Source organism: Beta vulgaris, chromosome 5 (genome assembly GCF_026745355.1).
Source record: "Beta vulgaris subsp. vulgaris cultivar EL10 chromosome 5, EL10.2, whole genome shotgun sequence".
Taxonomy (NCBI): Eukaryota; Viridiplantae; Streptophyta; class Magnoliopsida; order Caryophyllales; family Amaranthaceae; genus Beta; species Beta vulgaris.
This window is the reverse complement of record NC_079206.1, coordinates 25,312,583-25,377,834: the sequence shown is the minus strand read 5'-3', so window position 1 is coordinate 25,377,834 and position 65,252 is coordinate 25,312,583. Positions and strand designations below refer to the sequence as shown.

Genomic DNA, 65,252 nt, shown 5'->3' with positions numbered 1-65,252 from the left:
GCACAAGCATAAGGTGCGCCCACACCTATGTCTGGTCGGCCCGCACATTCTACGAAGTAATTCAGGCTGAGGCAGGAGACTTAGGTGCGCCCGCACCTTACATGTGGTGCGCCCGCACCTTCATCTGGTGCGCCCGCACCTTCATCTGGTGCGCCCGCACCATTTGACGAGAGATTTCCACCTTGAGGCAGAAGACTCAGGTGCGCCCGCACCTCCTTTTGGTGCGCCCGCACCTCACGATCCGGACAAAAAAAAAAATCGATCATTAAACCCTCTTTTCGAGAGGAGTTTTAGACTTACGCTTTATTCTATCTTCCACACAATATTTTAGGGTTTTGTATTAGAGAGAAAACACTTTAGTTTTCATTGGTAATTGAGATTAGAGATCATAGTTTGTGATTCGATTTACATTCGAGGTACTTTTCATTCAATTCAATTCAAAGTTTCAGTTTTTATTTCATTCTCTTGGTGTTTGTTTATGTTCTTATATTATTTAAGATCTTCATTCTCTTAGTTTAATAATTGTGATTTCTATTAGTTTAATAATTTCTTAATCATGTTTAACCTTAGATTAGTCATAGATTTTATGTTTAATTGCTTAAAGTCCATGATTAGTGAGTAGTTTCATATCTAGGGTTAGGGTGAAAGTATGAATTAGGGTTTTAATTATGATGTTGATGTGATTGTGATGTATGGAGAAATTTATGCATTGATCTTGGTGTTTTGAGACCTTAGGATAGATATTGATCACATCTATACTTTGGTATTTTGATTTCAAACGTTCTTAAATCAGATTTTGAACTCTTTTATCATCCCCAAGAATCAACTTAATTTCTATACCAAGATATTGGATGGAAATTAAGGGGATCCTTCATTAGGGGTTTTCCAAACTTATTGAATCTCTTAATCAAATAACTAAAGACCATTCGAGAGAGGATTTAGTTGATTGATTGAGTGATTACTCTTGAGGACCATTCGAGAAAGGACTCAAGTAATTTAGAGGGAAACTAAACCTTGCATAATCGTCTTTGTTGCTTCGCAATCGCATTAACAATCATCATCCGTTCTTATTCATACTAGTAACCTTAACTCTAGTGTCTTTTATTTGATATTTAAACTCGTGATATTTGCTTGTTCTAGTTGTTAGATAGTTTTAATTGTTACCAAACATCTTTCAAACCCCCAAATACCTTTTAATTAGGTAGTCTAGACTAGATAGATTCTAATCAATCCCATTTTTCCTGTGGATCGACCCTTGACTTGCCCTTACTATTCCCTTAGTAGTTGCTTGTTAGGATTATAAATATTGTTTGGAAAGCGGTTCCTAGTGCCTGAACGACACACTAAAAACCTCTTATCAACTGTTCTGCATGAAATCCAAAGAAAGCATCCGAGACATGTTTACTCGTTTTACTAACATTATAAATGAGTTGGCTTCTCTTGGAAAGTTTATTTCATCTGAGGAACAGGTTCGAAAGGTTCTTAGGAGTTTCCTAAGGAAAATGGATGGCTAAAGTCACTGCTCTTCAAGAAACAAAAGACTTCACTAAGTTCAACTTAGAACAGCTGGCAGGGTCACTTATGACTCATGAGCTTCACCTTGATACTGAATATGGTGAAAGCTCCAAATCAAAATCAATTGCTCTCAAGGCAGATGATGAAGATGATTTGGACTCAGAAGAAGAAGAAGCAGCCCTCATGGTTCGAAAATTTCGAAAGAATGGAAACTTCAAAGGTAAAACTAAGAAATTTTCTAACAAAGCTGCTTGTCATAAATGTGGAAGTACAGATCACTTCATCAAGGAATGTCCTCTTTGGGAAAATGACAAAACCAAAGAAAGGAACAAGGAACGCTTTGCTGAAAGGAACAAAGAATCAAAAGCACCTTTCTCTAAGGCAAATGTGCGCAAAGCTATGATAGCTGCTTGGGGAGATTCAGAGACGGAAGAAGAAGAGGAACAACCAACTGAAGAAACAGCAAACCTTTGCCTCATGGCAAACACTGACGAAAAAGAAGATGAAGAAAAAATTGAGGTAAGTCAACATGGACTTGAGTCAGAACTAGATGGTAAAACTAGGCCTGAAATATATGATCTTCTTTATGATGCAATTCTTGAATGTAGAGATGAACGTGAAAAACGTGAACAAACGGAACAAGCCTTAAAAGTTTGCAAGGAACACATAGAATGGCTTAAGAAAATGAGAACAGATGTGAAACAAGATTCTTTGATTTATTTGATAAAAACTGAAAAATCAAAGAATATTATGAAAGTTTGAAAAATGAAAATTATCTAATTAATTTAGAGATTTCACACTTGAAGGAATTTGTCCCTGTTCTGAGTTCCTTTGATATAAGATCAACCCCTTTGAAAGGATACAGATCTGAGATTGAAAAAATGAATAAAGAGAAAATTATTTTAAAGGAACAGATCTGTAATCTTAAAAAGGAACTGGTTGTCGCAAGGAACAGAGGCAAAATCATGAAAGTTCCTAAGTGGATTGAGAAACCACAGACCAAAAGGAAGGAAGGTCTTGGTTTTGAAAACTACAAGAAAAGGAACAAGACAAAGAAATATGTTGATCTACCTAGTGAAAGTTTTGTATGTATTGTGGCAAGGTAGGTCATTACATAAATCAATGTCAATTAAAATCTGAAATGATTGGGAAAAACGTGACAATAAGTAAGAAAAAATGGGTTGTCAAAACAAATCCTAGTCAAGAACAGGAACCCACGAAAGATGGGGTTCCTACAACTAACACCTAGTTGATTTTTGCAGGTTGGAGTGAGGGGGAACACACATGGTATCTCGATAGTGGTTGTTCCAAGCACATGACAGGAGACAAAACGAAGTTTCTCTCACTCACAACCTATGAAGGTGGAAGTGTAACATTTGGTGATAATAAGAAAGGTAACATAGTTGCTATGGGTAAGGTCGGTAAGTCACCATTACACTCCATTGAAAATGTATTTTTAGTTGAAGGTCTAAAACATAATCTATTAAGCATTTCTCAATTCTGTGACAAAGGAAATACTGTAAAATTTGATAAAGAAAAATGCTTGATCATCAACATTAAAACTAAGAAGGTTATCTTGGAAGGAACAAGGAAAGGGAACACATACATTGTGGATCTAGACCTTGTTCCTCAAATCAATTTAACTTGTCTTAGTGTTATTGAAGATGATTCACTTCTATGGCACAAGCGTCTAGGACATGCTAGCTTTTCATTACTTGAGAAACTTAGATCAAAAGACCTTGTTTTAGGATTACCATCCATAAAATTTCATATTGATCAAGTTTGTGATGCATGTGCACGAGGTAAGCAAGTAAGATCCTCTTTCAAATCTAAAACGATTGTAAGTACCACTAAACCATTAGAGTTAATTCATATGGACTTATGTGGACCCATGAGAATTCAAAGCAGAAGTGGAAAGAGGTATGTACTTGTGATTGTAGATGACTACTCTAGGTACTTGGGTTATTTTTTCTACTAGTAAAGATGAAACTTATGATGAGTTCCTTGTCTTTGCTAAAAGAGTTCAAAACCTAAGTGGACATAAAATAATGCACATTAGATCAGATCATGGCAAAGAATTCGAAAATTATAAATTTGATGACTTAAGCAGAGATAATGGCCTAGATCATAATTTTTCTGCCCCTAGAACACCACAACAAAATGGTGTTGTAGAAAGGAAAAATAGAACTTTGGAGGAAATGTCTAGAACCATGTTAATTGCTAGTGAACTTCCAAGGAACTTTTGGGCTGAAGCTGTTAATACTGCTTGTCACATAATTAATCGTGCCATGATGAGACCTATCATTAATAAAACTCCTTATGAACTTTACTTTGGAAAGAAACCAAACATCACCTATTTTAGAACATTTGGCTGCAAATGTTATGTGCATAATAATGGAAAAGATAATCTTGGAAAATTTGATGCAAGGAGTGATGAAGCAACATTTTTAGGATACTCCTCACATAGTAAAGCTTATAGAGTATATAACAAGAGAACTATGTGTGTTGAAGAAAGCATTCATGTAATCTTTGATGAATCTGACAAACATAATCCAAGCATACAGGTTGATGACTATGAGATAGGGTTAGCACAACCAAGTACAAGGAACCAGATTCACAAGAAGAAGAAGAAGTGAAAGAGGAAAGGAACGAGGAATTTGAAAATAATGACATCAATGATGTTCCTGTTCCTCAAGGAGGAGAAGATGCTCCTGTTCCTCTAAATGAAGGAACTGAGTCCACCGAGGCTAACAGAGGAACAACTGAGCAGAGTTCCTCATCTACTCAAGGAACTCATGAGGAACAACATGTTCCTATAAGAGAGTTTCAACCAAAACCTTGGAGATTACAAAAAGTCACATCCTGTGGAACTCATAATCAGCGACATATCCAAAGGTACGCAAACTAGATCTCAGTTAAGGAACTTTTGTGCATTTCATGCGTTCCTATCAATGATGGAACCAAGAAATCATGAAGAAGCCTTAACTGACTCTGATTGGATTACTGCAATGCAAGCTGAATTAAATGAGTTTGAAAGAAACAAGGTATGGCATCTAGTTCCTCATCTAAACAACAAAAGTAATTGGCTTAAAATGGGTGTTTAGAAACAAACTAGATGAATATGGAACCATTGTAAGAAACAAAGCTAGACTTGTAGTAAAAGGTTATAATCAACAAGAAGGAATTGATTATGAAGAAACCTTTGCTCCTGTAGCTAGATTAGAAGCCATTAGAATTTTAATTGCATTTGCTGCTTACATGGGATTTCAAATTATATCAAATGGATGTTAAGTGTGCATTTTTAAATGGCTATCTAAACGAAGATGTATATGTTGAACAACCCCCTGGTTTTGAAAATAATAATCTCCCAAATCATGTCTACAAGCTTGATAAAGCTCTTTATGGGTTAAAACAAGCACCTAGATCATGGTATGAGAGATTATCAAAGTTCCTTTTAGAAAACAATTTTAAAAGAGGAAAGGTTGATAAAACCTTGTTCCTAAAATCTAAAGGAACTGATATTTTGCTTGTTCAAATATATGTTGATGACATCATATTCGGAGCTACTAATGAAACATTGTGCAAAGAATTCTCAAGTCTCATGAGCAATGAATTTGAAATGAGTATGATGGGTGAGTTAAATTTCTTTCTTGGACTACAAATCAAACAAACTGAAAAAGGTATAATTGTTCACCAACAAAAATACATAAAGGAACTATTAAAGAAATATGGCCTCGAAAATTCAAAGATAAATCACACTCCTATGGGAACTTCAACTAGATTAGATGAAGACTCCATAGGAACAAGTGTTGATCAAACAAAATATAGAGGAATGATTGGTTCACTTTTGTATCTAACTGCTAGTCGTCCAGACATAGCTTTCAGTGTTGGTTTGTGTGCTAGATTTCAAGCAAATCCAAAGGAGTCTCACCTCACTGCTGTGAAGAGAATTCTTAGATATCTTAAAGGAACAGATGATCTTGGACTCTACTATCCAAGAAGTGATACATTCGAACTAAAAGGATATGCAGATGCAGATTATGCTGGAGATCTTGTAAATAGGAAAAGCACCTCAGGTATGGCACAATTCCTTGGTCATAGTTTAGTTTCTTGGAGTACCAAGAAACAAAACACAGTTGCTTTATCCACTGCTGAAGCAGAATATGTAGCAGCTGCTGCATGTTGCTCTCAAATGCTTTGGATAAAACAACAACTTAGTGACTATGGAATAAACTTTGAATGTGTTCCTATTTATTGTGACAATACAAGTGCTATTAGTATATCTAAAGATCCAGTGCATCACTATAAGTAAAGCATATACATATAAGACATCACTTTTTAAGAGAAAATGTTGAAAAAGGTTTGATTAAACTTGAGTTTTGTCAAACTGATTATCAGATTGCTGATATTCTAACTAAGCCTTTGCAAAGAGATAGATATGAAAAATTAAGGCTTGAGTTAGGGTTAATAAAAATTAAGTGATTGTTCCTATGTCATTCCCCCATGTTTGAATCAATTTGAGTGACTTTGTGTGCTAAAAATAATTGTGTTTAATTGCCTAAGACCATTGCAAATTGGAATGTTGCAAAACATAAACATGAATTCAAAGAAATTAAACAACTCACAAATGTCACATAATACTCCCCTTACTGTTCCTAAGGTCAAGAAACATGCATGATATGAAGGACATTGATATGTAGCATTAGTTGTTCCTATAGCACAAGTTCCTTAGCATTTATTTTCTTTCAAAAATTAAAATTCATAAAAATCCGAAAAATCCGAAAAATCCCAAAAATAAGGGGAACCAGTTTTAATTAAATCTTGGTTCTTATTATCTTTTCGTTTTCTTTTCTTTTTTTTTTTTTTTTTTTGCTTTATTTCTTTCCCGCGTGTCATAATTACTATTACATGCAAAACTTCCTTCTTTAATTCATCCTAAGAAACCGTGTTCCTCTCAAATCTATTCATCTTCACCATAGCCGAAACCTCATCACACCCTTTGATACTCCATAAAAACCTCCAAACCTTCACAAATCATGGCAAAAACTTCAAGAAACTCTCCTTTTCCACATCAAAAACAACCGACACTTCAAAAATGGAAATTTCTTCATCTCCAACCAAAACCCTTGAAACCGACATAATTCAAGAAAACCCCATAGAGGAACAGCAATTAGAATCTCCTAGAAGGAGTATGCGTAGAAGAAAGTTGATTGGGGAAGACGATGAAGAAGAAACCCCGGAACAATCTCAGGGGGAAGAAGAAGAAATTGCACCTGTTCCTTCCAAAGGAACTGTTTCTTCATCTTCCAAGAAACGGGTCGAACGAAGTGAATCTAGGTATGTTTTGGGTTTTTGCGTCGATTTAGAATGGGCTAATAAAATAGAATTTCAAGAATTAACCTCCATTCTAAAGGAACAAGGCATGGAATTCTTGTTTGAATTCGCCTTTAATAATGCTCTTGTTCCTCTAGCTATGGATGAGTTATGTGCAAACTTTGTTAATACTAATGGAACTTGCACAACTGAGGTTAGAGGAAAGAAAATAAGGTTTAATCAAGCCACTTTGAGCAAAGTATGGGAAGTTCCTTGCAAAGGAACTGATTTGTACTTTAAACGGAAAGGAACTGTCTCCTTTCCGAATTTTCCTCAAGACAAAATCTTAGAATATTTTGGAGGAACGCTGGCCAAAACAAACTTAACCATAACCTACTCTTCCCCTTCACAAAGTGCTATTTTAATTTGGTTTGGAGAGCACTCATTCCTCGAACTGAAAAGAGGAATGAAGTGGGTCTCTGGATATGTGTTACATGTTTTGCTTGGACCATCACATACAAATCAATTTCCCTTCCCTCTTCATTCAACATTTAACCCACTGTATTGAGAAAATTGTGTATTGGGTACGGTGCCTTGATAACTTCTTTACTTCATCACTTTGAAGTAAGACTTACGGGTTGGACCACAATAGGAGTCAAACAAGGGAACATCTTGAATGAGAAGACCCTAAATGGACTTGGCTTGTCTGTCCAAGAAGGTGTTCTCATCAAGGAAGAATGGTCCAAGTTCCTCAGGAAAAAGAAAACTGCCCAAACTGGACTTAGAAGAGATAATGACGTTATCTTGGATGACCCTGTTCCTAAACCAGAAGAACCGAAACCTAAGAGGCGCAAACACATTGACATTAAGCCTAAATCCTCTGTTCCTCTAAGAGTGAGGAAGAGCACTCGTAGAAAAATTGCTCAGTTCCTGTTCCTTCCAATGAGGACTCTCCATTAGTCCTTTCCGATAATGAGGAACAGGTATCCTCCACTCTCAAGGAACCTACTCCACCACCATCTCCCAAACTCTCTGTTCCTTTCACAAAATTACCCTCCATTTCACCTTCATCCTTCTCTGTTCCTTCCAGTTTTGAGCTGTTGAAGGATGAAATAAAAGGCCCCAATCCTTTTGCTTCCACCTCCACAACTCTTCCACCCACACCACCATTCCTTCCTCCCATTTATCACTCTTCACCTTCTGTTTCCATTCCTGGAACAGATGAACCTTCCACTCAACCCCCTCTAGTTCCTTCACCAAAACCCCCATCTGCCTCAAGTTCCAAGGGTAAGGAACAGGATACTCCGGATGATGCTAACTGGGTTAATGATGTTTGCCTTCCTGCACAACATATGATAAAATTTTACAATCATCTTCATTGGACTTTGGATGCCAAAACTGATACTATGATAAGTCTTATGAAGACTTGAGTGATTACGTGGTTGCGCAGCAAAAGAAGATGGATTCTATGGCTCGTGCCTTGGAGGAGCTGAAGGAACAGGTTGGACTCAATCATGGGGTGGTGATGAAAAAATTAGAGGATGTGGTTGAAGAAGAAGTTGTAGAGGAACACCATTCCCCTTCCCTTTCTTAGTTTTTTTTTGTTTTGTTGTTCCTGTTTCTTTATCAAGGAACACAACTTTTGTTTATCCTTTTTCTTTTCTTTCTTTGTTTTGTTATGGAACAAGTGCTATATAATCAATGACTTTTGCTATTATGTCTATGTTTCTAAATGATTTGCATAATTTCTTCCTTGGAATGGCTAGTATTATGTGATTGATGTTTGAGCAAGTTTACTCTTTGAACTTCTAACTTAACCACCAATGGTGCTTGTATATTGGTCTTAAGGTGTTAAATCAATTCATCAATACATGCAGAGTCTATTCTTTTTGAGGATGACAAAGGGGGAAAATGATTTAAGGAACAAACTGTACATAAACTTGAAAAAATGAAAAATTAAAAAAAATTAAAAAATGGATAAGGTAAATGAAAAATCAAAAATAGGTTAAGGTAAATGAAAAATCAAAATTCAGTTACTTACATAATTGTGTTTTATTTTTCATTTTCTTCTTTATGTTTTTATTATCATTCACTTATATTATTTGTTATTTTCCTTAGTTTGTACCTTTGTTGTCATCATCAAAAAGGGGGAAATTGTTGAACCCTAGTTTTGATAATGACAAAGAAACAAAGGAACAAACTAAGTAGTGAACTAATGAGTTATTTAAGTGTATGGTGTTTAAGGTATCAATGCAAGGAACTGGGAGAATACGAAGTCAATGAAGAAGTCAAGAGAGGATTTCAAAGGCTAAGTAAAGAAGTTTCTATGTTGATACTGGAGCAAGCATTGGATCAAGAAGAATAGAAGCTAGGCGTTTTATTTTCTAGTTCCAATGTAAAGGAACAAAGAAAGAATGGTAAGGAACTGTGGCAGTCTATTTGAGAATGAGAGTTTGTTCCTTTGTAAGGAACAAACTAAGTGGCACTAAGCGAATATGTTAAAGGAACTTAGTTAATAAAAGGAACTAGACTTAGGCGTGAATATTGTAACGGTTAAAAAGATTTTAAGTAAGTCATGCCTAAATTATAGGAAATTAGTTATATCTAATTTCAAATGATAAAATCAGTTTTAAAAAGAAAATCTGTTTAGAAAAAGATTTTATTTTTCAAAAATAAGAAAATAAATATCCGTTGTTAGAAAGATTTTATTTAAAAGATATTATTTTCTTAAAGATTAAAAATTCATTTTAAAGATAAAAAGAGTTTTTATAAACTGATTTTCGGATAAAGCTCAAGGAACTCCTATTACTTAGGAGTAATGGCTGAAAAATATCCACGTTCATTTGTAGTCATGGGATCATGGGACATGATGTGAAACGTGTTCCTTAGGGGAAGGAACATCATGGGTTAATGGACTAAACATGTACTCTAGCTTTAATCCCACGTTCTTCATGATTAACACTATAAATATAGAAGTCTAGATAAGTTCCAAATTGTGTCTGACTAAGTAATTAAGTGAGTTTAACTATTAAGTGTCAGTGCCTTCATTCTCTCATAATAGCCATTTGTTCTTTGCCTTCTTACTCTAATTCCACTAAGCTTATTTCGATCAATTGTATTTTGGTTTTTGGGGTAAGGGAACTTTGAGTGAAGTTCTGTAAGAGAGGCTTTGAGTGAAGCTTGTATGTGTGAGAAAACTTCGAGTGAAGTTGAGAGGAACTGCTGTTAAGGGAACAGTGGCTCAGGAACTTGAGTTTAGGAACTCAAGGTGTGGCTCGAGTTAGAATTAGGTTGTAACAAAGTTGTTTGGCCTAATTAGTGAAAGTGTTGAGTTTAAAATCCCTAGTGTCGAGGTTGTTTCTTCTTGTTGGGCCCAAGAAGTTTTTCCTCTAAAAATCCCTTGTTCCTTTAGCTTGTTTATTCGTTTAAGTTTTAATTTCCGCAAAAAGTTACGTTTATTTCTACACCTACAATTCACCCCCCCTCTTGTAGTGTTCCTAGGGAAATAACATTTATGACTGACCCGAATTCAATTATCATTCTATAAAACCAAACTATTTTGACGACTAAAACGCAACAAAATTACTAAAATTCAATTATTGTTCTATATTTACAAAACGATTTTAATATGTTAATCTTATATTTTACTAAATATATATAGTATCATTCCTTTATAACTAATTATAAGTTGGTACTACTTAGAAATATAGTTTTTGATAGTGATATATTAAAATTTTGCAATTGATATATTTATAAAAATCTAAATAATAATTATAAAAGGTAGGCAAGTGAGATTCTTTTAGTATTGTATTAACCAGCGAACATAAGTCTATTAGACTTGTCACTATCAAAATCAAACCAAAAAAATTACTTGAATTAACCAAAAACCTTACTTGAATTACCTAGAAAATATTACTTAAATTAACCAACTAAATATCAAATCAAAATCAAAATTACAGGAAAAATAACAACAAAAACCCAACAAAAATAACATAAAAAATTACAAAGAACTTAACAACAAAATAAAAAGAAAATTTGAATAAAAATGTAGGAATTAACAATGAAAGTACAACCAAAAAACAAAAATACACACAAAATAACGACGACCACCGCCAGCCCAACTGCACGCCTACCAGCATCTCGACTGCCTCCTCCTCTAATCCAACAACATAACCGCCACCTCTGCCATCCCAGATCATCTCACCACCACCACCACCTACCATACCCAACAATCATATCACCACCATTTTAACAATACAATAGATCTCAAGAAAATGGAAAAAAAACTCTCAAGAATAATTCTTAAAACTCATTCTCCCAACAACTTGCAACCCAAAAACAATTGTTAAAGACTTCTTTCTAAAACAAACCAGATGAAGAAAACCAATCTTCCTTCTTAACAATACACGTAAAATAAAAAAGGACATAAGATAAAGAGAGAGAACAAAACCAAATTGGAGCCTTTTGTGGTAAAATTCAAAATTGAAGAGTAAAACAAAGGAGATTGATGATGATGATTAGGGAGGAACAAACCAACTAGGTAGGAAGTATTCACTTATAGTCTAATAATTAAACTATTTAATAATTGATTAATAAATGCACTTATAGTCTTATTATTACACGGTTGGAAGTATTCTTTAATACATATGAAGTCCCGCATTGAAATTTTAGTGAAGTTAAGAAGAAAACCAAGTTACAAAAGCATATGTAGGGTGAATTTTTTCTTTAACAAAACATGGAGTCGCACATCGAAATTTTAGAAATGCTTAGAAGGAAACCAAGTTATAAAAACATATGTAGGATAAGGAAAACAAAATACGGAGTCACACATTAAAATATTAGCAATGCTAAGAGGGAAACCAAGTTATAAAATCATGGGTAGGATGAGTTTGTTTTTCTTCAACAAACCATGAAATCCCACATTGAAATCTTAGCAATGTTATCTAAGAGGAAAACCAAGTCATAAAAGCATACGATGGGTGAGTGAACAAGCTCACCTACTTTCTTGGGCTTACATGGTTGATATAGTTGGGCCTACTGCCTAAGTGTATATTTAGTTATTGACTTGAGCCTATTCGCTTGGGACTAAGCTAAGCCCAACTTTTTCAAAGAAAGTTTCGAGCCGAGTCCAAAATTTTGGGGCTCATCGAGCTTCGAGATTGAGCCTAGATTGACTTCAACCAGTTTCGAGTCCAGCCGAGCCTAAGCATGTTTGGTCTCGGTTCGGCTCGTTAACACCACTAATGATGATGATGATGTTGGGTACATGAAACGAACAAGATGAGATCTTTTGAGACGAAAAAATAAACTTATTTTGCGGGAAATCAAAGTTGAATGAAATTTGTTCTTCAACATTTTTTTTTCTAAGTAATTGATCGATATATGATGAACCAAAACAACTTTACAACCTATCTCCTATTATTAGGGAGGAACAAACCAACTAGGTAGGACCCCTCCTCCCTCGACAGGGCAAAAAACTAATTACAGTGCCAACGCAAGCAATAGGTGGCCATTACAAAGTATATAACCAATTCAGAATCCTCCTAGACAACACAAGAAAGATTCTAAGCCTAAAATTTTCCCTAACTACTTTCACCATACATTGCACATTAGGAACTTTAGAGTTCCATCTGCAGTCATTAATAGCATACAAAACACCATATACTGTCCCAACAACTACTGCATTGCAGGAAGCATTCTGAAACTTGGATCTTCTACAATTAGCAATCCATCTAATCAATCTTGAGAGATCATTCACTGAAGTAGATATTTCCATCCATATTTTGATTTGGTCTAATATTTTCTTGTTGTAGCAGTAGTGGAAGAGTAGATGCTCTTAAGTCTCAATAGCAGAACCACACATCAAGCATTATAATTGAGGCCATCATGTTATATCTATCAAACTTATCAGCAGTGTAAAGCCTACCTCTCATAGCTAACCAGTTGATGAACTTGTGTGTTGTCACACTTAGCCTGTTCCAAACAAACCCATCCCAGTGAACATGAGGCCTAGATTCAATCAACCTCGGCATAACATCATGAATAGAGCAATGTTGTATATTATGACACTCAACCCTGTTATATAATAATTTTTAGTTATTCTTTAACAACCCATATTCTTCTCCAATACCAGCTCCTTCCACTTGTAGGATTATAATCCCACCATTGCTCATCTTAATGTAGGCTGAATGCACTCATCTCACCCTCACACTATTGCTCACTACTACAAAAAAGGCCAAAGAGATCATATATAGGAGACCTGTTATGGTTACTAACGCATTTCCTACACTTAGCAAACCATTGATTAGCGAAAACCAGTCTCTTAAGTTTAACTATTTGACTTATTGAAAAAGTTATTGTGAGATTGGAGATTGTTTCTCAACAAATCTGGTTTCCTTGAAATATGTTAATTTTTTTCCCTTAAAAAAAAGAAATAAACACAATACCATTTATGAGACTACTCTATAACATGCGTTTAGAAGTTACTTTTTTTCTCAATCCCATCACTTGTTGTGATGCCGCCACCAATAGAACCTCAAATCTCAATCCAATTCCCAATCGAAAAATGTAAATTTGGAGTTCCCAATTGGTAAATATCCCTGTTAACTGATTCAACATTCTCAATCTCAATCCATTTTCATCGTCGGCGACCAGTTGGTTTTTGTCCTTTTTCCGCTTGCTTTTGGTGTAGATTGGGTTTTTTTTAATATCAAAAGGAGCCCAATATAATTTGTTTCTTCTACCTGCTCTCATCACTCTTTTGTAGATTTAGTTAAAAGCATCAGTTCTGCTCTGCCCTAACTTTTTTTAATTATGGTAGGTGGTGAGGTGGGTGGCGACTGGAGGTTAGCGGCGAGGCTAGCGTTTCGAGTCGACGGCAAGGTTGGTAATTTTTATTATTTTCCTTAACTCACGAATCAAACTCAAGTTTTTACCTATGTTTGATTGATTTTTGGGTTACTATTTCCCCACAAATTAAAAGTTCTAGTGTTGCTTTGGTATTTACGCAATATCATAAAATTATTGGTTCTTCTAAATGCATTATTCTCAGATGTGGAAACAGCAGTAGGCTTATCCTTGTAGACTTTTTAGGCATAACCTTTCTGGTTGATTGGTGCTATCCTCTATCCTTGTTAGCTTAAAAACAATGCTTAACAATTTGCCTGGTGGTATGTCATAGGCACATTGTTAATTCTTTTTCATACACAAAGTTTACTAAGCCGTTTTTTATTGGTATTTCAAGTCCGATATTTTGTGGGCAAGCGTGTGTTTTGACTATTCATAAAGTGATCAACTTATGAGTTATTTTGTCTTGGAACAGGAAAAGGATGATAACTCGAAGGATGCATCAAACAATAAGCAGAAGGCTGGTGGTAGGAAGAAGTAGTATATCCTGCACAGAGGCACAAACTCCTATACTGGTAAGACCTGTTCTTTTGTAAGTTGAAATTCTTTTAGCAACCTTATTTATTCCACTTATTGTTTGTTTTAAGTGTTTTTGTGCCACCATATTTTCTCCCTATAGCAATTGCTTGAATATCATTGTCCTATCAAGAAAAAGGTGATTGGGCAGTTGGAAAAGAGAATGAACTAAAAATTGAAGGTAAGAGGAGCTGCATCTTGATGCGATAATCAGTACATGAGAGCAGAGAATTAGAGTTTGAGTTGAGGGGGAAGTCAATTTAAGATTTGATCAAAGTCTAATTTCAGAGTTAAGCAAATGATTGTCAACATTCTGCTTTCGGCCAGCTGATAGCTATGATTTAAGTCATGAACTGGATTTGAATGCTTGCTTGGACATAATACCTGCTAATCACGTAACTCTTACATAATTGATTGTGCACCAGCTGTTTACTCTTATTGACATTTTTTCTTCTTCTTCCTGTTCCTATAGTTCTATTGTTCGATATTTCTCATTCTCTTATGCGAAATATCCTAATCCGTTGGTAACTTATGCATTATGTATGCGCAGTGTGTAATATGTGCTTCGTCTATCATTGATAAATTGTTATGATGTTATCCCCGATCTTGAAGTTGGTGTTCAGAGTGTGCGTTGGTCTATATGGTTTATTGTTATGTCTTTTTGTTGGGAGATATTTTCGACTTCAATTAATGACTTGCAAAATGTAGGTGTTAAACGGATTTAAATATTAATGTGATGACAATTCCATTTGCAGGACTTTGGTGTTTGTTTGACATCTTGGACCTAAAATGGCATTATGTGTAGATGTAATTTGGATATATGGCTTATTAGTTACTCACGTCTCACTATATGGTATCTCTCCTCTTTGCAGCTCCTGTTAACTCATGTTTTTCTTTTTGTGTAAGCCGAGCTACAACTTAATATCATGTTGGATTTTCTTATGATACCGGAGTACTGGACCCAAATTGGTCAGTTGTCTTGGCTCCTTATCTTCTGGTTATTAAATTGCTAGTGCTTGGCCCTCCTGCAAAATATGGCTTCCAAAACGTTTCTTTAAAATACCTTTTTTAACAGGGGGCTATAATTCAGGTTTTATAGGTATCAATGATTTTTTTATGTTTCTAAAGTTTTTTTTTCAGGTTTTTGAGCTCGCTGTGGCTTCAGTTTAAGCCCAAACAAATTGCTACTGATGCAGCATTAGTATATCTGGCTTCTAAGATGCTGAATATGACCTTTGACTCCTCGAGCATTTGGTGGGAATTTCAAACGCCGCCAATTGTTCTTCAAGATAGGTGCATTTTTTGTAAGTCTGATTCTTGCGTCATTTTGTTCTATTCTTTGTAATATATGTTCATATAGTGCCCTTTTGATTCAGACGATTATATATGATGGTTGTTTTTTTTTCCTTTTGTTATGTCTAGTCTGTAATCCTTATGTGTGCCCTTATTGCCTTGATTCGTGGCAAGTATTTACATGGTGAGTGGTAACCAATCATCTTTTCCTTTAATATTTTGGGGTTAAAATTAACTTCATTGGTTAAACACCTCCAGCACCTTCAATTTCCCTTACTGATGGCTCATCTATTGATTTTACTTTTATGCTCCAAAACTTTCGAAATATTTTAATGTCGTCAAAAAAGCTCAAGAACATTTATTTTTTATATCAAATTTTTGTTGTGATCAAGGAGTATGATTTTCATTGAGATGATCAAGAAGTATGATACATAAGTGAAGTTCTAACTATTGTACGTAGTTGATTGTTGTACATTCTTGCTTTATTAATTGACGAGCACTCTAAGTATAATCATTTAAAATTATTTTGTAGGACTCTTCTGGAAATCCTAACACTATTCGCAAGAGATGATTGACAACCTAAGAGATATGTCGGCGGCATATTTAAACAAACAAACACAAGACGATGGAGATTGAAGACAACGACGATAATGTTTGAATTGTACACATTATTTAATTATTTTTTTAAAGAGTTTTAGTTTTAGTAGATAGCATTAGATTATAGAAACTTTATATTTAAGACATTATTGGAAGAAATTGATTATTTTAGAGAAGTTCTTTTTGGATATAAATTAAAGGGATTTTCTACGTAGTGCCCCTGTGTTTTTCGAAATTCTACGTTGTACCCAGCCTTTTTGGACTCTCCACATTGTACCCCTAAACTTTCTAAACGTCACACAAAATACCCTTACTAATAGAAAATCCTACTCCAAACCTCACTTAGTTTTCAATTTATCAGATCATATCCCAAACCTTAGTCAACCAATAAGGCTAAAACATCCTACTCTATCCCCACAAGGTAAGAAAGTCCCAAAATCTATTGTTTGATATCGTGTATAAGGGTATTGTGGGTAACATTAAGAAATCTTAGGGGTACAATGTGGAAATTTTAAAAACGTCGGGTACAACATAGAATTTCGTAAAACACAAGGGTACTATGTAGAAAAACCCTAAATTAAATGTAACTAATAATTTTTTGACAAGATGAATAGAGAAAGCAAACAAATCCTGTTTTATAGTATTGTTTTAGTTATTTATATATTCTTCTATAGGAAAAGAAAAGCATATATACAAGGAGTCGCCAATACAGGAAAGTTACAACGTACTGTATGTATAACGTATTTATTCTATTTTTTGAAAAAACGTGTAGTAAATCTAAGAAACCGGTTGTGGTCAGTAACTGGTTTCAAAAGGAAAGGCAAGGAGACTGGTTTGAAATGTTAACTGGTCTCCTAACCTCTTTGTCATATGATATGTAGGCTTACCTAAGAGACTGGTTTTAGCTGTCAACTGGTCTCCTAAATAAACAAGAAAACCAGACATCATAACCGGTCTTCTAACCTAGGTTACCTGTGAGATGGAGACGTGTTGTAGTCTGGTTTCCTAGGCCTTTTTTTGTAGTAGTGCTTCTTTCTTGCTATGTCCCAAACATGTTTATCAAGACTTGCTAGGTTCCGATTCTTCACATCCCTGAAACCCAACCCTCATGAATTCTTGCCACTACAGAATTCATTCCAAGCCACATAACCACCTTTTGAAAAAAGGTGAATCCCAGATCATAAAAATGATCTACACACACCCTCAATATCTTTTTATAACACTGGTAGGCAGAATAAAAATCTGAGCCTAATATCCATGGACACTCACTAGTACAGAAAAGGCAATTTGCGTCGGATGTGAGGCGCCTATTTGCGTCGGACTCTGGTGCGACGCCAAAGCCCTCGACGCAAATGATTCAGAAACGATCTGCGTCGTATGCGGAAACGACGCAGATGGTTCAGCTATTTGCGTCGCACCCGTATACGGTACGACGCAAGTGAATCTTACCAGCCCCCAATTCCATCCCCAGCAGCCTGATTTGCGTCGCATGAATCACTATGTGCGACGCACATTGATCTTGAATGAGTGATTTGCGTCGCACATGGTGAAGGGTGCGACGCAAATTTCTTTATAACAAACAAAAAAAAAGAGTCCACTATTCCAAAAGTTGAAACAGGTAAAAAAATTCCACCATAATCATTTTCTACAATCGCTCTGTTAATTGAAACTATGAAACCAAATTATAAACTAATAAACAATCTAAACTTATAAAAAAGAAATCAAACAAAGTAGAATTATATTACGCAAATGAGAAACTTGTACAAATTATACAAAATACGCACAAATTTTGTGTTTCAAAAAGAAAAGTTCACCATCAATCAACCATAAAAAACCAGTAACCGCCGGAAAGTTCGCACATATTCTAGATCTAACACAGAAAATAAAAATAAGCAAATCAACAAAAGGAAAAAAAGTTCAATGACATAGTTACAGAAATTACAAAAAACAAAATGCTTCATCTTCATTTTGAGTTCGCTACCGTCTTCGAGGACGCCGGCAACAAAACTTGAAACAAAAAAAATTCCGCTGGCAAGAAAACTACCCAGATCCCGCATATTTTTTCTCTCTCTCGCTAGTAATCCATCGACAACAGTCCGCACTGAGAGCTCACAACAATGAAAAACATCAAAAATGGAGGAGAGAGAAAATGGCGTAGATAAAACAATGAATTTTCAGATCTGATAATTAAAACATAAAAGAAGATCTAAAAAATTAAAAACGAAATAGACTACAAAATTAATAATTTCGGAGAAAAAAAAAACGAACCTGGTGGTTGGTTCTATTCGTCTTCTTCGTCAGAAATTAGATCTACAAAATGAAAGAGTTTTCGAGGAGAGAGAAGTTATCATCCATGGTGGTTTTCAGATGCATGAACTGAGTTTTCGCTGGTTCTTCAATTTTCGTTGTTCAAGTTTTTTCGAGTAGAGAGAAGTATTAGATTACTTTGTTATGTGAGTCGAAATTAGATCTACAAAATTGAAAAGAACTGAGTTTTCGCTGGTTCTATTCGTCTTCTTCGCTGACCAAAGAAAGTGAGAAGAACCAAAATTACTCCATAACACAACCTGGGTTTCGCCATTTTCTTGTGATTTTTTTTTTGGGGTTTTTGTGTTTTCGTGGGTGTTTTTCTTGTAGAAAAAAGAGAAATGGGTAGCAAGAAAATGTTTATGGGTGTTTTCGCTGAAGAGAGGGAGGGGGTGAGGGTGAGAGAGAGAGATGGGGTGTGAAGGTGAGAGAGAAAGAGAGGATTTTGAAAAAGAGGCGCTGGGTTGTAATGTTCGCTGCAACTTTTTTTAGGGTTTGAGGATATATATGAAACACGGGGCTTTGTGTTGGGTTGGTAATCTGCGTCGCACCATGGGATTCATGCGACGCAGATTACTTTGTTATGTGCGTCGCACCATGGGCTTCATGCGACGCACATAGATGATTTGCATCGCACATTATTTAGATACGACGCACATAGTTCGTCTTATGCATCGATTCATTGTTGCATGCGACGCAAATAGTATATTTGCATCGTTTCCGTGTTTGTGCGACGCAAATGGGGCGACGCAAATTGACCTTTTTCTACTAGTGACTCATCAACACATCATTCAGCAATCGAACTTTACCAGAATATGAGATGTTCTTAGAGCTTCAGACCCTAATTTTAGCTGTCATTTATCCACAAGGCATTCACACTGGCCAATTGAAATCCTCTTATCATGAATTGGGCCCCCAAGTATCTAAAAAAGAGGGTGTCTCTCTTAATCCCAGACACAAGTTGGATTCTCATTACTTCAGGCTAATCCATACCACAACAATAAAAAGCTGATTTTTGTACATTTATTTTCAACTCAAGCGAGTCAGAAAACAATATAAATGCTCTTAGCATCAAGTAAGCAGAAGCAAATTTACCTTTAGAGCATAAGATTAGGTCATCTGCAAAGCTTCAATGAGTAAGCTTCATCAAGTTACATCTAGGATGAAAATGAAACTGACCCAACTCACTCATTTTCCTCAAAATTCCATCCAGATATTCCATACATATATATATGATAAATAAGAGAGCGGAGAAGAGATCACGCACTATGCCTCAATCCTCTCTTTGAAGCATCAACATTTTTTTTTTGTATGTTGTAGTTGTAAGATTATCATGGTAATTATGTTTAGTTCAACAAAACTAAAATCATTGGACACAAGAAAGATTGAATATTTGCAACTTTCATTGCCAGATATTGAGGCTTCAATGTTCAGGGAAGCGCCATGTCCAGACATTGATTTAGCCGTGGAACTTGCCGGAATTGGTGAACGATAAAATTTAAGGTGGGGGTGGTTGTTCCACCTAAAATAGTTGCGACTGTAGTTGGTCGATTTTGGGCAGGGAGGCTGGAAGGGGGAGGAAAGAGAAATCAGTGAGTGAGATTGTGGCGGATGTAGCCGGCAAGGAGGATGGATTGATGGATGCAGGGAGCAACGTCATAAAGAGAGGAAAAGAGGAAGTTCATTAGGTTTTTGGGTGGGATAAATGGTTTGGAGGAGAGAGATGGGGAGAAGGTGAAATATTAGGAGACGATCTAACTGTTCAGTTTGGTTTATGGCTTGTATCCAACGGTTAATTTTTATGATCCATGTGCTTTGTGTTGTTTTCTTATGTGCCATAGATTGTAATTTTCTAACGGTTTTGTTTTGAATCTCGCATTAAGAAAACAAATAATCCTACTAATTATTGAATTATTATCCCAAACAACTAAACTCCATGTTCCAAACCTTTAAACCCCAAATCTCATGCACAATAAGTCAATAACCCCATTTTCGAATAATAATCATAATTATTTATAGTGGGCTTCAATATTTTCATAATTTATATCATTTCTATAATTGATATTTGCTCGTGTCAATTATCTCATTGTCTCATTTATCAATAGATCAATTGGGGAATACATATCATAAAACAAGAAAACCAATCATATAAATATATACTTGAAAATTTTTCTTGAATCTTTATAAGGTAGTAATGAACACAAATGCTAATTTGTAAATAGTTATACTAGTTATTTTGCTCTAATGCCGTGACTTGTGAAACTATACTTCTTGGACTATTATTTATACAACTGTTACTTGCTCAAATAGGTTTTTAACTATAGTCATTTATTTGAATTATATTATAACAATATACTTATATTGATGTGCTATTGTATGAGTGAGGTTTAAGCTATAAATTTATCTTTGTCGACAACTTTGGATGTAATGATCTTTTCTTTGTTGGTTTTTTCATATCTATCAATATATAGTCAATATGATATCACTAATTTGTTATCACTTTATCAATTATCTATTAATTAGTATTTTTGTACTTAGTAACAATTAACAACTAATAAGTTAGTGAATTACTAAGTTAATAAGTCTGAGTGAGTAACTCACTAATTAAGTGCTAAGTTACTAGCTATATGGTTGTTAACAGGTTATTATGTAGTAAGTACTTATTAACTCATTGGCTTATGATGGATTAACCTTGTTAATAGTGAACTTCTTGATTTTGATTTTTAACAAGTTAGGATTTTAGAAAGAATCGAAAAAATTGGGATTTTAATAAGATAGACTTTAATCGAATGTTCACACAAGTTGATTTCACTTAATCATTTGGTGATTGATCCTTTATGAATTTAATAATCATTTTTTAACATAACTGCTAAATGCAACCTCACTTTACTAAACACAACCCTTAAAAATATCTAAAATACCCCTATTCCTCATAACCCCTTCCTCCTTCAACCTATTCCTTTCACCTTTCTCCCTCTTCCTCTTCCTCTTCCTCTCTCGTCCAATAATTCACCCAATTTGCACCCAATTCCTCCCATGATTTCACCCAACTTCATAGGACACTGAAAATGAGAGATTAAGACTACAATTGGTACGATTTTTCTTCATCTCTCTTCCTCTTCCTCTTCCTCTTCCTCCTTTCTCCATTTTCATGCGATAAGACCTTCAATTTGCTTTAATGCAACCAAGAGTTAAGTTGCTGCAATTTGGATGAGTTAGGCCGGTTCGGGATAAGCAAATTACCTTCAGAGTTGGAAAGAACATTAGTTTATATATATCTATTCCAATCAAGTTTGTGAAGATTTGTTTTTCTGTATTTTTTTTACAAAATATCTGCACTTCTATTTGTACCCATTTTTGTAAGAAATTTGTGCAGATTTTTGCGAAATCGGGTGAAATTTATCTCCAATTTTGTGTATATTCTTCTGCTTTCACACTATTTGGTTAGAATTTCATAAAAAATGAACGAAATAGATTTTAGTACTTTATGTGTTTCATATAAATGGGATGAAATGGTTGCTACTGTTTCATATAATTGGGATTAAATGGTAGCTACTGTTTCATGTGTATTTTATGAAGTAGTGTAATCTCATCAAGTTTATGTGCTTGTAATCAATTGTTGTTTGTGTATGATGTTTTGTGTTGCTAGCTCTTGTTTGAGGTAAAGCATGCTTTACTGGTCACTTGCTTATGTTTGATACGGCAATGCTGGGTTCCAAATGTTATAATGTATCCAGATATCTCATTATTTTCAACAGAGCCGGAAAGTCATTACTCATTAGTGGTTGCTTTTTTTAGCCTTGGCTTACCAGGGGTAGGGCCGTCTTGAAGATTTTGGGATCCCGGTTTTAACATGAAAATGGTCCCCTAAATTTATAGAAAATAAAGATGGAAGGTTAGAGTTCTAAAAATAGAAGGTTGAAAATCTAAAGATAAATCATTGATAAATTTATTAAGGATGGGAAACAAGGGAGATTTCTTCAAATATGAAATAAATTTTTCAAAATAATATATTCTGGTGACTTTATAATTTTGGGGGCCCTATACTGTTGAGCTCCTTGCACACCCTCATCTACCTCTCTAACCAGGGTATAACGCATAACATCTCATATATTGTCTTGAACCTTAGTTGTTCTATCTTCACTCCTATATCCGAGGGCTCCCAGGGACGAAGTCTACATTCAATATCAATCTGCTTCCTAGCCTCGAACTAAGTACACAGGTTATTGTCATGACATATAATCATGGACTTAGCACTATACAGAAAGAAAGAGGCCAGGATGAACATTATGTTTCCCTTAAGGAATTAGATAGTGAATACTCTTTTGCTAGATTTTCTTTTTGATTGTGTATCCTAGATTCCTACTGCCTAGGTCTTTAAAAGTGCTGATTTGTTTTTAATAAGGCACATGCTCATGTTAGGTAAGTATCTTAAGAAATGGACGCTATCTATAGTTGACAAAGGAAACATGTAATCTTCTGAGTTGCAAGTTAGCATTTTTTATAGCATGATTTATAAACTGTCACAAGGATCCTAATTCCTACCTCACCATATCCATGTAGGATATTATTTCAGATAAGCATATATCTCAACGACTTCTTTTGTAAGAGGTCATTAAATGCGAGATTGGCTATTTATAAGTGTGTAAATTAACATGGGTCTTAATGGATCTCCACCACTAAGCTTTCTTTTTGTTCATTCCTTCTCATTACTACCTAGTACAACCTTAAACTTGGGAATGAGTGGTAATGTAAATCAAGGAAGAAAAATAGTTTTTGGTATTTCAGCTGCATTGCCATGGTCATTTAAATGTGTCATGTTTGTATTCATATACATTTTTACTAAAAGCGCAGGTAATAGATAGCACATATATCTTATTATGTTGGTTCGGGTCATTCGTGGAGCAGTATTGAATACGAATAATTTTTTCAGATATGTTGGGGAGGATGATGAAAGGAAGGGTGAGAATGATGGGGGACACGGTGACAGGGAGGATGATGTGAATTGTGTCCAGGAACCTGCAACATTCGGTAAAGTACTTCTTGCAATATACACGAAATATTTTAACCTATTTTGGGCAAGCCCTATGAAACATATTAACTTGTTTCATACAATCTTCATGAATTTATTTGTTTCATACAATCAGCAAGAAAAAATTTAACCTATGTTGTTCAATTTACGCGAAACATAGTAACCTGTATCTTGAGGATCGCACAAAATAGTGGTAAGTGCTTCATGGAAATTGCATGAGACTAATAGTTACAAAAGCATAAAAAATCGAATTACTTACATCATATTGAAGTTCGTTTGGATCAAAATATTCGTCCATTGAGTATCAAATTCAAATTTTCAATTAGGAGATAATATTTTTGTAGAGAGAATGTTTTTTCTAGACAGAATATGATAATGAGGATTTTGAGAGTTGCATTGTAGTAAAGTGGTGCTGCATTTAATAACTCCCTTGTTTGATTATATACTCCGTTGGAGTAACACATAAATGCAATAAGCCATTAGCTAATAATCTAAGTCTTAGTTTAGTAACTTTACTCATTTATATAAATTGTTATTGTATTTATTAATATTGAACAACATATGAAGCCCCGTTATAATCACTTAGGTCTAATATGAATAGTAGTTATAAACATATGATCGTCATTTGTTATAATATTATAACATATCAAGAGTCGTTATACTAATTTATAATCAATAGAGTACTTGAGTGGTTCTACAAATGTAGTACTAAAATATTTAAACATATTGATAAAATAGTTTGTTTATAATTTATCACATATAGTCACATAATACATATATATTGCATTATGTTTGTTATTATTATTGCTATTATTAGCATTATAGCTATTATTAATGTTAGTATTTGTATTATTATTGTTATTGCTAGTACCCTTGTTATTTGTATTATTATTGTTATTGTTAGTACTCCTGTTCTTATTTGTATTATGATTGCTATTGTAAGCATTGTTACTATTACTGTTATTATTTGTATTATTATTATTATTATTATTATTATTATTATTATTATTATTATTATTATTATTATTATTATTATTATTATTATTATTATTATTATTATTATTATTATTATTATTATCATTATTGTTATTGTTATTGTTGTTATTGTTGTTATTGTCGTTATTGTCGTTATTATTATTATTATTATTATTATTATTATTATTATTATTATTATTATTATCATTATTGTTATTGTTGTTATTGTTGTTATTGTCGTTATTGTCGTTATTATTATTATTATTATTATTATTATTATTATTATTATTATTATTATTATTACTATTATTATTATTATTATTATTATTAGTATTATTATTATTATTATTACTATTCTAGTTATCATCATCATCGCTTTATGTTTATTATTATTATTGTTCTCATTATCATCACAGCTATTTACAAACTTATATATCAATCATAATGCTTATAATAATAAAATCATTTATATAAACCTTTAAATTAATCGTCTTCTCGTTATTATTGTCGTTGGTTATAGTATTAGAATATATGAAGAGTCATTCTACTCATTTTTATATAGTATGTAGAGTGGTTCAACGCAGTTGACTAGTACAAACACGAGTTTACTAAGACAATACACACATATCACGGTAAAATATAGTAGTTTTTATTAGTTTTTTATTATTATCTATGTATATTTATCGCATACACATATGTGTATATATGCTAATCTTAATACTTTTAATAAAATGATTCATTTACAAAATACATTACAAAATCAAAATTGACTATACCTCTATAGTAGTTAATGTATAATAACTCGATCTTGAAACTATTTGATAAGTGATAATTAGTTGATAAAAAGTTAACAACATGATATGAAAAGACCTAATCCGGATTAACCGAAGCCGAATTGTTGTTCAATAGCAAATGGACCCAATGCTTCAGAATAATCGAACTAAGGTCATAAGCTATTCAAACCAAGCAACCTTGACTCGACTCAAGTGTACATGAAACCCAAATACGACATGCGCAAACCTGGCTAAAAATGTCCACAGGCGATCGAACCCGGTAATGGACCGACTCATAAATGGGACGATCTAGACCTGTATGGCACCCACCAATTCGATAGTTCAAATGTGATCATCCCAAATGAACAAAACTCGATAGACACGACCCTGTGCACTAATCTTGACATGTTTGGGTCTGACCAGGTTCACCGTGGGTATGCTCAGAAGCTGTTTGACACCACTACCTCTCACGAAGGGTTGTAAGGGTGACTATAAAATTTTTAGGATCATATAGCTAAATTTTCAAATTTGGTAGTTAATTGGTTAATGCCATTTGAACTTTTGAAACAGAATCGTGTTTGATGTATCGCTTTGGTTAAATTTCGAGAAGGAATAAGCACGCGCACCACATAAACCTTCACAGACAAGAAGTATATATATATAATGAATTCTTTCCCTAAATAATGCTAGATGAAGAAGATATTCCAACTTTATGTTGGATCCCAAAAATACATGAATACTATCAATGTAATAGAAGAAATTATTGAGTTGGATTTTTGGTCTCAATTTAGTGTCGTGTTATTTAAGTGTCAATGGTTTCTTGCAGATGTTAATGAGTTTGGGCTTACATGTGTCAATTTCAAAAAGAAATGTTCTCAAAGTGATCCTTTTGTGTTAGCATCACAAGTTCATCAGGTTTTTTTTGTACAAGATCCAGAAGAACATGATATTCACTATGTCATGCAACGGGTTCCAAGAGAGTTATTCGACTTCGAGGAAGCAATGAATGAGGAAACCTATAGAAGCTATTGATTCTAGTGGTAGTGACATACCTAATGTGGATGCAAGTGATACTTATTTAAGAGTTAGTGGTGAAGTACGATCGGTGGAAATCACTGACATCGTAGATGCTTTGGATATAACTTAGACTTTGAACATGATAATACAGATTGGGATTGGATGCATGCTGATACCGATACTTGACTCATAATATTTAGAGCTTAAGACTGAGTTTTACACTCTTTTATATGTTCTTTAAATCATTTTTGTTTTTTTCACATTGCTCAACATTTTTCTCATTCTGGTTAGGTTTTTTTACTGTAAAAATACTCATTGAAAGCTTTTCCATGATGAAACTTTTGGACGCTAGAACTCTATGTTTCATTATGCTAGATCAATCGTATACCTCTGCATGTACAGATGATTGAATATGTGTGTCACTTTTGAAGGAAACATGTATTACTTTTATTGCGTTAAGCTATCAAATTTTAAGATAGTGATGTAATACATATCTCGCACTAGCTAGAACAACTTATAGCTCGTGTATGTGCTTTAATTTGAGGTCTAAGGGCTACTTGTCGCATTCTCTAATTCGAGGTTTATATGCTACTTGTCACATGTTAATTAGCTTGCCCTTCCCCTGATTGATAGGATAAAATAACACTGGGTTACTCTATAGCTCAAAATGTCGAATTTTTAAGAGCGTTTATTTAAAGGATAATTGTAATCATTAAGTTCGAAAATTCTTATTTTATTTGAACTGGAGTATGACTTATATTGTCGTGTTTGTAATATATTTATTTAATTAATTTTATGGTGTCATTATTATAATTATTATAAAGTTATATTTTGGAATTTAAGTGTAATTTGTTGTGGAGCATTTGCCCAAGATAGACACTTCACCCTTACCCTTGTCGGTTTCGTTGGCTGAACCAAAACCCCATCCCCTTCTCGATTTTTCCACACAACAACAAAATCTCATTTCACACTCTCTCCTCCCCGTGAAGAAACCCCAAAGAGAAAACCCAAAAAAGCCCAAAACCCTAACCTCTCTCTCTCCTTCGCCTGCTGTTCCTCCCTCGCCGGAGTTTTCTTTTCGTCACCGGAGACGCGCCTTTCCTCGCCGGTGTTGTCGTGCACGTCGTGTCTCTCTCTCCTTCATGATGATGTTGTTATTTCGTCGCTGCTGTTATTGATGCCGCTATCTATTGATAAGCACCTTAAATTTCCTCTTCATCCTACGCGAAAAACGATTTAATTGACAGACCGCACTGTGAGAGTCCCTTATGGTGAACTGGAGGATATACCAATTGTAGATGGGCATGTGTTTGTGCCATGTGATTTTGTGCTAATGGATATGGAAGAAGATCCGAAGACTTCTCTCATTCTTGGTAGAGAAGCTCTAAAGACATTGGGTGCCGTGATAAACTGCAAAAAATGATACAATAACAGTTGAGGTTGCCAATGAGCGGGTTGTATTTGAGTTCTCTAAGACTTTGAAGAGGTCTATAATGGAGAGAATTTGTCGGGTGAGTCGAGTGGAAGATGAGATAGAGGATGCCGCGAGTGTGCTTCACACAGGGGATGAGTTGTATGCTTCACTTACCAATGTCGGCGACCGCATGGCGTATGTGTATAGATTACCGGAGATTGAATAAAGCCACCCAGATCATTTTCCCATCCCTTTTATAGATCAAATGTTGGAAAGGTTGGCGGGTCATTCCTATTTTTGTTTCCTTGATGGTTATTCGGGGTTCTTTCAAATTCCTATCCACCCCGATGACCAAGAAAGGACTACATTCACTTGTCCATTTGGTATTTTTGCTTATCGAAGGATGCCATTTGGCTTGTGCAATGCGCCCTCTACATTCCAAAGAGGTATGACCGCCATCTTTTCGGACATGTTGGAAGATACCATTGAGGTATTCATGGATGACTTCTCCGTGGTAGGTTCATCTTTTGATGATTGTCTCAAGAACTTGAAAAATGTGCTTCAAAGATGTCAAAAGATGAATCTAGTGCTTAATTGGGAGAAGTGTCACTTCATGGTTGAGGATGGCATTGTGTTGGGACACAAGATTTCCCAAAAGGGAATTGAGGTAGATAGGGCCAAGATTGAGGTCATAGAGAAGTTGCCCCCACCTACTACAGTGAAGGGAGTGCGTCCTTTTTTGGGTCATGCCGGTTTCCATCGCCGGTTCATAAAAGACTTCTCTAAGATTGCTAGGCCCCTATCTAGCCTCTTGCAAAAAGTTTGTTTTTGATGATGATTGCATGAACGCTTTTGAGACTTTAAAGCATGCCCTTATTTTCGCCCCCATTGTGCAAGCTCCGGATTAGAGCTTGCCTTTTGAACTAATGTGTGATGTTAGTGATTATTATGCAGTGGGAGCCGTTTTAGGGTAAAGAAAAGAGGGAAAGCTTCATGTTGTTCACTATGCGAGCAAGACACTTGATTCAGCTCAAAAGAACTACGCCACAACGAAGAAAGAGTTGTTGGCGGTTGTGTTTGCCTTTGATAAGTTTCGGCCTTATCTTGTGTGCTCCAAAGTGGTAGTGTAAACGGATCACTCGGCAATCAAGTATCTTATGTCCAAGAAGGATGCGAAGCCGTGGTTGATTCGAATGGATCTTACTCTTTCAAGAATTGGATATTGAGATTAGAGACAAGAAGGGAACGGAAAACTTGGTGGCCGACCACCTTTCACGGTTACCTTTGATTGAAGACTCCCCCTCCCATGAGCTTCCCATTGATGATAGCTTAAAGGATGATCTCCTATACTCCATCAAAGCCCTTGATACCCCATGGTTTGCCGACATGGCGAACTACTTGGCTTGTGGGATTATTCCTTTTGAGTTTACATATCAACAACGAAGCGGTTCCTCCATGATTCTAAGTTTTATGCGTGGGAGGACCTATTTTTGTTCAAGCGGGGGGAGCATGGTTTATATCGGAGATGCCTTCCCGATGATGAGATAGCAAGTGTGATAGAGAAATGTCATTCATCCCCTTTTGGAGGACATATGGGCGCCGACAAGACCGTTGCCAAGATCTTATCATGTGGATTGTGGTGGCCCACAATGTTCAAGGATGTTTGGAGCTTTGTTAAAGCTTGCGATCGGTGTCAAAGGGTTGACAACATCTCAAAAAGGCATGAATTGCCCCTCACCAACATTCTAGAGTTGGAGATCTTTGATGTTTGGGGGGTGGATTTCATGGGACCTTTCCCTTCTTCACTTGGTAACTCCTACATTTTAGTGGCGGTTGACTATGTCTCCAAATGGGTGGAAGCAATCGCCTCTCCTACAAACAATGCTAAGGTAGTTACCAAGCTCTTCAAGTCTGTGATATTTCCGAGGTTTGGGTTCCGAGGGCCGTGATTAGTGATAGGGGATTCCATTTCGTCAAAAAGAGTTTCCAAGCACTCCTCTCCAAATATGGGGTGCATCATAAAACTAGGCTCTCCTATCATCCACAATGTAGTGGCCAAACGGAAGTGTCAATTAGGGAGGTGAAGCTCATCTTGGGGAAAACCGTGAACCGATCTCGCAAGGATTGGTCATTAAAGCTCGATGATGCTTTATGGGCTTATAGGACAACTTTTAAGACACCAATTGGCACAACCCCCTACAAGCTTGTGTATGGCAAATCATGCCACTTGCCAGTTGAGTTAGAGCACAAAGCATATTGGGCCATCAAGCTTTTGAATTTTGATCTCGAAGTCATCCGAGGAAAGAAGACTTTTGGATGTACATGAGCTCGAAGAGCTTAGGCGGGATGCCTATGAAAATGCTAGGATTTACAAGCAGGGAACTAAGGCATGGCATGATCGAAGGATAATGAAGAGAGAGTTCAAGGTAGGAGACAAGGCCCTTCTCTTCAGCTCTAGGCTAAGACTCTTTCCGGGGAAACTTAAGTCTAGGTGGAGTGGACCGTTTGAAGTAAAAACAGTGTTCCCGTATGGAGCAGCGGAAGTGTGGAGCGAAGAAAAAGGGACGTTCAAAGTAAATGGGCAAAAACTCAAGGTATACCACGATGGAACCCAAATTGAGCACATTTGCCACATTGCTTTGGATGACTACCCCTTTCCCCTATGAGAATTTTAATCGTAGGGAGGTCAAGCTAATGACTTTAAAGAAGCGCTTACGGGAGGCAACCCGGGTTCTTAGCTTTGAGAAAAAGAAAGAATGAAAATAAAAATGAGAAAAGGAAAAAAAAAAAAAAAAAGAGGAGTGAATAAGAGGTTTGTCATGAGAAAGATTGAAAGAGGAGTGAAAAAGATGAAAAAAAGAGGCTGTGTTGAAGAAGAGAGGGAGGAGCGAGCCAAAAGAGCCCAAAGGGGGGGTGATCCATCCCCCGCAAAAAGAAGGAAGGGAAGCGAAATGTTGGAGCGTTTGGGGAGTGTTCAAGGAGCTCCCCGCTCCAGGCTTGGAGCGGGCGCTCCCTTTTAGCTGGAGCCGGTGCTCCAGCTCGTTGACACGCCCCTTCGTTGTCTTTTGTGTTTGGCACGTGTTTTTTTTTTTAATTAACCCCCTCTTCCGATCCGTCCACTCTCCCTACATCTTCATTCACCCCCCTTCTCACTCATCACTCACTTTCCCAACCTTTCACTCATCATTCACATTCAAACCCCCTTTTCTCTCTCTAAACTCCATTGCAACTCAACCTTCAAACCTCCATACCTCCTTCATTTCTCTAATATTTTCACTCACTTCCTTCACAAAACCTTTATCTTTTCTCCTCCTCTACACAAAGAACCCACTTTCGTCCAAAAGCCCCAAATTCAAAAATTCGTCATCACTTAAAAGTTAAAGTTTGGGGGAGATTTCTTGAAGAAAAAGGTTAAAGAGCACGGTTGAAGCTTGAAATAACCTACATTGTTCGCAATTGTGGAATTTCTTCACCCTCTTAAAGAGGGAGGTGAAACCCTGACTTTTATTTTTCTTCTGGATTTGGTTAGAAAATTTGAATATATGATGATTGTGGTGCTTCTTGAGGACTTACCTGGTAGATTTAGATAGATTTTGATTTTATTTGATTTTTGGAATTTTTTTCTTTTTAGTTGCTTACTCATTTTAGCTTACTTAGCTTAATTTTTTCTAGTTTCTTTTCAATTTTTCTTATTTTTTACTTTGATTCTTTTTTTGGTGTGACTATTTGTTTTTTTTTCTTTATTTTATTTTTTTTTTGTTTATTGAAATGTTTGTCTTAGTCGGTGCCCTCATTTTTGTGCTTATTTGTCGGGTTGAGCTCGTGTCTTTTGATTTCTCAAAACCATCACTTGGTTGAGTTATTCTCTGTAAACTCCAAGCATGTTTCGTTTGCGCAAAAAAAGTAAGAAAGACCATGGCTCCTCTTCCTAAAAGAACCCAAAGGGCACCCTTCAGACCCTTAAGTTCGTCAACCCCGAACATAAATGTTGGTATGACGAACTTAAGTACCGGAAGATTAAAGCTTCTAAGTTTTTCCATGGTGACACCCTTAAAAGTCTAGGGATAAGGCGTGATGTAAGGCGTGCCTTGTTTGTTTTAGGCATGGAACGCTTTTACACGTTTAGCGCTTTGACGTATGAGCGCCTGACCTTGGAATTCTTAGCCTCTCTCGAGAGACGTGAGGTTGAGGGACATGAGGGGAGTATGAAATCTCCTTCCAATTGTTCAATCAACCCCAATGCATCTCTTTGGCGAGACTTAATCAAATTTTCCAATGTGATGCCTCAAACGCCATTCGCAACCCCGAGACTTGGCAATATCCCGTCTTCTATCAAAGGGACGTATTTTGGCGCGACATTACCGGATACGCCCCCTTTGATCCAAAGACGAGTTACTCCTCTCACATGCATTCCCCCATCCATAGTTACATTCATCGCCTCTTGGTTACCGTCATTTACTCAAAAAAGGAACCAAGTAAGGTAGCATCGGAGGAGGTGAGTGCACTCTACATTGCCGTCCATCACCCTGAAGAATTTTTATTGGGGTAAGTTGAATTTCAGATTTTTATTTCTCCAACGGTGTCTTGCTATACGCCGTGGGGAACTATTCAAATCCGATATTCATTGTGGGGGGATGGTTACTATCATTGCCTCCGCCCTTGGGTTTGGGGAGCAACTCTGTTTGTTGACTCCAGTTGATGAGAACCCCTTCCTTGATTTGAATTATATTAGAGCCGCCGGGTGGATTGATTTTACCCCCGACCACGAGCGGTTTGTTTGGAAGGTAAGGTGTCGTCATCACTGTTACCTACCAAACCCGCAGGTGACCCGATTTTATCGCGACGGGGAGGATGTTGATATTCTTCTCATCCCTTTTGAGCCCCCCGTCGGGGAAGCCTAGGCCGCACGCGTCGACTTAGCTCTTCCTCTCCATCAAGAGGAGCCGAGTTCCGGCCGTCGTGCCTTAGTGTCGTCCTGCTCTTTCAACTACGAGGGGGCCTATTACAATCTTGCTCTCAACCAATATCATATGATGAATACGATCCAAGGCATGAGAGAAGACTTGAGTGGTATGATGGTACAAACTAATGCTATGTACCATCACCACGTGGAGAGTGGAAATGTTGACCCATATGTCAACTTTCCAAATTGGCCTCCTCAACATGGGCCGGTACCGGGATGGAATGAACGCCAATTTGGAAAGTTGACATATGGGTCAAAATTTCCACTCTCCACGTGGTGATGGTACATAACATTAGTTTGTACCATCATACCACTCAAGTTTTCTCTCATGCCTTGGATCGTATTCATCATACGATCTTGGTTGAGAGCATGACTGTAATAGGCCCCCTCGTAGTCAAAAGAGCAGGACGACACTAAGGCACGACGGCCAGAACTCGACTCCTCTTGATGGAGAGGAGGAGCTAAGTTGACGCGTGTGGCCTGGGCTTCCCTGACGGGGGATCAAAAGGGATGAGAAGAATATCAGCATCCTCCCCGTCGCGATAAAATCGGGTCACCTTCGGGTTTGGTAGGTAACAGTGATGACGACCCCTTACCTTCCAAACAAACCGCTCGGGATCGGGGGTAAAATCAATCCACCTGGCAGCTCTAATATAATTCAAATCAAGGAAGGGATTCTCATCAACTGGAGTCAACAAACAGAGTTGCTCCCCAAACCTAAGGGCGGAGGCAATGATAGTAACCATCCCCCCACAATAAATATCAGATTTCAATAGTTCCCAACGGCGTATAGCAAGACACCGTTGGAGAAATAGAAATCCGAAACTCAACTTGCCCCCAATTTCTTCGGGGTGATGGGTGGCAATGTAGAGTGCACTCACGTCCTCCGATGCTACCTTATTTAGTTCCTTTTTTTGAGTAAATGGCGGTAACCAAGAGGCGATGAATGTAACTAAGGATGGGGGAATGCATGTGAGAGGAGTAACTCGTCTTTGGATCAAAGGGGGCGTATCCGGTAATGTCGCGCGAAAGTACGTCCCTTTGATAGAAGACGGGATATTGCCAAGTCTCGGGGTTGCGAATGGCGTTTGAGGCATCACATTAGAAAATTTGATTAAGTCTCGCCAAAGAGATGCATTCGGGTTGATTGAACAATTGGAAGGAGATTTCATACTCCGCTCATGTCCCTCAACCTACGTCTCTCGAGTGAGGCTAAGAATTCCAAGGTCAGGCGTTCATACGTCAAAGCGCTAAACATGTAAAAGCGTTCCATGCCTAAAATAAACAAGGCACGCCTTACATCACGCCTTATCCCTAGACTTTTGAGGGTGTCACCATGGAGAAACTTAGAAGCTTTAATCTTCTGGTGCTTAAGTTCGTCATATCAACGTTTATGTTCGGGGTTGACGAACTTAAGGGCCGGAAGGGTGCCCTTTGGGTTCTTTTGGGAAATGGAGCCATGGTCTTTCTTACTTTTTTTGCGCAAACGAAACATGCTTGGAGTTTACAGAGAATAACTCAACCAAGTGATGGTTTTGAGAAATCAAAAGACACGAGCTCAACCCGACAAATAAGTACAAAAATGAGGGCACCGACTAAGACAAACATTTCAATAAACAAAATGTAAAAAAAAATAGTCACATAAAAAAAAAAAATCAAAGTAAAAATTAAAAAAAAACTGAAAAGAAACTAGAAAAAAATTAAAAACAAAAGAAACTAGAAAAAAATTAAGCTAAGTAAGCTAAAAGGAGTAAGCAACTAAAAAGAAAAGAATGAAATAAATCACACAAAAATTCCAAAAATCAAATAAAAATCAAAATCTATCTAAATCTACCAGCTAAGTCCACAAGAAGCACCACAATCATCATATATTCAAATTTCCTAACCAAATCTAGAAGAAAAATGAAAGTTAGGGTTAGGGTTTTACCTCCCTCTTTGAGAGGGGTGAAGAAATTCCACAATTGTGAACAATGTAGGTTATTTCAAGCTTCAACCGTGTTCCTTAACCTTTTTCTTCAAGAAATCTCCCCCAAACTTCAACTTTTAAGTGATGACGAATTTTTGAATTTGGAGCTTTTGGACGAAAGTGGGTTCTTTGTGAATAGGAGGAGAAAAGATAAAAGTTTTGTGAAGGAAGTGAGTGAAAATGTTGAGAAATGAAGAAGGTATGGAGGTTTGAAGGTTGAGTTTTAATGGAGTTTAGAGAGAGAAAAGGGGGTTTGAATGTGAATGAATGAGTGAAAGGTTGGGGAAAGTGAGTGACTGAGAAGGGGGGGTGAATGAAGATGTAAGGGAGAGTGGACGGATGGGAAGAGGGGGTTAATTAAAAAAAAAGAACGTGACAAACACAAAAGACAAGGAAGGGGCATGTCAACGAGCTGGAGCGCCCGCTCCAGCTAAAAGGGAGCGCCTGCTCCAAGCCTGGAGCGGGCGCTCCTTGAACGCTCCCCAAACGCTCCAACATTCTGTTTCCCTTCCTTCTTTTACGGGGGACGGAGCGCCCGCTCCAGTTTTAGAGGAGCGCCCGCTCCTCTTGTGGAGCTCCCGCTCCTCTTGTGGAGCTCCCACTCCTCTTGTGGAGCGCCCCCCTTTGGGCTCTTTTGGCTCGCTCCTCCCTCTCTTCTTCAACACTTAGCCTTTTTTTTTCATCTTTTTCACTCCTCTTTCAATCTTTCTCATGACAAACCTCTTATTCACTCCTCTCTCTATTTTTTTTTCATTCTTTCTTTTTCTCAAAGCTAAGAACCTGGGTTGCCTCCCGTAAGAGCTTCTTTAAAGTCATTATCTTGACCTCCCTACGATTAAAATTCTCATAGGGGAAGGGGGTAGTCATCCAAAGCAATGTGACAATTGTGCTCAATTTGGGTTCCATCGTGGTATACCTTGAGTCTTTGCCCTACTTTGAACGTCCCTTTTTCTTCGCTCCACACTTTCACCGCTCCATGCGGGAACACTGTTTTTTACCTCAAACGGTCCACTCCACCAAAACTTAAGTTTCTTCGGAAAGAGTCTTAGTCTAGAGTTGAAGAGAAGAACCTTGTCTCCTACCTTGAACTCTCTTTTCATTATCCTTCGATCATGTCATGCCTTAGTTATCTCCTTGTAAATCCTAGCATTTTGATAGGCATCCCGCCTAAGCTCTTCGAGCTCATGTACATTCAAAAGTCTTCTTTTCCCGGATGACTTGAGATCAAAATTCAAAAGCTTGATGCCCAATATGCTTTGTGCTCTAACTCAACTGGCAAGTGGCATGATTTGCCATACACAAGCTCGTAGGGGGTTGTGCCAATTGGTGTCTTAAAAGCTGTTTTATAAGCCCATAAAGCATCATCGAGCTTTAATGATTAATCCTTGTTTCCTCATGGATTCGACCCTTTCTTACCCTATATTAGGCTAAGTTAGGTATTTAATTTGGCACATGCAACGACCGTATTGGCCCCACCGCGACCCACCCTATGATTGGCGAGCAGCCGGGGGTTCCTACCCCATGGGTGATCCCGCTTATACCCACCCCTATGGCGCTTGGACGCCGGGGCTACACGGGCGGTTGGGAGCCTCATGGCCCCAGCCCTTTAGCTTTCTACGGCTCGATGTCGCGCCCTCCCCCTTCGGGAGACATGCCACCACCTCCCCCTTCGGGAGAAGTTCCATATCACATGGACGAGGACTAGTTCCTCTTGCCCCGCTCCCCCTTTACTTGTTTTGAATGATTGCACCGAGGACGGTGCCTTGATTGTTTGGGGGGGGGGGGTGTTTATATTTGATTATGCTCGCGGGATGTGGCTTCTTTTTGAGGGTTTGGGATGTCTTTTTGGGTACGCGTCTTAGAGAGGATGCATTGTTAGGTCGGGTTAGTGTGCTTCATTGTTTATTGCCTTGAGGAATTTGATGATAAGGACCATGGTTAACTGTTTTTCTTGTATATTACATGTATATGACTTTCTCCTATTTCTACCCTTTTTGTTTCTTGTATATATCTTTTTGCTTTACTTTACTTTTTATTTTCTTCTTCTCTCCTTTTGGTCTTAGACTTGCATGTAGTATGATTGTATAGCATGATAGTTTTGCATGTAGCTTATGGATTGCATATAGGATTTGTGTTTGGTAGTTTGAATGTAAATTTTTTTAATTTTTTTTTTCAAAAACATCAAAAAGATTTTGGCATCACCTAATTAAGGAATGACTCTATGATTTGAACTTAGAGGTTAGAGGTTGGGAACTTGACTTTTGAGTAGGGGTGAATGCTTGAGTGTCTTTTGTGCTCATTAGGAGTATTAGGGGTGCTTTAAGCTTGGATGCCTAGATCTTGGTACGAATAGACCCCTCAATTATCCGAGACTCGCCTTTAGCGTGAGTTAGTGTCACTATTTCCCTATAAAAAGTCTTTACTCTCTCCTTTGACCTTGGATAAGCCCTTTAGCGACCTTGAGAACCCTTCTAGCTCAATTAAGTGGAAGGCTAGTAGCCTTTAAAAAAAAAGGAGAGGAAACAAAACAAAAACAAAAACGAAAAAAAATGAATGAAAAGAAAAAAAGCCCTTTGGCCAATTGGATCAAATAAGTGGTGCATAAGAGCCCACAAGGCTAGTAGCCTATAGTTATAAAAAAAATCATGATTTGGCCTTTAGAGATGCTCCAATGCCTTGGGTATGAGCTACCTTACCCTCTTATCGCGTCTCATACCGAGTGCTCGGTACCGTGCCTCAAAAACATGACTATCGAGTAAGAGGTAGACAGCGTGAGGAGGTAGTCTAGGGCCCTTGCAACAAAAAAGAAGTTAACTAGTGAATAAATAGGCTAGCCTGGGGGATCTTGTGAGCTTGTGGGGCGTGATTGGTACAAGGTTGAGCGAGTTTTTCCATTTGGTAGGGAAATGTTTCACTTAGGATTAATGAGGGCTTGTGTGATAGTTGAGGGACCTCTAGGACGATCATTTTTTTTTCGCACACTAGCTTCGACCACTCCTTTGACCCCTAACTTGTGGATAAGGAAGGACGGCTATAAGCTTCGAAAGTTGGTCGAGATTTCTCTTTGCCTTGACACCTCTTATAAGCAAGGACCTTGATTTTGTGATGCCCATTCTAGTTTTTATTCATGCATTGGTTTCCTTGAGATTGTTAATTGCTTGAGGACAAACAATTGGCTAGCTTGGGGGAATTTGATAAGTGGACTTTAGGTTCACTTATTTGCATTTAGTTTAGGTCATTTAAATTCATTTTAGGCCAGTTTCCTTTTCTTCCCCTTTTTCATCATTTCTCATATTCTCATACTTAACATTTAGTTTTAGTTCGTTTGCATATTGTTAGGTTGCATATAGGTCATTTCATTTGCATGTGCATCTCCCCTCCACCATCTAATATTTTCTTAGAGTGTTTTAAAGCTAAGATAAGCAAGGAAGAGGCTCCAAACAGGGGAGCGGGCGCTCCATATGTGAAGAAACAAACGAAAAATGGCAGTAGCTTGGAGCGGCCCAAGAGCGTTCCAGGAGCGGGCGCTCCAAGCCTGGAGCGGGCGCTCCATGTTGCAAGGAGCGGGCGCTCCGTCGTCCAGTTTTCCTAATTTTTGTTTCGTCTTTTACAATTTTGCCCTTATTTCTACGGGGTATAAAACCAATTTTGTAATAATCCTAATACTAAGCTTTTAATTTCGGAACTAATTAGTTCTAAATAGAGAGAGTTTTTACAGAGAGAAGTAGAACTTAGAGAGAGAAACTAGACCTAAGCTTTTGAATGTGGATTATTGAAGCTATTTCAATGGAGTTTTGCATTTGATTTTCATCCATCTTTGAGTATTTCTTCTATCTCTTCTCTTTATTTACTTTTATACTTGTTTTACCTTGCTTTAGTATTGATTAGTAGTAGTTAGTTGATGATTAGCTTATTAGATATGATTTTCACCATTGTTGCTTCAAGGTTTTTATTTATTCCTTTCCATGGCTAGTTTAGTATTGATTAGTAGTAATTAGTTGATGTTTAGCTTATTAGATATGATTTTCAGCAATGTTGCTTCAAGCTTTTTATTTATTCCTTTCCATGGCTAGTGAGTAGATTAGTAGCTAGGGGAAGGGGATGACCTTGCTAATCATGTGTTGACCTTGAAAGTCAAGCTTGGGGGTGTGATTTGGGTGAGATTGTGTTGTCTAGCTATTTTGATTGCCTTGTTTATTTGATTGATCACCATTTGAGCTTGTTGTGTAAATCTAAGGTGAAGGATTGAGAAATGAAACCTTAGATAGACCTTTAGCTAGATTTTAGGTTGACTTCACCATGAGAATAGGTGATTGACTCCCTAAGACCTTATTTGGATCACTACGAGTTGTGGAAATGCTTGATTAATTGATTTTACCATGAGAATAGGTAAAATTGGTCGATTAAGTCCTCCTAATTAGCTCGAGAGAGTAATTAGGAAATATTTGAGTGACTTAGTCCCCTAATCGACCCTAATGAATAGGGATGGCAAATGGGCGGGGTGGATGTGGATACCCCTAAATCCACACCCACCTCCACCTAAATTTTCCATACCCACCACCTACCCGCCAACCATGACGGGTACAAGTTTCCATATCCACCTCCGCCCACGTGGGTATAAGGTTATACCCACACCCGCTCCACCACCCAAGTGGATATCCATTACCCACTTATACCCGCCCATCACCTAGGTGGATTTTCCACCCGCCACCTGATTTATTTTCTATATATAATTTATTATATAAATTAGTTATTACAAACATCCATTTCAAAGAAAACAAAATACACATTCTTAGTATTCATATTTCTTAATTATTTTTTACAATTTTTTAGATTTATGAACATAATTCTTTATTTTATAAAGGGTAAATTAGTAAATATTATACGGGGCGGATGGATATGGGGCGGGGCGGGCGGATATTGGGCGGGGCGGGTGGATTTGGGGCGGATGTGACCTCATATCCACCACCTACCCACCACCCATGGCGGATTTGACTTTTCGTATCCATACCCACCCACTACCCACCAAAGTCATATCCATACCCGCCCCAACTGGGGCGGATGCGGTGCGAAACCCGCCAAATTATACCCACCTGCCATCCCTACTAATGAATCCCCTTGGCTTGACAATTTGGTTAATTATTTGTTAGCTCGTGAATCCCCTATCCCTAGTGTCCTCTTAATATAGTTTAATTCGAATCATTTAGTGTATTTGTTAGTTTCTTAGTTCCTAATTTAGTTGTTCCCTAATCTCAAAAACTCCCAAAAATAGGCTTAGCTCGCTAAATCGCATTCAACCCTTGATTAATCCTTGCTTCCTCGTGGATTCGGCCCTTTCTTACCCTATATTAGGCTAAGTTAGGTATTTAATTTGGCACGTGCAACGACTGTGTCATGTGCCTTAACATTGTGTTTTCTTGTGTGTATGCCCACTTCCTCATGGATGCTAGAACTTGTGCTTTTTCTCCATTGATGCATTAACTGTATAATGTGTAAACAGAAATGATTATGACTCTCGTAGGAAATCGCATCACAGGACCGAATAGTCTTCCCTGCATTCATTTCCCCTAGTAAACCACTCTGAGCCGTGCCTATTTCTTTTGACAACCATGCTATGAGCTCCTCATTTTCCAAAAATACATCCCGTTACTATTGGTAGTGAAGTATTTAGGGATTCTATGTTGGTTAACGCTTGATAGATGAAATTGGTTGTTGTTGTGAATGAAAAACAAAAGAAAAAGTGAGAAAAATTTGTGTACATGAACAAAAGAAAAGGGCTCTGCATTATTATTTTCGAGTCCCAATTGTTGACTCTCCTCTATCCTTATTAGCTAGTAGCTAAAGTATAAAACTTTTAAAATGAGACAAGTAAGGCTTTCAAGGAAAAGAACAAAAAAGAAAAAAAGAAAAAAATTCATTGTGAAAAACGTCAAGTTGGAAGTCCTTACTTGGATTATATGAAAGGTAAAAGGAGCAGTCATTTTAATTGCTTGGAGAGTGTTCTACAAACGAGTGGAGGGTCCCCTTGTGAGATCCTGCTCATTGATTTGTAGTACATATCTAGTGGCTTCTTTTGATTCTTATCCCTGATTGGTACTTCTTGTTGAGCTTTACGGATTATGATTTGGGGTGTGCTTGAATTCGATTGATTGTCACCTAAGTATTCCTTTTTGCAACAATTCTATGACGGGGAGAAACTACAATTACTTCCTTGAACTCTTGATTTTCAGACAGGTTTTGCTTAGAGACAAGCAAAAGTTTAGCTTGAGGGAGTTTGATATGTCTATTTTATATAGAGTTTTTACCCCCGTTCCTCGTGAATTATTGGTCTTAATTGCGCTCTTCGAAGCCATTTTTAGTACTAATGTGCTCCTTGTAGTGTGTTTGTAGTCTCAGATTGGTTATTGTAGGAATTAGCATGTTTTGGTGCATTTCCTATTCTTTTGTACCATTACAAGAGATGATTTATTTTTGGGAGCACGATCACTTTGCATAAGTTGGATTCAATGGTTCAAGAGCTTTCCAACGAGTGCTCATTTGCTTAATTCCGACAAATAACGCAGAAGTTGTGATACTTTGAAGATCGGATTTTGGGCGTCAAAAGCTGACGATGGCCCGACCGAGCGAAATTCTCCCGAGTTTGTCGGGCGGGATCTTTTAAGGCATTTTTGAGCGCATGTTGCGCCAGTTTTTGATGGATATATAAATACTTATCCTTTTAGAATTAAAAGACAATTTTTTTTACTATAGTTTCGACTTATAATTTCGAAGCACTTTTGAATGACCTAAGAACCCTAGTATTACTTTTTCTCATTTTTACATTGAATTTTCAATAGCAGTGTTGATTTTAGTTCTTAATTATTTATTCATCATGTTTACTTATTTCACCATGAATATGTTTGCTTCAAATATGATTGAATAGTTTATTTCTAGGGTTTAAGGGATCCATGATCAATTATGAAGGGATGTTTATAAAGTATTGATTCTTGATGATGTTTGTTGATTCATATTGAATGTATTATCTCTATTCAAACTAAATTGGCCAGACTTGATTGTTCTAGTATTGCAATATTAGGTTTATACGTCGAGAGGTATAAACTTGATATTAAGGCTAGTTTCAATAGGTAGATTTGGTATTACAAAATTGTGAGAGCATGTTAATATCATTCTATGGTTGATTTCGATTCGAGAGAACAAATCAACTTGTTTAGCTGCATTATTAATTATTGATTGTTGTGTTTCATCCTGGATTATTGTTCGTTAATGAATCCATACCATAGGCTCTTTATTATTGATATTCTTGATAAAGTTATTGTCTAGTTTAGCATAATAACCACCAACACTCGTCCCCTATAATCTAGATTTGATTGACAATTAGGAAAAGAACACTCTGTAGATTCAACCCTACTGCCCTGACTACTATTTGTTAGAGGACTTTAGGATTACTTTTGATTAGGTGATATGACTTTAACCTCTAGTGATTGTTTCAGCATTATCCCAACTTCGCCAAAAGAACCCAAGTTTAACCCCAGAACTCATTGAAAAAGTAATTGTTTCTACTGCTACAAATGGTGCAACATAATTTATCGACACTAGAAGTCTCATCTATCCTGGTTGACTAAAGGTATGGGTTTTAATTCCTTATTTTTCTCTTAAATTTGCATATTACATATAATTCTGGTTATCTTTTTTTCTGGCTTAAGTTGCCCTACTATTTTGTTTATGCTGCACCTTAGAAGACGGGTTAGACCCATTTTGCTGAGACATAATAGACTGAACTTTTTGGCCTCAAAACCATGTAAAAATTTGACAAAATTAAAACGAGAAAAGGCTTGAAATTGTGTGAATTTCAGAGATAGTATAAAAAATTAAACCTGGGAATTGGGGGAGAATTGAAAGGAATGGGGCTTAGAGATGGAAGTAATCCAAGAGAAAGGATTAGTGGCTCGAAAAACCTCCATTGAAGTAAAAATGTTGAAGCGTGATGCAATGTTAAGTTATGGAGAAGATCATGTGTTTCATATCTTTAATCCTCACTCTGAGAAAGTAAGGCGTTGATGTCAAAATTAGCTTCTTTCATCAACAATCAAGAGGTGATAATTTAGTGGTTCAATATGATCAAGATTTTGTTTGTGATTAGTTGCAGTAATATAAGTAGCTCTACGTTGTCTTTAAATCAAAATCTATACAAGTAGCTAAATATAGCAAGTGATTTGTATAACAATAGTTTATCTGCAAAGCCTTAAAACTAGTTGTTGGCTTGAGCTTTACTCGGCAAATGTTATATCGAATCTTATGTCATAGATATTTATGAATATATATCCTGTGATTTTATGATTTGCCAAGTCCCAAATAAAACATTCATTGTTGGAAAGATTGTCATAAATACACTGATGTAGATGATTCAATTTTAAGTTATGGAGTATTAGATTGTATCACGTCCATATAAGAATTTGGGATTATGAGAGAATGGGGTTTTTTAATTAAATATAGGAGGCTCATCATGTAGAATAGCACATATGAAAACTATGTAGAATGAACTGAAGGTGTTAGAAACTTTATTAGGTTGTAGTTTATGTGTCAGGTAACTCTTTAATATTTTTGGTATAGTAGGTAAGAAGAATGAGATCTAGTAGATATGATGTCTCATTATTAATATGTTTTAGGGAAATTCCATCTAGTACCACTCAGTTTTTGCAAATTCCATTTGATACCCAAATTTTAAGAATTGTCCAACTAATACCACTATAATTACACCTTAATTACTACCATGACTCTACTGTTAACAAAAAGTTAGAAAACATTATGTTAGTTAGGTTATGTTGAGTTAGATCCCTTAAAATAAAAAAGTAATAAAAGCTAATTACTAACCTAACTATGTAAACCCATTCAATTTCCTCCCTACTGCTATTGCTCAAAATACAAAGCAAAACAAAACAAAACCAAAACCTATATTCTTCGTTGCTCTGCTTTCATGGTTGGTCTTCGACAATTCTACTCCACCACCGAAGGTTGATCGAGATTTGCTCTGGGACAATTCTACACTACCATCTGTAAGTCTTGTATTTGAGAAATTTTTTGCATGCTTTGTTCAATTTCACGAAGGAAATCACGAAAAGCTTTGTTCAATTCTGTTTTGATACTGAATTTCATTTGATACCGAATTTCGTGGCTTTAAATGCTTATCACGAAATTATTTGATACTGAATCATGAAAACTTAAATAATGCTTATCACGAAATTATGGTTATTCAATTGTTTGATACTGAATTTCGTGGCTTTGAATTGTTGTGATTAGAATTGTTGTGATTAGAATTGTTTGAAAATTCTGTTTTGAATTTGACTATCATGAAATATTTTGTTTGGTGCAATGATGGTAGTGCATCTGATCTTCATTATAATCTATTTTGTCATGTACTGTAACCATGGATAATGGTGCTGCACTACATTCTTATATTTAGAAATAGAAGAGTATGATGTTGGAGATGTATAATTACTTTTGTGATTTGTGATGCACTACATTAGTTTAGCAATTATTTTTAGTTATCGTTTACAGGATGTTTCCAAAAGTTTGAAACTTTTACAACATTGATATGGTTAGCTCCGAAGCTAAAAATATATCGATTAATATAAACTAACAAATTGATATACTTGTTTTTAGTTCTAAATGTACCGAGTTAATGTTGTTACTATTGTTGAATTGTTGCTGAAATTCAAATAAAATTGGGTGTTGATTAAAAGAGTTTAATTTCTGGCAGAATGGGGGTTGATGAAAAGGTTTTGAGGTTTCAATATAATGGAAACCATGTTGATGTTGCTGTTGATATGGATAGAAGTAATTTGCTGGATGTAATAATTGATTACGAGGATGAAGCAACGAAACTTGGGTATGAGACTGCTAGGAACCCCGATTTCAACTATGTGTGGCAAATGAAGCATTGGCCATTGAAACAAGACAAAGACTTGATGGTAATGTTTGAAAGGCTTCCCAATCATCAGATGATATACATTTGGGTAGGGACTCAATCTAAACCTAGTGCATTGAATAAATTGGTTGTGGATCTTAGGAAGATACAGGACAATGCAAATGGTTCCCTTGAAGTGATTTATAATGGTTCTACTGAGGTTAGTGATCATGTAGGAAAGCCTAAGAAACTTCCTGTGAGAAGGAATGTCAGGACGAAGCAACTCAAGGAAGTGACTGAATCTTCTGTTGTGGTGGAAAATCAAGTCAGTGAAGTCATTAAGGAAAAGAACAGTGCTACGAAAGTGACTGATGATGTAAATGATGATCTGAATAATGATAGAATTGAGACACACATCAAGACATTTGTTTTCACTGGAATGGATGGACTGGACATTGAGCTAGCCTATCAACCATGTATTTTGAGATAGTCATGATTGTTATCATCATAATGAGAATAACACAAGCTGCTTGCAGTTCCTTCTCCAATTGGCGGTGTTCTTGTAATATCCACTAATGTTATTTATTATCACAACCAGGTATTAAGTCTTTTTAGAAGCATATGTCTCAGTGCTGTTACATTCTATTTGTTTATGTTTCGTTTATTTGGTATCGTCAATCTTTTCTTTAAGCACTTTGGTACTTTGTCAGCTACTTCAACTGATGTTTGCAGATTATGGTTTATTAACGTTTGTGAATATTCTTTTGTTTGGCAGTCGATGTCATGTGAAATAAGTTTTAGCTTTTGGAGGGAAGCACACATTTAAAAGGAATGGGTGTTAAATGAGGGAGGGAAGTTAATTTATTAGTTAAACTAAGATAACATAATGTTTTCTAACTTTTTGTTAACAATAGAGTCATGGTAACAATTAGGGTGTAATTATAGTGGTATTAGTTGGACAATTCTTAAAATTTGGGTATCAAATGGAATTTGCAAAAACTGAGTGGTACTAGATGGAATTTCCCTATGTTTTATTTAAGAAACTAGTATCATCAAGTAGACACCGTCTTCTATTGTCTAATTATAATATTTTTCTTGTTTTGCAGGATGGTACAGAATACACAAACTCTACGAACTTCTCCAAATTTGTGAAGAATCATGGGATGTCTTAGGCACATTAAAATTAGGTAGATTTTGGAATATAATATAATAATGAGTTTTGATTTGATTTTTAGACATTAGTTTTAGTTGATGTAACTAAAGATAATGGTGTTCGTTTGGATGACTAATGTACATATTGGAATATAATATAATATATTTATTTTGATATACATAGCTTCTTGGTGGAAAATTGGATTTGGGGAACCAATTAGACGTTTTGCTTTAAACACAATTTGAAAGTGTTGTCTAGAAAGATAAAGGAAAATGTTGCATATCAAGCTAAGAAGTGTCCATTTGTATTGTTGGACTATGAAGCACGGGTACTTCTCCAGGGTGCCGTTTCCCGTACCGGGGACGGGGACGATACGGGTACGGTACGGGGACGCCGGAAATACGTCTCTGGCACGACTCTAAAAAATGGGGACGCTGAGTTATTTGGGGACGGCTAGGGTTTCTTGATGGGGACGTTTCGGGGACGGCTGAAGCAAATTTAGAGACGTTTCTTGATCTTCACTGAAATTTCAGACGCCATTGAAGAAGAGCAGTAGTCTTCTGAGTTCTGATTGAGTTCGAGTGAGGAGAAGAAGAGGAGACAGGAGAGAGGAGACAGGAGAGAGGAGACAGGAGAGAGGAGAGAGGAAAAATAGGATCACGTGATATCTTGAAAAAAAAAAAGAACTTGTTGCACTTATGGAGTTATGGTTGCCACCTTGCCAGTTGTACATTTCTAACTTTATTCAACTACAACTTTTTCTGTTGACTTTTTCTTTTCTATTTTAATACTTTTTTTTTCTTTGGCTGTACTCTTAAAATATACTTTTCTTTTTGAGATTTTTTTTATGTCTTATTATTTACTAGAAGGAAAATATAAATATTAAAAACGTAAAGTAATATTTTCTGTTTTACTTTTACAAATTGAGTCATGAAAAATAAAATAATTTTTTCCCAGATTTATTTTATTGTTTTATTTTTTGCCGAATCCATGCCGTACCCGTTTTTTGAAAATTTGATTTTACCGTTTTCCGTCCCGGTACGGGTCCGTATCCGTTTTCGTGCTACCTAGTTGTTGGATATTCTGATCAAATTTTTATTATTGCCTTAATTAATAGGATAAGCATTGCCAAAAAAAACTAGATAAATGTTCCAATAATAAGCTATGAAGTGTTGCCATAATGTTGCTTTAAGTTAAATATCTATTGTTGCTATAATTAGGTAAAAGTGTTGCCAAATAAAAGCATTGCCATAATTTGGTGAAGTGTTGCCAAAAGAAAACATTGCCATAATGAGGTGATATTGTTGCTAAAGAAAAAGCGTTGCCATAAATATTTATGGTAGCGGATTATCTTAATTTGTTGCTAAAAGTGGCTACAGCGTTGCTACAGGCTTATAGCAACGCCACATATTGGTGACGCTTGATAATCCGTTGCTATAGGCCTTTAGCAACAATAAATCAGCATACAACTACATTTTTCTGACGTTGCCTAAAGCATGTTTTCTTGTAGTGGCCAACCATTTCATACCTCAAGACTGACATACTTCCAAAAGACAAACTTCAAATCAGAAAGGTTACATTAAATGCAACTTTATACTATCAAGATAATATTATAGGTTATTTTCTATTATCAATACAATATTTAATGTCAAGTCTTATTACCTATGCAGATCTAACTAAAACTAACTAAATTCTTAATATGCGTAAAAGTGGTTTACATGTCTTATAATTTTAAACCGAGGGAGTAATAGAATTAATTTGATAATAGCATAGAGTTTTAGATAGACTATCAAGCCATTAAAGTCTAAAGTCTAAACAACAAACACTTAACCATAGATAAAATAATTAAAGCCCTAAAACAATCACTTAGATGCATATTAGGCCATGAAATCCCACAAATATCAATAACTCATTGAATTCACCAACTTTAAGCATAAGGCAAGCAATAACGGCCTAAAAAAATTGAACAGAACGAGCACCAAGGAATATAACTCTTTCAATCCGTCAATTACTAAAAAAAAAAAAAAAAAAACAAACAAACAAATATATATATATATATATATATATATATATATATATATATATATAATTCGCAGTTGAAAATTGAAAAATAAACGAAATTCGATTACGGAAAATTAAAAACTAACTCGGAAGCGCCAAGCCATTAATAGGAGGATTTGAAAGAGTGATAAAAGCAAATCCATCGTTTACGACCTTCATTGAAAATCGAGATTTCGCCATTTTCACACATTGAATTAGGTATTTTTGTTCGAAGATTTTGCAGAGAGAGTAGAAAATGAGTTATTAGAGTATTGAGATCAGCACGGCGAGTGCCTGGTGGAGGTGGAGCACCGACAAACTAAAAGGGAGGTAGCGCGGCAAGCAAAGAGAAAGAAACGGGATAGGGGAGAAGAAGAGAGGTAGGGTTTGGGTGAGAGCACATGTGACATGACCACTGTAGAGAAAATGCGAGAGGTGAGTAACATGGACTGGGGCTGGGAATGAATAAACATGGATTAAACAAGACCAAGGGTTGTGGTTAGCCCAAAAACTGCAACCCCTTACTGTGAAGGGTTGCGGTTTAATCCCAATCCTTTAGTGTGAAGGCTGTAGTTTTCGGATAACCGCAACTTTTGCATCGTAACCCTTGCCTTTTTTTTTCCACTAGTGACAGTTTCTTCGTTCTGTTTTAAATGAAATGTAGGGTCTTGGCACGTGAACTTAGAAGGAGAGAGATAAAGAGAAAGAAAAAGAGGGATTCATGTAATGAGGAGAGAGATGGAGAAAAGTGAATACTAAATAAAGTAACGTTTCATTTATTTTGAAACGGCCTAAAATGGTAAGTGTTTCTTTGATTTTATAACGGAGGAAATATAGTAATTGTAAGCCAAACATTTTTCTTATCTCTTACCCCCTATGTATTTTTTTTTATCTTTCTTACTTTTACTTTTGAATTTTGCTAATGCACTTCATTAACCTTCAATATATATTTCATTACACATTACTAAAAATTATAACGATTGAATACTAATAAAGTACTCATTGAGAAAAATTAAACAAGACCCTACATAGGGATGGCAGTGGGGCGGGTCAAGTAGGAGACTCGTCCCATCCCCGCCCAATTGGGGCGGGGATGGGTCTAGGTTTGGCGGGGATGGGGATTAAAATTGTACCCGCATTGGGTGGTGGAGCGGGTGTGGATTTTATGTTATACCCGCCCCATCCCCGCCCGCCCCGCCCCACCCCCGCTTGGCATATTTATTATTAAAATTCTATTTATATACATATATTACTAACGTATTTGAAGACACTTTTGAAATGTAATAAAACATTTGCCTTTGTTAATGTATTTTAACTTTTCTTTTACTATATTATATTGTGATTTTGTGAAGTAGACAACTATAATGGGCTTATGGCAGATTTTTTGCGGGGATGAAGGGGGTATGACGCGGGTACGACGCGGGTGCGGGGGTGGGTCTAGAATTTCCCTCCGCAATGGGTGGTGGGGCGGGGATGGGGATGGAATCTTTCCCCGCAATGGGTGGTGGAGCGGGGATGGGAATGAGAATTTAATGCGGGTGCGGGTGTGGAGGTACCATCCTCCGCACCCGCCCCGCCCAATTGTCATCCCTAACCCTACATGGATATGTTTTTTCTTATATATAGATAAAATTTTAAAAGCTTCTATGTAATTATGAATAGTTTTAAGATTCCAAGTGATAAAGATATAAATAGAGGGAATGTAACACAACGATTATTTTATTATTTTATTATGTTATATCTTAAATTAATTTCATAAGTCTTGGTTGAGATCATCTCAATCAATTGGTTGACTGAGATCGTCTGTCACTGCCACTGGAATCCATGGTCATCAATCGACTTGACAGAAAATCATTCTATATCTTTGTCGGTCGGCTTCACCATCACTATCACCTCCTCCACCACCACCACCACTCTTTCACCTCCATTTGATTTATCTTTATCCATGTAAGAGGGAAAGCAGAGACAAGGACTGAGGAAGTGAGGAAAAGGGTAAGGAAAATGAAAACCGTGAAACAGAAAGGCAAAGGAGGGGAGTGCAAGAATTCCCCCAACCATCACAATAATTACAAAAGGTACAATGAACAATAAACTTTAAGTAAAATAGACTCATAACACTATTCCAAAGAAGACAGAAGAAGTCCTTACTGTTGATAAGTTTAAGATTAACATTGAATTGATTATATGGCGTAAATGTTTTATACTTGATTGTTTTGTCGTAAAAGGCATATCCACTTGCTTAAGAAGTAAGGTCTCATAATAGAACTATGAATGTGATGTCAAACATGAATATCTTACGCTGTCAAAGATAGAAGAATTATTGATGGAACAAGACAAGTAATTAAATTTCCATAATATATTTCTTTATTTTTTTTTAAACATTTGGAGGGAATAAACCTATTCTTAACCAACTATCATCGATGCACACCATATTTCTTTAAATACCCATTGATTGATTAATTCCTTATTCCATTCATATCCTTCTCTCACTTCAAATATCCCAATTTCCATGTACTCTAATTTAACATTTATTTATTTTATGGTTTGAGGATGCTAAATAGTCATAATGGTGGAAATATTATTCTAATAGGGAAGTTTGTGGATGAAGTGAGAAGCAAGTATTTTGTGATTTATCAATTGATGCTTAGAAGAAAAAATCATTAGATGTAAATACTCTTATAAGCTCCAAGATGTAAAGTGAATGGTAACGAACTCCAGGGGAATAAGAAAGGATTTGATATAATATTTTCATATTTGGAGGTCAATCTCAAGAATGTATGAGTAAGTATTTTCTTCATTGTCATAAGTATGTAATGTGCAATAACTTGACCCTCGTTAAAAAAATAAAAATAAGGTGATCAACTTTCTTTGCTTTCCTAGAATCAACATATCATATGTTATCGGAGGTGTCTACTCATGAATATTATGATTTAAGATGGGACCATAAGCAAAAGTTGGAAGAACTTGATTACAACGATGAATTTGTGCAAATTCCTTTTCCATGTGTGTTCCTAAACAAAGGTTGGTTTGTTGAGTAAAGTGAACTTGGCTATATATTAGAGGTGATCATGGGCCGGGCCGCGGTAAAAAATTTACCCATTGGTCGGACCGCGCCTAAATTCGGGCCGAAATTTTTTGTCCAAAACCCGCTATTTCGGGCCTAAATTAGCGGGCTTTTGCAGACCAAAATGGACCGGGCCAAAAAATAGACTAAAAAGTCATTTTTGGCTTGCCCAAAGCCAAAAAAATACGGGCAACCCAAAAACGGGTCGGGCCGGGCCAAAATGATCACCTCTACTATATATCCAGGTGATTTTGTGTGGTTTTTGGAGGGGCTTTCAAATGTGTGACCTAAAGTAATTAATTGTAATTAATGATTGTAAATATTCTCTTATTGAAAGTCTAAAACATAGAGCACACTATATATTTCAAGTTTCTTCTATCCAAATTGTTCGATAAACTCCATTCATATTTCTTTGAGCCTGATATTATACTATCTTATTCTCTTAATCAGTTATTGACTTTCAAATATGACCTTTAATTGATTTTCAGTTTCCTATTTGTCAAATTCCTTTAGTGGTTTTGAAGTTGGGTCTTTGGATTATAATAAGCTGGATAATCCTCTAGAAATTGCATCCTATGTTTGAAAACTGAGATTCTTGTTGCTTTACGACAAGCAAGTGACTAAAATTCATGGTGGCAAGTGTATCATATAACAATGTGTATGATTTACCTAAAACAATTGTGTATAAGATGATCCTTTTTCTATAATGACAAAAGGGAGAAAAAAAATGTATGATGCTTATGGTCAAGTATAGTTAAGTCGAAATAAAGAATATTCCCTTAGAGTACATGCATGACTTGTTCATTGAGATGGATTATTTTACATTGTTTTAGTGTATAATTTGTGATAAGCATCATTTGTTTGTCATCATCAAGAAGGGGAATGTTGTTGAGTCATATAGTGTCTTGATGATTGTGAACAATGATGTTATCTAACCAACATGTATGTTTAAGATGTGCCTATTATACTAAGATATAGCAAGTTATGAAAGGTTATATCTATCACATTATGAAGGAACTTCGACAACTGAAGTTCCAGAGGGTGAATCTCAAAGAGAGAAAAAGTCTAATTATACATATATGTTGTTAGACTTTATGTATTTCCTAAGTTGGAATATAACAAGCTATTAAGTTGAAGCCTTGTGAAGAAAACACTTGGAGAAATAAGGAAATGTTGAAGCAAGGATTAAGTTCGAATAAGGGAATACAAACTAGTTCTTGGAATCCCAAGTTTTAAGCAAGAATAAGGTAATGAAGTTCCAGATTAGGAACCACTATAAATCAGTACGTAGTTCCATAGTAGGAACAACAACATAAAGTTTTAGAGTCAAAGCAAGTACAAAGAAGTTCCATAGGAGAACAATTAGTATGCATTTCTTGAGAGGAACTAGCACAATGAAGTTCCAAAGGTGGAGCAAGCAACATGCAGTTCTTCAGTTAGAGCAGTATAGACAAATAATCGTATCTCCCTATTTATGAGTACTCGATGATGATGCATACCGTGGTCTTAATTGGTTTGATCCAAGGGAGAGCAATATGAAGAATGAGTACCCAAATCGTTCTCAAAATCATAAAGTCTGTTTATTTGTTTTAAAGATTCAAAATCTAATTTCAAATCCCACTAAATTATTCTTGATAATCAATTGTATTTTGTGCCCACCGTTTGATTATATTGAGCCAAGTTCTATGAAAAGCCAAGTAAATAAGATTTAATCTCTTTTAGGGTGGCTGATTTTTGAATTTAGAATGAGAATATTTTATAAAGATAAAAAGAATCTTTAAAAGACAAAATTCAATAAAATAATCGGCCAGATTTGAGTTGCGTCTGATGCAACATATTGCACACGGAGAAGAACGAAACTGCAAACATAATTGAAAATTGCACAGGGCGTGCGCTTAGCGCACAACAATGCGCCAGACGCGTAGCTTGTGAGTTGGACACAATGCCCATGCGTGCCGCACATAAAATTTTCTTATTTTTTTTAAGTTTTTCTTGTTTTTGGCACGCTCTTTGACGCATATTTAATCTCTCATAGAATTACTATTCTTTCATTTACTCTCACAGATAAATACAATCAAACACATAAAACACGTTACACATATTCATCCTTGCTCGATCTTCCATTAGTTTTCGTTGATGGCTCCATGATTGGTCCTCCTGATGATCGTTATTTTTTCAGAACCCAGCATACTGACGTGTCAACTATATATAGATTATTTACTCCAATTTCCTTAGTTTTGATAGTCGATTTGAGCTATTTTATGCTCGATTTCTGTGTGATTTGATATCTTTGGATTTGTTTTCGTGTGTTACATGTTTTGGTACAGATTAGGCGTTTAGTGTCTTTATTTAAGTTGTGGAACAGAAGTCCAATGGTCACATAAGGCCTAGAGAAGATTCGAGAGATTGCACATGCGATTCGGACAAGATTGCAAGCACAAGAACGAGATATCACTCTGGCCAGGTCGACCACCCCAGTTCCAACCGGTCATGATCTTGAGAAAACCCTCCGAATACTCAAGAAGAAACAAAAGAAGAAGAAGTAGTCTGCTAATCAGGGAAAATCCATGGAGGAACCATCAGAATCGATCATGCCTTCTAAGTCATTGAAGTCTTATGGGGTACCTTCCCCTGACAATGTTCCCATAGGCCCTACTATGCCTGATATACAAGCGACCAATTTTGAGATTAAGCCATCTCTCATTCATATGATCCAATAGAACCAGTTTGGAGGGCATCCATCTGAAGACCCTGCAAATCATTTACAACGGTTTCAACAACTCTTTCGTACCGTGAAGCACTAAGGGGTCACTTCTGATCAGTTGAAGGTCATGGTCTTTGAATTCTCATTAAAAGAAAAAGCTAAAAAATGGTTGAATGATGTTACAACAACTGAATGGAATACTATTCCCGAAGCATTCCTGAAAGAATATACTAATCGTCCTATAAGACGCGCACAAGTTGCTACCTTCCAACAAGAACCTGATGAGACATTGAAGGAAGCATGGAATAAGTTCAAGGACCTGTAGAAAGAATGCCCACACTACAATCTTGACAAGTGGTTCATCACTCAAGCATTCTACAATGGTCTACAACCCCATATCAAGAGTATAATTGATTCATCTGCAGGGGTTTTTTTCCTAGATAAGGAGTTGGATGAAAGGTACAATTTTCTAGCCAACTTAGCAGCAAATGATCATAGTTCTTCTAGGACTATTACGAAGAAAAAAGTTGGATGCTGATGCATATTCCCTATTGCATTCACAAGTAGCCCAGTTGAGCATGAAAACGGATGCACTAAAATCTTCACAGTCTAGTACTCCTCCTATGAGTATTAATGCGATGTCTTCCATAGCTCCTATTACCTCTTCTTACTGTGAGGTGTGTGGTGTTTAAGGCCACTTTGGTCATGATTGTTGCTATAATCAACCTGACCCGAATCAGATGGAGCGTGCAAATGAGTTTTAGCAAAAAGACCTCCACACTACCCTTACTCTAACACATATAACCCAGGTTGGAGGGATCACCCCAAGTTTTCCTACAAAAGCAACAATGTTCAGAACCCTTAACCTATACAACAATTTTGCTACCCACCACCCCATCAAAATCATGCTAGACAACAATACTAGTAAGGGGCTCCTCAGATCTCCCTCCTGGTTTCAATAGGCCTTCACACGAAGGCTATCAGCAACAACCTTCTCCAAATGCTAGCTCACAAGAACCTACTTTATCTGATATGATGAAAATCGTGGTTTATATGAAACAAAGTCATGATGAGAGCATCAAGGAGTTGAAGAACACTACCAAACACTTGGAAACTCAACTTGCTCAGGTGGCTGAAAGTAATGCACAGAGGCAACCAGGTTATCTGCCGGGGCAACCAATTCCCAAAGAAACTGCTAATGCCGTCACTCTTCGAAGCGGTACACAATATGATGATCCCTCTATTCTTACGGATGATTCGCCACCTCGAGTTTAGAATGATGTAGTGGATGAAAATGAAGGTGATGATAGCTCAAAAACTGTAATTGAGCGCGAGAAAGTAGATGAAACAGAGAAGCAGAAGGAGAAGGTTACAAATTCTCCTACACCACCACTACCTTTCCCTCATAAGATGCAAAAATCAAAGGTCGATCAACAACTTGGTAAGTTCATATCTATGGTAAAAAATCTAGAGGTAATAGTTCCTTTCACTAATTTAATTTCTCAAGTACATGTGTATGCCAAGTTTTTGAAGATATGATTAATAAGAAGAAAGATTTTGCTGGCATAGATAGAGTTGCTCTAACTAAAGAGTGTAGTGTTGTTTTGCAAAATAAAATTCCATCAAAACTAAAAGATCATGGTAGTTTTTTCATCCCTTGTCACGTGTGTGCTTTGTTTATAGATAAGAATTTATGTGATTTAGGTACTAGTGTATCTGTTATGCCTTTATCTATCTGTAATAAACTGAACTTGGTTGTTTTAAAGTGCAGACAGACTACTTTGCAGATGACACACTAGGGGAAAAAACAGGAAGGGCTGCGCTTTTGTACAAAAGCGCAGCCCTACACAACAGAAGGGCTGCGCCTTTTATAAAAGGCGCAGCCCTTCTGACTAAGTAGGGCTGCGTTTTTGAAGAAAAGCGCAGCCCTTCTTAAAAAAATTTGAAAAATTCAAGTTCGCGGGCTTCAAATATTAAGCGGGATTCATCAAATATATCCCTCATTCTTCTCTCTCCTCTCTCACGTCCCTCATTATTCCTTTTCCTCTTTCTCTCACATCCCTCCTCCCTCTCCTCCTTCTCTTTAATCCTCTCAAAAACTCCCAGAAATGTTGCGACAAAAACGCTGAAATGATTTGCACGAATCATGCCGACGGACTCCGATTGCCTATTGTGATACCTTTTCGGAAGCGGAACGAGCCAACGAGTCAAACTCACACTATGCCGTGATGTTTAGGCTTTTTAAGCCATCCGAGTTCGTTTAAGCCTCCAAATAGCCATTTTAAGTTTTTTCGATTTTTTTTTTCCTTTAAATTATGTATTAGGGTTTTGTTTTATGTATTTAAACATTATTAGGTTAATGTTTGGAGGTAGTTCTTGTATTTTCAGATCTATAATGTTCTTATATACTTCTCTTTGTTTATATATTTTGATTAATGTTCTTGGATACTTCTCTTTGTTTATATATTTTGATTAATGTTCTTGTATACTTCTCTTTGTTTTGATTAATTTTCTTGTATACTTCTCTTTGTTTATTTTGATTAATGTTCTTTTATACTTCTCTTTGTATATAATTTCTTGTATTTTCATCTTTGTTTTGATTAATGTTCTTGTATACTTCTCTTTGTATATTAGTTTTTGTTCCTTTTTTTCATTTTCGTTTCATTCTTATTTTTGTTTTGGGTTTAGTATTTTCGTTTCGTTTATCTTCTCTTCTGTTTAATTTCAGAAAATGTGAGATTATGAGTAAAAAAATGTCAAAATTTTTTTTTTTTTTTTGGTAGGAAGGGCTGCGCTAGTTAGGAAAAAGCGCAACCCTTCTAGCTCAGAAGGGATGCGCTTTTTCCTAACTAGCGCAGCCCTTCTAAGCTAGAAGGGCTGCGCTTTTTCCTAACTAGCGCAGCCCTTCTAGCTTAAGGGCTGCGCTTTTCTAGCGCAGCCCTACTTAAAAAGTGAAGGGCTGCTACTGAAAGGGCTGCTGTCAAAAAGTGCAGCCCTGCAGGCCTTTTTCAGCGCAACCCTTTTTCATTTTTCCACTAGTGACAGATCATTTTGTGAAATATCCTTTGGGTATTCTGCATGATGTACCTATCAGGGTTGGAAATTTTACATTCTTGTGGATTTTATAGTACTTGATATGGAAGAAGATAGTCAGAGTCCCATTATATTAGGTAGGCCTTTCCTATGTACTACAGGTGCCGTTATTGATGTAAAATCAGGCTCTCTAACTTTAAGTGTTGGTGATGATACCGTTACTTTGAAGCTAACAATGCTATTAAGTCTCCTATGCTTGATCACACATGTTGCAGGATTGATGTACTCGATGAGATTTCTGGAGTTGGTTTTCAACAATTTCTATCAAATGATTTACTGGAGATAACTTTTGATCTGAATGATGACCTTGACTTGATAAGGTAGCCGATTATAAGGTAACTGAGACTATTTGCTCTACTTCCAAACCATAAGTAAAGAAGTTAGAACTTAAACCTTTACCTTCTCACCTCAAATATGCATTTCTTGATGACAGTGAGGAATGCCCTGTGATTGGCAGTACTAGACTCAAGATAGCCAGCTTTCACAACTTCTTATAGTGCTTCTCATGCACAAAAAGGCTATTGGGTATAGTATTGATGATCTAAAGGGTATTAGTCCTGTTTTTTGCATGCATAGAATAAACTTGGAAGAAAATCACCACTCTTGCATCAATCCCAAAGACGTTTGAGTCCTAATATGCAAGAGGTCATGAAGAAGGAAATTAGGAAACTACTTGACATGGGCATCATCTACCCCATCTCAGATTCTAAGTGGGTGAGCCCGGTTCAAGTTGTTCCTAAAAAAGGGGGGACTACTGTTGTTAAGAATGATAGGGATGAACTAATTCCTACTCGTATTGTTACAGGTTGGCGAATGTGTGTTGACTATCGCAGATTAAACACAACCACTTTGAAAGATCACTTACCCCTCCTTTTATTGATCAGATGTTAGAAAGATTAGCAAAACATAGATTTTTCTGTTATTTGGATGAATATTCAGGTTTCTTTCAAATTTCCATTCACCCAGAGCATCAGGAGAAGACGACGTTCACTTGTCGTACGACACTTTTTCTTATTGCAAAATGCCATTTGGTTTGTGCAACGCCCATGCTTTATTTCAGAGATGTGTGATGGCCATTTTTTCTAATTTCATCGAGAATATCATGGAGGTATTTATGAATGATTTTAGTGCTTATGATTCTGACTTTGATGTGTGTTTGCATAATCTCTCTAAAATTCTGAAACGATGCTATGAGGTTGATTTGGTTCTTAATTTGGAAAAGTGTCACTTCATGGTGAATGATGAAGTGGTACTTGGACACCTCATATCTGAACGTGGCATCTAGGTGGACAGAGCAAAAATTGAGGTGATTGAGAAACTTTCTCCTCCTGTGAATGACAAGGAAGTCAGGAGTTTCCTGGATCATGAGGGGTTTTATCACTACAAAAAGCATGGCATTTTAGCTACGGAATTTTGCTACGGAGACTAATTCGTAGCAAATTTTGCAAGGGAATAAAATTCCGTTTCAAAAACTGAAACGGATTATATTCTCCGTAGCAAAGTTTGCTACGGAATTCATCTCTGTAGCAAAATTTGCTATGGAATCTATTTATCCGTTGCAACTTTTTAGTAGTAGTTCTTAAAAAAATTGGAAGCATTTTGTAGGATTTCATATCGCGGTATTTAGCCAAAAAAAATAGCGCTCAAACATTAAAAAAAAGAAAAAAAAAGAATGAATATAAAATTAAAATAATGCTATATATCTTTCAAACCACAAAAATACATTAGCTTCTACTTTTTCAGTCACCAACTCTCACTCTCTCCCTCTCCCTCTCTCTCCTCAAACTCATACTCACTATCAATTTTCATTTTCATCTTCTTTGCTTGTGGTAGTAAATGCCAAAAATTCACAATTTTTCTAACACTCCCTAAAGATATAGCTATGGAAGAATCTCGAGGAAATCAAAGCAAACCCTAACTTCCTCATTTTTTCAGAAAATTAATTAAATACGAGGTACAAATCTTGTTTTAGAAGCAGAATTACATATGGGTAATATGATTTAGCCACTAACCTTAAATTTATTCGCAGTAATTTCAAGTTTAGATCTCAAATTTTGGGAAATTCGAGTTTGCTCTTTGACGCCAAAACGTGAGAAAGGTTGGTTGTTGTTCATGGTTGTTCTCTTAATTCATATTCGTCACAAAATTTTTCAAATTTGTGGCTTAATTATATGTTGTATTTAACTTTTAGGGTTTCTAACTAAAATCATTCTCAATTACAATATTTGTTAAATAGTTGTTCCTACTAGATGCACGTATCTGGGTGTATATAAAGATATTGGCAATTTATACATGTATCTAGTTCTTGTTGTATTACCTCTTGCAAACTACAGAATAGTAAGTTATGTAAACTTTTAGTGATATATTCACAATTGGGGATGATGAAAAATTGATGAAAATTTTCTTGTTGCTGCCCCCTTTATACGTTGCTATAGTTGTTTTTGGTATGCCCAGCTCTAATTTCCTCTTCTTTTGACTCACTTGTTTGTTGTGCTTAATTTAAAAGGGTAGAGTAAGTAACTTGGTAGTTTAGTTTCATCAGTATATGCTATTATTTAGGAATCATTGGCTGACTTATCATTATTGGCCCTTAGTAGAAGGTATAATTTATTCACATTAATCCAAATGCATCTTTTTAAAAAAGATTGCAAGCCAAATTACGTATGAATGTCTTAAATAAAAGAAACTCCTTGACACACTGATGGAAATCATTATTACTTGAATTGGCAAATGAACATGTACACCACTTCTCCTGATTACTTGTCGATCAAGCTTAATTACCAATTAGTATCACGTGACTGAGTAAACAAAAAGTTATGGGCTAATGGTTCCCTTCCCTTTCAAACTCTTATTAACTACTTATATATAATGTCTATGTAAATCTAAGTTGCAAAAGGCTTCATATATTACAATTCTCATACGTACTTGTTATTGTTAAATGTTATATTATATCATAGCTTCATGCTTATATATATACACACACATACTCCCTTCGTCCCATTTTTCTTTGTCCCTTGTTGATTTGGTACACAAATCAATGAATAAGTTAAGTTGATAATACATGTGGGACTTTATGTGTAAAAAGTAGAGAGAGTAATATTGTTTTAAAAAAAAAACAAATGGGGCAAAAATTTAAGAACAACCAAATTAGGAAATCGGGGCAAAGAATTTAGGATGGAAGGAGTATATAAAACTAGAAGACATATAGTACTTTAAACCTCCAAATTATATACTGACATATAAAATTGTCTATTTATATATTGTTGTAGCATTAAGTGAATCTCTTTCGATCAGGTGGTTATATTATTACAACTAAACTCAAGCGAACTCTTTAACTAGGCTTATACAAGTTGAAAGCTTTGAAGCCTATGAAAATTAATTGACCATTCGCAAACCTAAGCTTACAGGATCACTACTAGCATGCTACTTTCCTGCTTGCTCTTCTTATAATTTATAATGATATGAACACCACTAAGTATTTAATATATGTGTGACAATAGTATGGTATCTTTTTTTATTTTCGGAATGCAACTCAGGTATTTAATACCTGAACAACACTAAGCATTTAATATCTAAGTATTCTTTATTTTGTGTATGAGCCTCCTTTTGCAACTTTTGAATTATATATATACTTCCTCAGTTGCTCTTCAATAGCTACACTTTGACCAAAAAGTTCTCACATTTTTTTGTCAAAGTGTTGTTATTAAAAAGAAACAGAGGAAGTATACAAGTCTATACTCAAGTGTTCTGACTTTTTTAATACCTTGATTTAAGGTAGATAAGTTTTCTAAACTTTATTGAGCAAGGAACGAGAGATCAAGGCAAGACGCAACAATATAATTGGGGTATTAAAGGTGCTTCATTTAAAGTGAGAATTATTTCTTTTCTTAAATGAATAGATTTGTGATAATTTACTGTATGTGTGATTTACTTATAAAAAATCAAACTCTTAGAAATTGTATTTCAATACTTTTTATTTCTATTTTTCATATATGTTGTTATGATATATTTCTGTATTTGTTATTGTTATGTGATTTATTAGTACATGTTCATGTTCTAGTATATACTAGGTAGTTACCTTTTTGGCCCTTTCATGCTTTCTCACTAGCATGGTTCTTTTACAGGAATTTCCTTAGGCTTCTTGGTTGTGCTAAGGGTTGCTAGTGGGTGGTAATATGTTATAGAGGTTGATGATAGTTTGCTAAAGCTAGTAAAAGTAGTTCCAATATATGTTTTCCATTACTAGCTTATATGCTTATTTGTTGTGGGTATAGTAGCTTGTGTGTTCTCAGTTGGCTAATGCACAATTGTTGGCTAGTATTAACCACATCATGTTACTAGTTGACTTACTCTGAGTTTCCAATGACAAATAATTTTCATTGAATTATTTTTATTGAATATGATGATTGGTCTCAGTGATTTCATTCAATAGTCTTATCTTATACAAAGTGTGTATTGGATCTCTATACAAGGCCCAATTAAATATGAGTAAATCTTAACATAGAGTTCCTATTTTAAGATTTGTTCATTGCGAATGAATCTATATAATATGAGGTTGAACAAAATAACCTACTAATGGGTATCTAATGAGAACTAAATTTGCAGTGAGGAGGGAAGATCGAGAATGGATGTATCAAAGACTTGAGGGAAAACATCTAAGTTCCTACTTTACGACAAAAGTTGATGAATTTGTGTACTTAGCTTGTAGGCAAGAGAATGTGGTTATTGATGGTTTATTGAAATGTCCTTGTGCCAAATGTGAGAATGTGCCGTATAGGGATTCTGAAACCATTAAGGTTCACTTGTATAGGTATGGACTTTGTCCAGATTATTACTTGTGGACTTCTCATGGAGAAAGTTACGTTGAAAATGTATCACTGAATGACTTGTCAAATTCTTTAGAGAGTAATCCTTACAGTAATATGGTAATGGATGCATTTGGACCTGAATACAATGATATATCTGAAGAAGATCCTCATCCTGAGGCTAAAAAGTTTTTTGATATGCTAAAGGCAGTTGAGATGCCTTTATATGATGGATGTAACTTGTCTTTGTTGTCTGTTGCTGCAAGAATTACTAACCTTAAGTGTGAGTATAATATTCCACATAGGGCGATTGATAGTGTTACGTCTTTGATAAAGGAAGTTTGTCCAAATGAGAATTATATGACTGATACTTTTTTGTCGTACTCGAAAATTGTTAGAAGGACTTCAACTTCCACACCATAGAATAGATGTATGTCCTAAGGGATGTATGCTTTTTTGGAAGGAGAATAAGGATCTCAATGAATGTTTAATATGCAAATCTAATCGCTTTAAGGCTACAAGGGCAAACAGGAAACGTTCTCCGAAAAAGGTGTTGCATTATTTGCCAATTGCTCCAAGGTTGCAGAGATTATATGCAACCAAGTCCAGTGCTGAAAAAATGAGTTGGCATGCAGTTCATGAGAAAACTGAAGGTTTAATGACCCATCCATCTGATGGAGAAGAATGGAAACATTTTGATACCTCCTTTCCTTCTTTTTCTGCCGAGCCACGAAATGTTCGTTTAAGACTTTGCACGGATGGTTTTTCACCATTCGGTAAGTCAGGGGGACATTACTCTTGTTGGCCAGTGATAGTAACTCCTTATAATTTTCCGCCATCATTGTGTATGAAGAAACCATATATGTTTGTGAGTTTAATCATTCCAGGTCCAAAACGTCCAAAGGGAAACATTGATGTATTCTTACAACCTCTTATTGATGAGTTAAAGCATTTGTGGGAGGTTGGGGTCCCGACATATGATGTTTCAAGAAAACAGAATTTTAACATGAAGGTTTCTTTACTTTACACTATTAGTGATTTTCCTGCTTATGGTATGCTATCGGGGTGGAGCACCGCCCCCGGGAAGCTAGTATGCCCGTATTGCATGGAAAATACAAAGGCGTTCACCTTGAAGCATGGTGGTAAGCAATCTTGGTTTGATTGTCATCGACAATTTCTTAATGTCGATCATGTCTTTCAAAACAATAAAAGTGGCTTTTTCAAAGATAGGGAAGAAAGATCAATTGCTACCGAAAGACTAAGTGGTGAACAACTTTGGGAACGGGTATCATTGATCCCTAAAACTGGAGAAGAAAGCTTGTGTTCAAGACACCAAGGATATGGAGTTACTCATAATTGGACTAAGCAAAGTTCATTATGCCAACTACCATATTGGAGTAAACTTCTAATACGCCACAACTTGGATGTCATGCACATTGAAAAGATTTTTTTTGACAATTTGTTTCACACAATTATGGATGTCAAGGGGAAAACAAAAGACAATATCAAAGCAAGGAGAGATTTGAGACTTTATTGTAAGCGAAGAAAACTTGAAGTTGAGGATGTAGTCGTAAACGGAGTGGTGAAAACCAAAATTCCTAGAGCTTCTTATACACTAAGGAAAAGAAAAAAGTTCTATGTGAGTGAATGCAAAAGCTGAAATTTCCCGATCGCTATGCATCTAATTTGAGTAGATGCGTTGACTCAAGGGAATATAAGTTATTTGGGATGAAGAGCCACGATTGCCATGTATTTATGCAACGATTGCTTCCTGTGGTCTTTCGAGACTTGGTACCCTCCATTGTTTGGAATGTTTTAACTGAGATAAGTCAATTTTTTAGGGATATATGCTCATCAACTTTGCACTATGAGGACATGTTCCGTTTGGAGAAGAATATTCTTGAAATAATTTGTAAACTAGAGAATATTTTTCCACCAAGCTTTTTTAATGTCATGGAACATCTTCCTATTCATCTACCTTATGAAGCCAAAGTTGGTGGACCGGTTCAATATAGATGGATGTATCCTTTTGAGAGGTATATTGTTTTTTCTCTTTTCAAAATGGTACATTCTTACATATTGGTTTTCCTTAGGTTTCTTTACCACTTAAAGCAAAAGGTTGGTAACAAAGCTCAAGTGGAAAGCTCAATAATTGTCATAGCAATCTTAATGGAGGAGATATCAAATTTTTGTACCCATTAATTTGAGCCTCATGTGGACACAAAGGCCAAGGATGTAGGGTTACAGTTTGATGATAGTGAGAATGAGAAAAATGATCAAAACATGCCAGAGATATTTTCTTGTTCATTTGGGTATAGTTCTACACAAGGAGAAATAGGTTATCTTGATGATAAGGATTATGGCGTTGCTCATGCATATGTTGTAGGTAATTGTGAAACTCTTAAAGAGTATGAAAGGTATGTTTGATTTTGACATTAATAATTTCTGCTGAAATAAGTATTTACTTAAATAAGGTACTAAGATTAGGTGTTTAACAGTTTATTCGAGGAAGAAATGATGAGAACACATAGTTGTATTAACGTGGATGATGTATAGGCCAAATTTCAACACAAGTTTCCTAATTGCCTGAGAGAATACGTATGTCTAAGTTACTAGTTCCATGTTGATTAGTATAATTAACTTTTTTATTACCTTGAGGTTTTAATAAAAATAATTAATTGATATAGGTTTTGAGATTTGGCATTGATGACGACGTTACTCGTTCTTTAGCACTTGGTCCCTCTAGAGAAATTCGCAAGTTCAAGAGATATGAAATTAATGGCTATAATTTTCATACATATGACTATGGTAAGAGAAAGTCAACCATGAATTATGGTGTTTGTATGAAAAGCGTAGAAGGTAATAATTACTACGCTGTTCTTCAAGATGTGATGGAGTTGAGTTATGTTGGTGCAAGAGGATGTTACAAAACAGTGTTATTCAAATGTGATTGGTGTGATCCGAGACAAGGTACCAAGGTGCATGAAAAGTACAAACTTATTGAGGTCAATCTTGCAAACAGATACGCGATTTATGACCCATTTGTATTGGCTTACCAAGTTGAGCAAGTTTGTTTTGTTCCTTTTCCTGTTACAACTCAGGAAAGAAATCAATGGCAGGCTATTTTTGATATAAAGGCCAAAGGAATAGTCGATGCACCTACAGATCAAGTATCATTTCAAGAAGATTCGATTCAAATACTCCATCAATATTTGGGCTAGAAGATCTAATAATAATCAACAGAGAAGATCAAGAAAATGAAGAAGACTATGGATTTGAGATAGTTGGGGATGGATATGAAGATAATGAAGATAATGAAGAATCATTTTCTGAAATGGGTGAATATCTAAGTAGAAGATGAAGCAAATGACCTTGATGATTCTTCAAATGATGAAATAGATGGAACTGATGATGATGACTTATGAAGTGAACTTGTTTTTGTATTGGTTGAATTTGTAGACAATTATTGACTCTTAAATGTGTTTTTTATTCCTTAGAATATTTATTTACTAGGCATGTGTATGCTCGCCTTATTAGATTGTAGTAATTTTGGATTGTGATACCTTTATAATACTTTGCTTGCTTAGTGATTTGTTTTTTGTTATTTTCCTACTGTCATATTAGATTTTCAAGTATAATGCAATATATGTTTTTGTAATCCTAAGTATGTTTTTATATTTGTTTACTAATAAGCTCTATAATGCAGATGACATATCGTTGCAGAGGTGGGTTTAATGGGAGAGGTGGAATTATTAGAGGCCCTCGAAAACCTCTATTTCAACTAGTGCATACAACAAATATAGAGAATTATGATGATGATGATGAATATGATGCAGAATGTGATGGGCAGCCATCTACTGAAGCTCATTCTACACCATCACCAACATCGGCTGATACATCGA

General features: G+C 36.1%; 1 protein-coding gene, 2 long non-coding RNA genes and 1 pseudogene across 3 annotated transcripts; 3 read left to right on the top strand and 1 right to left on the bottom strand.

Annotated features, from left to right (window-relative positions):
• Positions 1 to 17,861: 17,861 nt before the first annotated feature.
• Positions 17,862 to 21,408, bottom strand: LOC104893194 (uncharacterized). The gene is made up of 2 exons (XR_790042.4): positions 18,409 to 21,408; positions 17,862 to 18,241 (listed from the first exon to the last, which is right to left on the bottom strand). It is a non-coding gene; the product is annotated as an uncharacterized LOC104893194 (long non-coding RNA).
• On the top strand, positions 21,396 to 26,888 carry LOC125497532 (uncharacterized). The gene is made up of 3 exons (XR_007274401.2): positions 21,396 to 21,538; positions 23,381 to 23,478; positions 26,054 to 26,888. It is a non-coding gene; the product is annotated as an uncharacterized LOC125497532 (long non-coding RNA).
• Positions 26,889 to 43,256: 16,368 nt separating this feature from the next.
• LOC104893193 (uncharacterized) lies at positions 43,257 to 45,052 on the top strand. The gene is made up of 2 exons (XM_010679286.4): positions 43,257 to 43,640; positions 44,345 to 45,052. Exon 2 carries the CDS (start codon positions 44,346 to 44,348, stop codon positions 44,979 to 44,981), a length of 636 nt encoding a protein of 211 aa, XP_010677588.1. The 5' UTR covers positions 43,257 to 43,640; position 44,345; the 3' UTR covers positions 44,982 to 45,052.
• Positions 45,053 to 62,008: 16,956 nt separating this feature from the next.
• LOC130591371 (uncharacterized) overlaps positions 62,009 to 65,252 on the top strand; it is an 8,778-nt pseudogene continuing 5,534 nt past the window's right edge.

Coding starts and splice junctions, on each gene's coding strand:
- LOC104893193 (XM_010679286.4), top strand. CDS start 44,346: ATGGGGGTTGATGAAAAGGTTTTGAGGTTTCAATATAATGGAAACCAT.